This window comes from Eumetopias jubatus, unplaced genomic scaffold (assembly GCF_037043125.1).
Source record: "Eumetopias jubatus isolate StellerSeaLion01/CBP00866 unplaced genomic scaffold, mEumJub1_p1.0 scaffold_14, whole genome shotgun sequence".
NCBI classification, from domain to species: Eukaryota; Metazoa; Chordata; class Mammalia; order Carnivora; family Otariidae; genus Eumetopias; species Eumetopias jubatus.
The window spans coordinates 96,526,959-96,597,102 of NW_028274820.1; the positions used below are offsets into that span (position 1 = coordinate 96,526,959).

At 46.3% G+C, this 70,144-nt stretch overlaps 3 protein-coding genes across 11 annotated transcripts; 1 reads left to right on the forward strand and 2 right to left on the reverse strand.

The window, feature by feature from the left end:
• Positions 1-852: 852 nt before the first annotated feature.
• TRPV5 (transient receptor potential cation channel subfamily V member 5) lies at positions 853-28,759 on the reverse strand. Of its 2 annotated transcripts, XM_088018321.1 has the most exons (16): positions 28,632-28,759; positions 26,292-26,389; positions 26,033-26,155; positions 25,415-25,552; positions 25,023-25,121; positions 24,723-24,898; positions 24,192-24,338; positions 21,849-22,061; positions 14,924-14,930; positions 7,942-8,054; positions 7,767-7,843; positions 7,359-7,524; positions 7,094-7,160; positions 4,885-5,153; positions 1,801-1,907; positions 853-1,156 (listed from the first exon to the last, which is right to left on the reverse strand). In XM_088018321.1, the coding sequence occupies exons 1-16, from the start codon at positions 28,757-28,759 to the stop codon at positions 853-855; spliced, it is 2,232 nt and encodes a 743-aa protein (XP_087874447.1). The 2 variants fall into 2 exon arrangements, with proteins under 2 accessions (XP_087874447.1, XP_027962229.1); XM_028106428.2 differs by lacking the exon at positions 14,924-14,930 and having other exon boundaries at positions 7,942-8,028.
• A 4,239-nt stretch (positions 28,760-32,998) lies between these two features.
• Positions 32,999-34,029, forward strand: SOFU1 (sperm-oocyte fusion factor 1). Its single transcript, XM_028106188.2, has 3 exons — positions 32,999-33,034; positions 33,149-33,269; positions 33,851-34,029. Exons 1-3 carry the CDS (start codon positions 32,999-33,001, stop codon positions 34,027-34,029), a joined length of 336 nt encoding a protein of 111 aa, XP_027961989.2.
• Positions 34,030-34,636: 607 nt separating this feature from the next.
• Positions 34,637-54,389, reverse strand: KEL (Kell metallo-endopeptidase (Kell blood group)). 8 transcript variants are annotated; one of them, XM_028106422.2, is made up of 20 exons: positions 54,225-54,389; positions 53,811-53,898; positions 53,360-53,507; positions 52,875-53,051; positions 51,241-51,365; positions 50,878-50,899; positions 50,753-50,801; positions 47,324-47,402; positions 47,036-47,116; positions 46,656-46,804; positions 45,489-45,618; positions 39,046-39,156; positions 37,790-37,888; positions 37,460-37,537; positions 36,923-37,023; positions 36,639-36,749; positions 36,429-36,496; positions 36,046-36,215; positions 35,610-35,705; positions 34,637-34,915 (listed from the first exon to the last, which is right to left on the reverse strand). In XM_028106422.2, the coding sequence occupies exons 2-20, from the start codon at positions 53,850-53,852 to the stop codon at positions 34,754-34,756; spliced, it is 1,998 nt and encodes a 665-aa protein (XP_027962223.2). In that variant the 5' UTR covers positions 53,853-53,898; positions 54,225-54,389; the 3' UTR covers positions 34,637-34,753. The 8 variants fall into 8 exon arrangements, with proteins under 8 accessions (XP_027962223.2, XP_027962220.2, XP_027962219.2 ...); XM_028106419.2 differs by having other exon boundaries at positions 47,036-47,224; positions 54,225-54,388; XM_028106418.2 differs by having other exon boundaries at positions 47,036-47,224; positions 47,324-47,386; positions 50,753-50,899; positions 53,811-53,893; positions 54,225-54,388.
• Positions 54,390-70,144: the final 15,755 nt, after the last annotated feature.

The following is a 70,144-nucleotide window of genomic DNA, read 5'->3' on the forward strand; positions in this document are numbered from 1 at the left end:
GCCTTTAAAAGGAATAAAATTCTGATGCCTGCCACAACATGGATGAATCTTGAAAATATTATGCTAAGTGAAATAAACCATGATTCCACTTCCATGAGGTATCTAGAGTAGGCAAATTCATGGACACGAAGTAGAATATTGGTTATCAGGGGCTGTTGGAGGGGATGGTGAGGAGTTCCTGTTTAAGGAGTACAGAAATTCCAGTTTGGGATGATGAAATCGTCCTGTGATGAAGAGCAGTGATGGTGATGCAACAATGTATGTGGACTTAATGCCACTGAACTGTATCCCTGAAAGTGGTTAAAATAGTAAATTCCATGTTACGTGTATCTTCCCACACTCAAATTACTTAAAAATAAGGCAAGAATAAAGGACATTTCTTCTTGCAGTTTTCTAGTTGGGGTTTGGTTGCCAGGTAAGGAGATTCCTACAGGGGTATAAGAAAAAGGGAGGGGCCACTTCAGTGCCACGCCTGGCTCTTCCCACGGTAAGCCTTGTGGAACCAGGCAGGCTTCACAGCTTACTACAGTCTAGGGCCAGCGTGAGGCAGAAAGAAAGATGATCGACATGTTAGTCTAGCATCCCTATCTCAGGTCTTTGATGGCCAAGTCCAACTTTCCTTAAAGAGATACATTCTTTTCTCAAGATGGGGGACTTCCAGGAACCCAGGAGCTATGTGGGGCAACAGATGCCCATTGCCCATCTCCAGAAATGCTGATGTGAAGGGTGAGACATGGCCTTTAAGAATTATTCTGTTGACCCCCCTCCCCACGGTTAACAGGCATGAAAATTAGATACCGCTCCCCATCTAGGCCCACCTGTTTGTCAGGCCAACGGTAACAAGGGTCCTCATCATAAATGATAGATATTGTCCTCTCCATCCCCCTCGCCAAGGTCCAGCCCAAGATTTCCATGTCCCAGGGTGTTACGACGAAGGATCTCCCAGCCCCGGTGACTACTGCTGTGAGATGTGGTCCGGGACAGGGAGGGGGTCGGGAGGGCCAGAGAGGCTCTGGCTAGGGTCCCACTTTCAGTCGCGGAAACAGAGGGCTGTTTCTCAGAAAGCTGCTCTTGTCCATCCTCCTTGTCTGAGCCCTTGAAAGCTTCCACGTAGCGAAGCACTCGCAAAGGATTTTGATCATGGTGGTTCTCGACTCTGAGGAGGGCAAAGGGGAATGGACTCAGTTGAGGTGAAGAGAAAAGGAGAGGACAGGGGAAGGAAGGGACCAGAGTCCCAGGATCGAATGAAGGGAAGTGCAGTAGAATGGAGGGTAAAGTGGGATAGAGACCAAAAAGGTAAGCAGTCAGGATTTGGAGAGTAGTGGGGCCTGTGTGTGTGTGTGTGTGTGTGTGTGTGTGTGTGTGTAATAGTGAACATGAAAGAGAAAATGGAGAGAGGGGGGAGAGCCATGGTCAGGAGCTGAAGGTAGAGTATGGAGAAGGTTAGCTTCAAGGCAAGAATATACTAGAAATGGGGGTCAGGTAGGAACAAGACTAGAAAAAGTTGGGTAGCCCATGCCCACATCTGAGCATGGACACACACATGGCCTCACACACGTTACTGCCCTGATGTACTCACAGCCTGGCATCAGCTGTTAGCGGTCTTGTCACCCTCCTCATCAGCTCCACCCACCTCCCTTAAATAGGCTCATGCAGTCTCACTTCATAGAGTGATGATGTCTCCTTTGGATCCATTGGGGATCTCAGGAATGAAAAGATGTGTGATAAATGTGGAACTGGTCATCCCACCCCCATGGCCTCACACCTGTTGGCAGTTTGCGCATACACACTGTCACTCACCGCAGGAACCAGCGGTCCCCCAGCCCGTACTGGTACCCGCAGATCCCAGAGCGAGGCCACAGGAAGCGAGGCAGCTTCCTCTCCAGCATCACCGTGGTAGCCACCACCTGGGAGGAGCGAAAGGTAGAGGAAACTCAGCAAGAGTCATGAGGTTTCAGGGGACACTGGAGGCCACCGACATAGGGACCAAGAAGTGCCTGTCAGATGGGGATACCAGGGCTTGGGGAAGATGACAGTCATTTAGCCATGCCCTAGCCTGTGCCAGGCATCATGCTATCTGCTTTACTCATCATTCATCGTAAAAGGAGAGAGAGAATATTTTATGAGTGTTTTCAATAAAACAGTAACCCCTACATTACTATTCACATTCATAGAAAATGAGTCACTCCAAAGTAATTTCATTTGCTTTTTCATAGGAAAGCCATAGACTAGCTATCTTGATTTAAATGAAATGATTAAATAGAATTTCTATGATGGTGGAGATGAAACGATGCCGCTGGTGTTTAGGGAATTTGCAGCAAATTAAACACCCATATCCTACAAAGGAAAAGAGCGGGTTAATGACTGTAAACTTGGCAGGGAAAATTCTAGTGGCACATCACATGTCCTGTCCTTTGACCAGCCCTCATTAATTACTTAGATGAAACAGAGAAGACAAGCTATCAAATATGCCTGTGACACAAAACTGGGAAGGATATGTAATATGTGAGGTGACAGAAGCAATATAAAAATGATCTCACCAGACTGGAATGCTGGTCAAAAACCAATAACGTGAAATTTAAGAGAACCGAATGTAAGGTCCTACAGATTTATGTTTAAGACTAAAGTGTCTGTGTAAGTACAGGAGAATGGCAGAGGAGCTTCACTAATTAAGTTGCGTAACAAAGATGCAGGGGTTCTAGTTGATCGTGACCTTGATAAGGGCAAATTGTATATTTGCTAAAAGACCTGGCTCAGTGTCAGGTGCCACCTATACTACAGTGTCCAAAGCAAGGAAAGATATGACCCTCTTTATACTGCATTCCTCCAATCCTATTAGGACCACTCTAGTTTTGAAAGGACCATGATTAATTGGTTAGTTGAAGGCACTAGCAATCCTTAAAGTAGCCCAATACCCCATGTCATGTTCTTCCACTTGATTTCTTACTTGCACCAAGTTCCCTCCAACCTCAGGACTTTCAGTCATTTGTTCCCTTTCCCTATACAGTTCTTCTCCTTCTTTATCTTGAAAAGGACATTTATGTGTCCTATTGTGCCATAAGTCAGCCCTCCCACCTTGTTAACAGAATCCCTTCTGCTTTAGAGCATTGCCCCTTCGCCACTCTATCCATCAGTTAGAGTAGACTGGACTGCACACGGGCCTGGCTAATTAGTCCATTCTTTCCTAAACTCCACCACCACCATCACCACTCTCCAGTCCTTAGCCTTAACCTCAAATTCAGGGATGCACTTATGGCTCAAACCTGTTGCAGTGAGATGGAACTTAGACTGGGTTCTCAGGGGAAAGATGCTCTTTGAAGGGTTACATGTTGCGCGGCATCAGGAAGCACACAGAATACAACAGGAAAGGGGCCATTGGAATTGTGCAATGCAGTACATCTGCTCATTCCTTTGAGAATTTGGAGCTTCTACAAGACATCTCACCAACATGATGGGGGAGACTGACTTAGGAGACTCTGGATAGGAGAGCAGAAAAGAGAAACTAATGTCGTGTGGGAAATGGAGATACAGGCTCTGGCCAGATATGCCTAGAGCTGGTTTAGTTCTTTAAACTTTCCAGTTATGAGGACCAACACACCCTCCTCCCAATGCCTTTTTTATTTAAGTCTATTTGAGTTTGGTTTTCTGTCCCTGTAGCCAAGAGTCCTGATTGATATAACCCCTAACCTTCATCCCTTTCTCTCATTCTTCTTAACTGGCTAATTCTTCCCCAAGTCTAGGAGCTCGTCTTAAATGCTACTCCACCAGGAAAGCATTTCCTTACTTTCCCATCAGACTGCTCTGTTGCATCCTGTTCTTAGCACCCTCTGCTTCTCTGTGACACTTTTACTACTGTAATTGTACAGGCTTCTGGGAAGTCTATTGTTTAACGGCAGTCTTCCCAACCAGATTGTAGGCTCCATGAAGACACAGATGGCATCTGTTGTGTTCATGCTCGTGTCCCCAGCTCCTAGACATTTCCCAACACATAACAGGCTCTAAGTAATTATTATTAAGTGAATGGAAAGTCTGAGGGGATAAATGATGGCTGTATTCAAATGTCTGAATGTGTTCATACAGAAGAGTGTGTCCTGTGTTATATGAGAAGAAAAGGCTGGGGCCAAAGAATGGAACTGTAGAAAGACAGGTTTCAGCTGAATGCAACATGGACATGTCTAGTTACAAAAGCTTTTGAAATAGGACAAAGCTCTCCTCCTCCTAATCACTATCAGAATCCATATGATAATAAGGTCCTAATCAGCGTGAAAGAAGATAGTAAATTACCTTTTGACCAACGAATAATTAATCTCTGGGTAGGAGCTCAACCAGAGGACCACTAAAGGTACTTCCAACTCTAAAATTGTCTTATCCTCGATGATATAAAGAAAAAAATCATGGAGAAGCAGAGAGAAGCAAATAGAAGATAATGTCCAAATTAAAAAGTAGAATATATAGGGGCACATGGCTGGCTCAGTCAGTAAAGCATGAGACACAACTCTTAATCTCAGGGTTGTGAGTTCAAGCCCCATGTTGGGTGTAGAGATTACTTAAAAATAAAAAATCTTTAAAAGATAATTAAATTAAAAAAAATAAAAACTAGAATATATAAGAATAAGACAGTTTCTAGTTCTCACTGGACCCAAGGTTGACTATTAGATCTACTTTTCCCCTGTGACCAATATGTCAGCTCTTGGGTATTAAACCTACCCCTATCATACCATTTTACCCTCCTTTTGTCTCCTCCTCTATCCAAATATACCTTTGTTGAGGTGACAACCCCATTGGATTATTCTGTGACTCTCCTAAGAGAGTCCATAACATATTCTGCTTTGATTTTTCTCTCCATACTCTTCCCCTTAGTAAGACTAACACTAATAAACTCACCTGGGCCCTCCAGAGCTCGTCCCGCTCATGGGCCACCCGCCAGTGTGTGTCACCCATCATGGCGATGAATAGGTTGAGCATAAGCAGTGTGGCGATGATGGTGAAGGCAAAGTAGACAATGCCAAACATGAAGGGCAAGTTCACTTCGTAGTTGGCAGGCCCATCAATGACGGTGAGGAAAAGCTCAAAGGTGCTGAACAGTGCCATGGGATAGTCATAGAATTGCCCCAGATTGGCTGGGTCCTCTGTCTGGAAAATGACATAGAACGCTGCTCCGCCCAGGAAGTGGGCATGGAGATGGGGAAACAGGGAGTTACCACAATAAGTATGGGCCTAGTCATATCTCCACATACTTACACATTTGCAGACACACAGATATGCCCATAAATGTAAATATGTGACTGTATACATGTAAGTCATATTCTACATGTGGACCTGGCTAACCCTGAGATGTCAAATGACCAAATTCATCACTCTGGACAGTGGTAATATGTAGCCATTTAGCAAAATGTGTATATAAAGTATGTGTGTATATTATAAATATATGTATTTGTGTGTATATATATACATACACACACACACACACACACATATAAGATGTGAAAAGCAGTTAGGTGACTTATTACACACACACACACAAAATAAGGCACCTAACTGCTTTTCACATCTTAGAAAATAGAATATTTAAAAGATAACTTGTTACAAGAATGCATGGAATCTCCAACAATTTCAAAGAACTAACATATGAAATGACTAAAAGAAAGGCACCTTTAAAAAAAAAATCTCAGTGACCTCTAGATAACCATCCATCACTTCTGAGATTCCCTGGGTGAGCTTGGACCCTCATGGAGAAAGTTTCCCTGCTCAGTGTGTAGCCTGCTGGATAATACTATGCATCCTGGAACTTTAGTTCAGCATTAGAACCTTTAAAAGACTCCTGTCCTTATGGGGAACTGAAATATAAACAAAGTGATCTCAAGAATGGAAATAGGGTCTATGACAAAGCATCAAAAAGCAAGTGCAACAACCAAGAAGATGATGGTTTCAGAGATTCTGGGTATAGGATATCTACAGAAAGCTCCTCTGTCGTCATGACCTCATTTTGTAATCGGCAAGTCATGATATACATATACTATTTGCAACATATGCATACTATATAACTATACACACATGTTGTGAGCAGTAATTTATGATGTGTGCAGATGGGGTAGAGAGTAGGGAGAAAGAAAATATAAGGAATACTCCAAATAGGCAGACTACCCCAGTTTTACCCATTCATAGCGCAGATCGTGGGGCATGTTTTTTAGTCTAGTGCGGTGGGAATCCCTGTTAAATGGGAATTCTTACGACAAGAATAGTGTCCTTTGTACTAAAAGCCATGGTCTTTTAGAGTCGGTGGGGGAGGACTTCAAATACTGCCTAGGACATCCCCTTGTCTTACGGATGTTGAGTTGCAGACATTAAAGACCGGATTTGAGTTGCCAATCTTACTGCTCTTCCATCCTCTTAGCACATTCCCCTAAGAACTTCCTCCTACTCGTTCACGGCCCTCACCCTCCCTCTGGCTCTGGCTGTTATTTTCTGACTATGCTCCTCTCTCTACCCTGATGCTCCCCCTCTTCCCCCACCAGCGGCTGGGGCTGAGACTGAGGGCTGGCTCCCTCTTTCCTCAATCTCTCTTTACAGCTCTTTTCCTTCTGTTTCCCTCTCTCATTCTCAAACTCTCTAAAATCTTTTTTGGTACTTCCTCTTTGAATTCTTTCTTTTTCTCCCAACTGCGATCACACATAGGGGAAAAAAAAATGTTCTGTGTTATTGAATTCTGCTTCTTCTTCTGAAGTGTAAACATAGAAGAGTTAAATATTGCACTGTCTCTGTTTGCCCACATAGTTTTCTGAGATCTGCAACTGGCCAGTCTTTCCTGTTTCATGGCCCTCTCTCTCCAGAGCCTTTCTTCTATCTCTTCTTTAAAGATCTTGCAGAGCGGTTAGTCAACATGAATATTATTGGCCCATAAATTCAGAGCACATGATCTCCCTTCTAAGCCAACCTGAGTGACCCTGATCCTATGGATATGAGTGTGTTTTTGACTCAATTTCTACCGGGGTGTGGAGCAAAACAGAGGACAAATGAGAACTGAGCAAGAGCGAGCCAACTTTCTGAAGAACTGGACCCTAGGACCTAGTAGAAGAGGGGACAGTGCTCTTACCTGAGGCAAATCCCAGAATAACCACAGCCATTAGCCAGCAGAAACGCATGAGGTCTCCAAAAATCATCTACAGGAAAGGGAAGGGGAAGGAGGGTGGAGTGACCCTTCTCCACCTGCCTCTCTGCAGCCATCCTGCTAGATTGGAGGCCCCCTAGCTCCACTAGATTCACTCAGAGCAGTGTTTTCCTGGGTGCTCTGACTTCCTCACTCTGTCTGGAAAGGTGCTATGGCTGAAGCCAGAGAAAGATTTGGGGAAAGCACTGACCTTCTGGATCATGATGCTGAAGGGACCAAGCATCTGGAATCCTCGAGCGAAGTACATAACACTGCACCAGCCCAGCACCAGGGCAATGGACATGGGAACCATCTCCCCGTTCATGTTGGCGAGTCGCATCACCATGGTCACCAGCACCATGCAGGCATAGATGATGCTTGCGGGGGGCGGGGGGGGAACAGAGAACAAGGAGTGAGAGAGGAAATATTCTTGGTCCGCTCTAGCACAGTGAAAACTTGGGTAGTACCCCCTCAGGCTTAGTCCTTACACCCAAAACACACATATGAGCCCACTGGAGAGAAATCCTTGGAGTTGAGAGTCAACTGAGGTCTAGGTCCCAGAGAGTAAATGGCAGACCTAGAACAATTCTGGCAAAGGCTGAAAGGAAGGGACACTCACATGATGACATGGAATGGTCCCCCGAGGATAGTCTGTCCAAAATATCGAGAAGCACCAACCCGAAGGATGTCTGGGATCTAGGAAGAGGCCAGTAAAACAAAAAGACAATGTGGACTGCAGTTCAGTCTGGGACCCCAGGTGGATGGCCTTGGCTTGGACCCTGATGGTACCTCACCTCTAGGAGCAGGATGATCACTGCCCCTGTGACGGTCACCAACTCCCCCACCAGGCGGATTTTATCCTGCTGAGTCGCATAGGCCTCCTGTGGGGGTAAGTTCAGGGTAAGTACTTTTTGATGGATTAAGAGTCAAATTGTTTTTTGGGCAAGTCGTCTAAAGCAACTGAAGTCCATCTCAGATAAAGAAAAGCTCCCATTACCACCATCAGACCTCCCACCCCCCACCATTGTATTTGTTATTGTGGCTAACTCTGATCAGGGCATTAGTCTATGTATCCAAGGCTTAGTATACATTGTACATGCTAATAATGTGAGCCACCCCCAGCAGATCACTATAATATATACGGTGAGCAGTAATTTATGATGTGTGTACCAAGGGGCCGAGATCACATTTCAGAGCATTGAGTTAAGAAGGCTAAACCAACAGGAAGAGGTATTAGTGGTTTGGGATGGTTTTAACTATGCTGAAAAGTCCAGCTTTTCCAATCTCACTGTGGTCCTTGGAAGGTAGACTAGACAATAAACATATCACAGAATTCGATTCCAGAATGGAACCAGAACCAACTAGTTCTAGCAACACCTTGAATAAGCCACTAAATCTCTCTGAGTCTGAGGTTTCTCACCTGTAAAATGGAGACTGTAATGCTTTACCTTTCAGTGTTATTGTGGAGATCATATTAGATGATGTATCTGGATATAGTTTAGAAACCAGAAAGCACTATAGATATATTCATTATAGTTTTATTATGATTTAGCAACATAGAAAAGTTCAGAAAAAAGGGTTAGAGACACTGAATTGATTTTAGTTTTGGAAGGTTCCAAAACTCAACTTTAGTTAAGGAAGTTCCCTGCCTTATCCTGAGCAGTGGGTATAGAAGATATAGCCCTAAGGTCAAGATAAAAGAAGACCATCCTCCTTATGTGCACGTGATTTCACAATCAAAGTCTTAAACATTACACATATGTAGTGATAGAATTCTACAATAATGATCCTTAACTTCTTTGGGGTTATGAGTCCATTGGAGAGTATCATTAAGACTGTGGACCCTCTTACCAGAAAACTGTGTTCATATATATGTAATCCCCACATGAAGTTGTACAAATAATTTCAACACATTCAAGTACACTTTAGACTTTGAAGAACTCTCTTCTCTAAGGTCACCTCTCTGAGTGGTATACCCAAGAAAGGAGTTGAGAGTCCCTAGCACCAGTGGGAAAGTTGATGATCTAAGCTAGGAAGGATGTGATCGCTCATTAGGCATAAGGAATGCTAATCATCTCTGCTCTGCTGATAAAGTGGAACCTCTAAGCATCCCTCAGCAGGGTACTTTCAGAATGTATTCACTGGTCCAGTGAGAGGCATAGCTTTGAAGTAGGAAGAGATGTTATGTGGCAGGAGGTGATCAATGACATAAAGAAGGTACCCACAAGGAGCCCCATGGTTGCTCAGAAAGTGACAGCTCAGAAGAAGCCAAAGATATAGCCTTTATGGAAGAGTAGGACCAGACTTACCAACAGAGGGTGGAAATGTTTCAGGGAAATCCTATGGGACCAGGAGAGATCAGAAAAAGAGCTGGTGTCTATGCTCCTGGTAAACAATGTGCTCTAACAACCTGTGGCTAGACTTCAGTGACTTTGTTGTTGTTGTTCGTTGTTTAAAGAATTGATATTCTCTTGACAAACGGGTCAATTTTATTTTATCATCTAATGGACAATTTCCCTTTTGCCTTGTTTCCAAGGAGGCTCAGAGGTTGTTTGTTTTGTTTTGTTTTTGTTTTTGTGCTCTAACTGAATCCCCCCACCTTGGCTCTGAAATTCAATTCACGGGCCTTGTTCTTTTTCTTTATCTTAATGTTTTGATAGCATCTCTCTTTATTTGTAAAACATTCCAACTCCTTTTGAGAATCAGGTAGTGAGCAGTAGGATAAATAATAAGTACATTAACTATAGAAACAAAATAACATTAAATATAGAAATAAAATAACTGCATCTGTGCCAAATATGTGTCTGCAGAAAAATTCTGAATTCTTTTTTACAAATTTGTATCTTGGTTAAATATGTCTGGAAAACTGCCACCAACCTTTCTTTCTTGACTCAACTAAGTAAAGGAACTGAAGAAATTGGCCTGATCCCCTCTTGTGGGGGATCACAGCGCCCCTAGAGGACGGTGGGAGAGTGGCATCGGCTATTCCCTCAGGAGATGAAAAGCTGAAACCCCAGCTGATGGAGAAGGGTGGGGACAGTTTTGGTCACCACACTCTTCTTCTGGGGCTTCCCCTCACCACCACCCCTCGCTTGTTTAACAGATTCCTTTACAAGTAGGAGTTCTGGGGTGCCTGAGTGGTTCAGATGGTAAAGAGACGTTGGTTTCAGCTCAGGTCATGACCTGAGGGTGGGGAGATCAAGCCCTGCTACGGGGGTTCTGTGCTCAGCGGGGAGTCTGCTTGAGATTCTCTTTCCCTCTCCCTCTGTCCCCCGCCCCAACCCTGAGTTCTCTTTCTCTCCCTCAAATCAAACAAAAACAAAAACAAACCAAGGAGGAGTTCTGCACAAGTTCCCCAGTGAGTAACAGGTGTCTCAAGCTTTGTCACAGCTCCACCTGGGATCCGACTGCCCTAAAGTAGCTGCCTCCACAACTCTGTCCCCAAAAGTCCTCTCCCCTAAACCAGGCCGCACAGTGCCACAGTCTCCTGAGGGCTCTCTTCCTCGCTGCTGTCCAAGATCACCACACAAGATCCTCATGTAAGGGGTTTTATTTGTCTTTAATTGCTCTCTCTAGAAAGTAAAAGGTAATATATATGTGTGAAAGTTGAAATAAAAATAATGGCAATTCAAACAACTCAATAGCAAAATATAACAAACAATCTAATTTAAAACTGGTCGGAGGAACTGAATAAATCTTTTTCCAAAGAGGACCTATAATGGAGCGTGACATCACCAATCACCAGGGAAATGCTAAACCAAAATGATATATCACCTCACACCTGACAGAATGAATATCATCAAAAAAACAGGGGATAACAATATTGGTGACGATGTGGAGAAAGCAAACTCTTATGTACTGTAGGAATGCAAACTGGTGCAGCCACTATGGAAAACAGTATGGAGGTTCCTCACAAAATTAAAAATACAACCGCCATATGATCCATCAATCCTACTTCTGGGCATATACCCAGAAGAAATAAAAACAGGATCTTGAACAGATATTTGTCCTCCCATATTCATTGTAGCAGTATTCATAATAGCCAAGATACGGAAACAACCTAAGTGTCCATCAACGGATGAGTGGATAAAGAAAATATGGTACACACACACACACACACACACACACACACACACACACACACACTAAAATATTATTCAGCCACAAGAAAAGAAGGAAATGCTGCCATTTGGGACAACATGGATGGACCTTAAGGGCATTATGTTAAGTAAAATAAGCCCAACAGAGAAAGACAAATACTGCACGCAGTGTCACTTATATGTGGAATCTAAAAAAAAAAAAAAAAGTCAAAATCCTAGAAACAGAGAATATAAAAGTGGTTGCCAGGGATTGTGGAGTGGAAGAAATAGGGAGAAGTTGGTAAAAAGATATAAACTTTTAAAGCTATAAGATGAATAAGACCTAAGAACCTAACATACCACATGACTATAGTTGATTATTACACTGTATTATATAACTGAAATTTGCTAAGAGAGGGGCGCCTGGATGGCTTAGTCAGTTAAGTGTCCAACGTTTGGTTTTGGCTCAGGTCATGATCTCAAGGTCATGAAATCAAACCCCGCTTGGGGCTCTGCTTTTACCAGCGAGTCTGTGTGAGATTCTCTCTCTCCCTCTGCCCCTCTGGCTTGCGCTCTCTATCTCTCTCTAAAATAAATAAATAAATCTTAAAAAAAAAAAAAAGAAATTTGCTAAGAGAGTAGAATTTAATTGCTCTCACCAAAAACTAACAAAGAAGATAAATATGTGAGGTGATGACCACTGCTATTCAACATAGTATTAGAAGTCCTAGCCACAGCAATCAGACAACAAAAAGAAATCAAAGGCATCCAAATCGGCAAAGAGGAAGTCAAACTCTCACTCTTTGCAGATGATATGATACTGTATGTGGAAAACCCAAAAGACTCCACCCCAAAACTGCTAGAACTCATCCAGGAATTCAGTCAAGTAGCAGGCTATAAAATCAATGCCCAGAAATCAGTGGCATTCCTATACACCAACAACAAGACAGAAGAGAGACAAATCAAGGAGTCGATCCCATTTACAATTGCACCCAAAACCATAAGATACCTAGGAATAAATTTAACCAAAGAGGCAAAGGATCTGTACTCAGAAAACTATAAAATACTCATGAAAGAAATTGAAGAAGACACAAAGAAATGGAAAAACGTTCCATGCTCATGGATTGGGAGAACCAACATTCTGAAGATGTCAATGCTACCTAGAGCAATCTACACATTCAATGCAATCCCCATCAAAATACCATCCACTTTTTTCAAAGAAATGGAACAAATAATCCTAAAATTTGTATGGAACCAGAAGAGACCCCGAATAGCCAGAGGAATGTTGAAAAAGAAAAGCAAAGCTGGCGGCATCACAATTCCGGACTTCCAGCTCTATTACAAAGCTGTCATCATCAAGACAGTATGGTACTGGCACAAGAACAGACACATAGATCAATGGAACAGAATCGAGAGCCCAGAAATGGACCCTCAACTCTATGGTCAACTCATCTTTGACAAAGCAGGAAAGAATGTCCAATGGCAAAAAGACAGTCTCTTCAACAAATGGTGTTGGGAAAATTGGACAGCCACATGCAGAAGAATGAAACTGGACCATTTCCTTACACCACACACAAAAATAGACTCCAAATGGTTGAAAGACCTAAACGTGAGACAGGAGTCCATCCAAATCCTAAAGGAGAACACAGGCAGCAACCTCTTCGACTCAGCCGCAGCAACTTCTTCCTAGAAACATCGCCAAAGGCATGGGAAGCCAGGGCAAAAATGAACTATTGGGATTTCATCAAGATAAAAAGTTTTTGCACAGCAAAAGAAACGGTCCACAAAACCAAAAGACAACCGACAGAATGGGAGAAGATATTTGCAAATGACATATCAGATAAAGGGCTAGTATCCAAAATCTATAAAGAACTTATCAAACTCAACACCCAAAGAACAAATAATCCAATCAAGAAATGGGCAGAAGACATGAACAGACATTTCTCCAAAGAAGACATCCAAATGGCCAACAGGCACATGAAAAAGTGCTCAACATCGCTCGGCATCAGGGAAATCCAAATCAAAACCTCAATGAGATACCACCTCACACCAGTCAGAATGGCTAAAATTAACAAGTCAGGAAACGACAGATGTTGGCGGGGATGCGGAGAAAGGCGAACCCTCCTACATTGTTGGTGGGAATGCAAGCTGGTGCAACCACTCTGGAAAACAGTATGGAGGTTCCTCAAACAGTTGAAATTAGAGCTACCATCTGATCCAGCAATTGCACTACTGGGTATTTACCCCAAAGATACAAATGTAGGGACCCGAAGGGGTACGTGCACCCCAATGTTTATAGCAGCAATGTCCACAATAGCCAAACTGTGGAAAGAGCCAAGATGTCCATCGACAGATGAATGGATAAAGAAGAGGTGGTATATATACACAATGGAATATTATGCAGCCATCAAAAGGAATGAGATCTTGCCATTTGCAAGGACGTGGATGGAACTGGAGGGTGTTATGCTTAGTGAAATAAGTCAATCAGAGAAAGACATGTATCATATGACCTCACTGATATGAGGAATTCTTAATCTCAGGAACAAACTGAGTGTTACTGGAGTGGTGGGGGGTGGGAGGGAGGGGGTGGCTGGGTGATAGACATTGGGGAGGGTATGTGCTACGGTGAGCACTGTGAATTGTGCAAGACTGTTGAATCACAGATCTGTACTTCTGAAACAAATAACGCAACATATTTTAAGAAAAAAGAAAAAGAAGAAGATAGCAGGAGAGGAAGAATGAAGGGGAGTAAGTCAGAGGGGGAGACGAACCATGAGAGATGATGGACTCTGAAAAACAAACTGAGGGTTCTAAAGGGGAGGAGGGTAGGGGGATGGGTTAGCCTGGTGATGGGTATTAAAGAGGGCACATTCTGCATGGAGCACTGGGTGTTATGAACAAATAATGAATCATGGAACACTACATCGAAAACAAATGATGTAATATATGGTGATTAACATAACAATAAAAAATTAAAAAAAAATATGTGAGGTGATGAGTGTGTTAATGAACTAGATGGTAGGAACTCTTTCACACTGTATACATACTCCAAATCACTGCAATATACACCCTAAGTATCTTGCAATTTTCTTTGTCAATTATACCTCAATAAAATGAAAAAGTAATGGAGCTATCACTGGACTTTTAAAACACTATGTTTTTCTTTTGGTTTTAAGGGGAATTCTAATGTTTCACACCGATGTATATAAGGTTGGCTCTCATTTTGGGATAACTCTTTTCAAAGTTGAGATTTTCGTGTTTTAAAAATGGACAGGAGCATTGAATTTTGATGAATGATTTATCAATGTCTATTGAATTGGTAATAAGAATTCCCCCTTCATTAACCACCTCTGTGAATTAAACCCTAAACTCAAGCTGGGAATGAGCTTTCCTTTGAATTTTTGAGAATTTTATTCTCTGTAGATTGTATTCAAGATTTTCTGTATTGAGAGGCTGAACCACTGGTTTTGGGATTTGTGGTCTTTATGAAAGGGTTTTGGGATCAAGGTTGTGTTTGGCAAAGTAAAGTAGAAGACACTCATTCTCGAGGTCCTGTTCATTCAGTCTCCCAGTTCTCTCTCAAGTGCTACCCTTTCCCTCAATTCACAGCACTGCTCCCTTAATTCACAGCACTACTCCCATGGCATCTGTCATCCGGTTTACCATGAAGCCATCCCTCATTTCGCCCACTCCCCACGATGCTTCTAGACTGGTCTTTCTAAAATGCAAATGTCATCATATGGCTTCTCTGCTCACTACCTTTTCTGGTTCCCTGAAGTCTTCAGAATAGAAGTGAAAGGGAGAGGGGTGCCTGGGTGGCTCAGTCAGTTAAGCATCGATTCTTGGTTTCAGCTCAGGTCATGATCTCAGGGTCGTGAACTCAAGCCCTCTGTGGGGTTCTGTGCTCAGTAGGGAGTCTTCTGGAGATTTTCTCTCTCACGCTGCCCCTCCCCTCACTTGCATGCTCTCTCTCTCTCAAATAAAAAATAAATAAATAAAATCTTTAAAAAAAGGAAATTAAGGGAAGATGGGAATGGGGGTGCTCTCTAGGTCTTTATCATAGCAGAAAGTCCATCAGTAGTGTCTAAACTTAATTAATGAATAAAGACGGAAGCATATTATTCAGCAGTGTGGAGATAACAACAGGAATGAAAAGCTGAAAGAGGTAAAACTTGTTGCCTCCATGGAATAAGACGTGTGTCAGGAGGGGCCGGCCCCTACACGGCTGCTCTTCATTATACCTGCCCTCTGATTTTTTAAATCACATGCCTGTATTCTTTTAATTAGAAGGGCCACTGGGAGATGAGAATTTAAAAAAATATAGACCTGGACTACCACACGTGATGTAGAGAACCCTTGCTGGTCTGGCTCCTCCTCCGTGTCCCCATGTTCTGTGTGAGGCTCCAGCCACATTGGACTATTGGGGTCCTTGGGTGTTAAGCCAGGCCTTTGCGTGGACTGTGCCCTTTTCTTAAAATGCCCTCCTCCATCATAGTTCCTGGCCCACCTTAAGGCTTAAGAGTCAGGTAACGGCATTCCTCCTGGGGCTCCTCTCCTGCCCCTCCACCCCAGCTCGGAGGTTCTCCCGTAGGCACCTGGCACCACTCTGCTTACAGACCTCACCCAGCACACTGTGATTGTCGGGGTACTCCGTGCCTCACCCGTAATCTCAGAGCTCCCTGAGAGCAGGGGCATCTCACCCCTTTTTATCCACAATGCACAGTGCACAGTGTAGCGGAGCCTCCACTGGTTTGGAAAGAAGTAAGGAGAGAAAGGAGAGGGTAAGCAGGCAGGGGCAAGCTGAGCATGATCTGAGAGTTGCAGAAGGGAGATAAAGAGGGAATCAGGAAGCGGGACTGGGGAAACCCATCTGGAGGCGAATGGGGAAAAGGTCACAAAGAATTGGGCTTTTCCAGGATTTTGAGATTTGTAGCTCAAGGTCACCTAAGAGGGCCTGGCTAATAATGCACTGAGAAAATCCTCTACCCGGCTCCTCTAAAAATAAATGTCTTTAATTAATGGCTGGAATTCTTTACATCATCATAAGCCTTGGAATTTCAGAAGTTATCAACAGCCAAATCCCCTGAGGAGGCTGATCATTTATACTTCACGGAGGTGAGCCTAATGACTTTGCTGTCATTTACCAGCTGGCTGAGCTCATAGCCTTGGAGGAAATGCCCAGAGCGGGTGGGCATGGCAGGGTCAGAGTCGGGCTGCCCACTGCAGAGACGGGCAGGGAGTGTGGGCAACCCAGAGGAAGCGGGAAGACAGCAGAAACAGTGCTCAAATTTCGGTCCTAGACCTTCATTTCTTCCCAGAGACCCCAGCTGGCAAAGGAATGAAGTTCTCAGAAAGAGTCCTGTTGGCTCGTAATGAGGGGTTACTCTGATCCTCCAGAGTGTGCCGGGGTTCCTAACCAGGGCTGCCCCTCACACTCGGCGTCCCTCATCCTGACAGCGAGAGATGAGGCATAGCTGGACAAAGCTGAGCTTGTGGCAGGCCCTGGGGGGCCCTCAAAGCCCAGAGACATGCGTTTCTCATGCAATTGGGCCACTAAGAAAGATGACTGGAATCCAGCACATCACTCTGGAGAGAGAAATGACCTAGCTTGGTAGGGAAAGGTGAAGTTCGGAAGTGAAGCAGACCAGATCCCTGATCCCAGGGCTGCCCTTTCCAGCTGAGTGTCTTTGCCAAAGTACTTAACCCCTCCTGGCCTCAGATTGATCGTCTTTAAAATGGTGATATTTTTTTCCTTAATAATTAGGGTATCTATGGGGATTAAATGCTATAAGGCTTTGTCATCCAAAAAGTGGTCCACAGAATCACAACATCAGCATCCCCCCGCAGCTAGTTAGAAACCTCGGGTCCCACTGGAGCTTTATTGTCAGAATCTGCATTTTAACCAGCTCCCCCAAGCACTGATAAATGCCTGCCAAGTGCAAAAAGCAAGCACTCAGCACATGTTATTTTTACCTACCAGCTTCCCTGCTTCTGTTCATCTCTTTTCCTCTTTAATTTGCTATGCTTGTCCCACAAAAAAGTGCTTAGGATCCCTGAACAGCATTGTGTAGAGCTGGATGTCAATTGGGTTTTCAAAGAGCTGCGGTGCTCGGGGTCGTTCAGAGCTTGTGAGGAATAATGACGTGTAGACAAATCAATCCCACTGACCACGACAGGTGGAGGACAATTTTTTTTCTTTTTTTGCACAAAGCAAATATTTAATAAATGATTCCTGAATTATTCATTCTGTTTGCTGCTTTCTTGATTATTCTTAGGACAGTGTTCTATTCCTTTTTAAAATTTTAATTCCACTATAGTTAAAAGCCAGCGTTAAGTTAGTTTCAGGAGTACAATATAGCGATTCAACAATCCCATACGTCACCTGGTGCTCATCGAGATAAGTAAGTGTAGTCTTTATCCCTTTCACCTGTTTTACCCAACCCCCTCTGATAACTATCTGTTTGTTTTCCATCGTTAAGAGTGGGGGTTTTTTTGTTTGTCTCTTTTCTTTCCTTTGTCTGTTTTGGTTCTTAAATTCCACATGTGAGTGAAATCCTATGGTATTTGTCTTTCTCTGACTGACTTCTTTCACTTAACATTATACTCTCTAGCTCCATCCATGGCCTTGCAAATGGCAAGATTTCATTCTTTTAAATGAATGGAAACCTATGAGTCGTTCCTGCCACAGTCTGCTCCCTTCCCCGCTGCATCTAATCCATTGTGCTGTAGTGATGCCAACCCCCCGCCCCCAGCCCATCTCTAGGCCAACCCACCATTATTTCTTGCTGCTGAACCATAATAGCCTCTTAACTGGTCTCCCCACATCCACTCTCGTGTCCTCAAATCTCCACCTCACAAACAGAGACATTTTTCTAAATCAAATGTCTTGTTAAGTCCCTCCCCTATTTAAAATCCTTCTGAGCTTCCCATTACCTTTGGCATAGAAAGTAAAATCTTCAAGATGGCCTGCAAGGCCCTTCATGATTTGAGCAGGGTCTGCCTGGACAACCTCGTTTGGCAGCTCGCGCCCAGCCCAGCGCCGGTGCTCTAGCTCTTTTTTCGGTTCTCAGATGTTGGCCGAGTTCTTCCTGCCGCAGGGCTTTTTTGGGGGGTGCATGCTCACTGCCTAGGACTAACTCCCCACCTTTAACTGGTGTATTCCTCGGGGAGCCACCTCTGACTTTCCCGCATGCCGGGGCCCCTGTTCCAAGCTCTCGTAGCATCCCGTAGCATCCCGTCCTCTTTCTTGTCATACAAAACCACAATGTGATTGGTAACGATCACAGGTTGTGATGAAACATCTATTCATTTACCTAAGGTAAACCAGTCTGTAGACTCCAAAAGGGCAGAGATCATGTGTGTTTTGCTCAGACCGTGTTGAATTCCTAATGCCTACAACAATGTCCAGGCTCTATAGGCTCTCTATGATTATTTGCTTAATGAACAAATCAGTGAAATGTTTTTGGGAAAAGGGCAGGAGAGAGATCGAGGAAATCTTCAGGAGACAAAGAGGAATTTCAACAAGAGAGCATTGCCCTCTTGCCGAACAGCACATCAGGAATCTAAAGGATCAGAGGGATTGACTTAAGACTGGAAAGTTGTAGATGAATAGGTATCAGAAACAGAAGCCAGTAGTTCTCAGCCATGGCTGAATATTAGGCTCACTCAAAGAGTTCTTAAAAAGACCCTTCACAGGGGGCCTCAGCTTCAGACATTCTGATTTATTAGAAACTAGTATGGTTACCAGCTTCCCATCTTGGTTAAAAGCCACCAATCCAGTAAGAGGTAGAATCTGTGCAAGGTCAAACAACTATTTGGTTTCAGAGTTAGAACTAAAACCCAAGCCACCCGACTCCCACACTTGGATCTTTCCGCTCACCTGGAAACCCAAGAGAACTAGCATTACAGTGCATGTCGTCCTGCCTAAACCAAGTAGACAGTGAATGGAGGTAGGAAATCAACTCAATTAATAGAGTTCTTAGGAAACTCTGGAAAAGCACAACTTTTATGGCTGAACAATGAGGCATCTTAGAGTGCAGGAACCCCCTAAGATATCTCTAAAACTGGACAGGGACACGCTCACTCCATCTTCATCTCTGTCTGCATTTCTGTCGTTTGCGCCGCTGCATATAAACAGATGAGTTTTTCCTCTCGTTTCAACTGTCCTGAGAAGGTGATGCTGGGCTGCTCTCATGGAACCTTGTAATTTCTCTGGATCCCATGAGATTCACAGAGGAAGTCCTTCAGTGGCTGAGAGCCCTGTGCATCCAGATTTATTAGTATAATTGGATAGTAAAGCATTCATTTGTCTAAGATAAAGCTCCATGGGCTAACCAACATGTCAGCAATTATATTAATCAAGTCAAGACACTATTGGTGCATTTTCATTCTTCTAAGACTCCCAAGTAATAAAAAGTAGGGAAAAAAAAAAGGGAGAATTTCCTATTATTTAACAAGCCTGGTACATCGTGAAAGCAGGATCTTTGAGATCATGGTGATAAGTTCAGGAGCCCCTGATATTATCCAGATGGGCTTACAACTGAGTTAAGAGGACACAGATATTCCAGAAACTCAGGACAAGTCTCAAGGGGGAACGCCGAACAGTAGGGAGCTTCCACTGGTGGTCCTTGCTACCTGAACCCCTTCCAAAAGCATTCTTAATCTCTGAGCCCCTCTCTCCCACCAGGAGAAGAACACTTGAAAGTTAAGAGTCTCCTATTTGGCCTAAAGTATCTATTATCTAGGTGGAAGACAAAAGGGTAAAGATGGTAAGGGTGGGGGGAGGAGAGAAGAGAGGAAAAAAAAGAAGGAAGGAGAGGTGCTCTCAACTATAATTATGCTCCACCTAGTCCTGCGGCAAGGGGGAAGGGATCTTCTAAATAGAGACTATCTGGATCAAAGGAATAGGTTAGTCCTGTGCCAAAGAGAAAGGGGCACAGAGAGAGAGAGGAGACTCCGAGGAATCAATTGTTCAGCATCAGCCAACTCTTAGGCCAGAATGCTACCTACATTCTAAATCCAGAAAATCCCCAGGTAAGCTTGAGACAAAGGAGGACTGGGAAAACAACACATCTAGAAATAGGGCCTGGAAGGTTGGAAAAGGCCAGCTGCCCTCAACTCATTCATGTGTATGAGTTTTCCCCATTTCTAGTCCCTTGCCCACCCCACTGGGCCGTCTCCTCAATGTCCTTATTTCCCCCTCTGTGGGTTCCATGCTGGGGCCAACCTTCATGCCCAGCTTGAGACGCATGGGACACAACCTGCCCCCAGCAGACTGGTGCCCACCCAAGGCAGCCCCCCCACACTCAGGATCATCCTACCCAGACAGCAAATCCGACTCCGTCAGAGACTAGCTCTGGATCCACGAGCACACTAAATATATACTGAGAGGCAGTTACAGAAGCAAGAGAGCTGGAGTGTCTTGACCTACTCTAGGGTTCAGTGAGGCTCTACTTTGTTGCTCCTCTGTGCCTTCCACTAACTTCACCCAGGGTTTTTGCTCCTTGACTGGGCAAGCTGCTTCTTTGAATTTGCGATTCAACGTGATATTTCACCGCAGAGCTCGGTAAAAAGAGGACTTCAACCTCCATTATTAGATTTACAGTCTAATGCTGAGACGTAAGTTACGGATGAATCACCCGATATACACACGCAAACGGAGCCTCCATATTTTTTATTTGCCTTTACATGTATGTAAGCTTATGTCCTCTTTCTGACTCAAACGATCCCTCTTCCCAGCCTAGGCTGCATCATACCTGTGGCTGGCCCAGCCTGGGTGGAACATAAATCTCCAGTCACCTAGCTCCTACTTGCCTGGAAAAATTCTTCTTCCTCTGTCTTTTGCTTTCTGCCCACGCACGTGCACTCAATTTTGGCTATCTCAGGTCACTGGGACAACAAGTTTAGTTATCCATGAACAGTAACCAACCCAGTGCAGCCATACTTGTTGACCACATATGCTTGGGAGCCCTCACTAGAGTCTACTCATTTGTCACCCACAAAGGAGAGTTTGTTCCCTTCAACAGCAGACTCTCAGAGCTCCTCTATACCTCTACTGAGCCATCCTCACCACCCTGGGTCTCTGAAGGACACTACAGAATAACAAGCCCACAGATGTCAAAGGAACCTCAAAAATTATTTACTTCCACCAGCTACTTAATCCAGGCATCCTTCTTCAGCAGATCCGACAGGGGGTCAGACGGCAGACACATTATTGCCATGCCCTCCTATTGACAGAGGAGAATACAGGCCAGGAAGGATGTCTATGTTGCCCTCACAGACCAGAAATGGACTCAGAAATGGACTTGGAGCACAATTTTCCTCCCTTTAGAACAATAGGCTTTGCAAATTACAAGGAAGTTGACAAATGTATGGTGTTCATAATACCAAGCGTTCTTTCAGGGTTAGTGAGAAAAACCACAGCAACTCCTTGGACAAGCGCACTTTTGCTCATTAGGTCGCCTTTTTTGGTCTCCTATCTCATGCCTAATTTGTGTCTAGGTGATCAGGAGCCTGTAGCTGCTGGAGCTCAGTGCATAGTGCCTTTCCCGGCTTCCCCTCTGCTCTCCAGCACCCGCGCCCCCTGCTACCACTCCCTTCCATCCCCTTCCAAGAAGCGTCACCTGCAGTAATTTCTGTTGGAGGACGGTGTTATCCCGGGGGTCTGTGCGGTTGCCCATGCGGAACTTGAGGGGGCGGTAGATGCAGCAGGTGGTGAAGCAGATCATATAGAGCGTGTACAAGGCGCCCAGAATGTAGAAGTACCGCTGCCCGTATTTCTTCCACTTGAAGCTCACCAGCTGCTTCACTGGGGTCTGCTCCAGGATCTGGCGAGCCTGGCATGGAAGGAGAGCATAGATGAGGGTGACCAGCGTAGTGAGGTGTGCAGGATTTCCCACCAGGTCCCAGAGGGCAGGGCACTAACAGCGCCATCGTCTTTCATTCAGTTAGCTTGGCCATTTCATTTTCAGACAACTAGTAAATTTCCACTCTACGCTGAGCCTCGTGTGAGTGCTGCAAGAGAACTATCATAGAAGTAAAACAAGGCACTAGAGCACCAGTGAAGTTTTGAGGGATGAGCGGTAGTTAGTGGAGCGAAGAGGGGGAGCTAGAGAAGATCTTCCCATGAAGTAGCAGCAGTTGCCAAGGCAGGGAGGTGGGAGAGGTCATCTGCAAACGCAAGCTAGGTGTGTCTGGGGACATGAGAGGACCAGTGGGGAGTGGCGGGCAGGAGTTATAAGGGGTAATGTAGATGAGAGGCAGACCAGGGCACATTCCGAATGCCACAGTCAGGAGTTTGAATGATCTTTCCGAATGCAGTGGGGAGCATTGGGGGGTTCAAGCAAGGAAGCAGTCACATTTGCTCTGGAAGTGTCGTGGACCAGAGAGGAGGAATACAGGCACAGGGGGTTGGATGCGGCCATAATCTAAGCCCCCAGGGTGGGCTGGGGCTCTGATGTAAGTACATGGTGAGGGGTTAAGCACAAACAAGGGAGGGGGATGGAGGGGATGAGGCACCTGAGAAAGTAAGAAAAGTCGAATTCAAAGCATAGCTGCAGGAATTAACCATTAGCAAAAAGAATATCTTTTCCAATGAACCCAGAGGGAAGGAGCGGCGGTGGGCAGATGTTCGGCAGGTCAGGGCAGGAAGTGGAAGCAGCTCCATCCAGAGAGCCTCTGTTTTTGCCATAATGTGGGAGTCTGGACTTCTGATGAAGCTAAGCAGGAGAGCTGGGAGGGATGTAAGCGGGGCTTGAAATTTTGAGGGAAGAAAAAAGTAGTTGATCAAGGCAAGAATAAAACCTGTTGGAGAACACTGAGAGCTCACTGAAACTGGGGACCCAGGATTTGTGCTGGCACAATTCGTGCAGAGGGATTGAGGTTCTTTTTTTCAGATTGATTGATTGATTGATTGGTTGATTTGACAGAGGAGAGAGAGAGAGAGAGCATAAGTAGGGGGAGTGGCAGGCAGAGGGAGAGGGAGAAACAGACTCCCCGCTGAGCAGGGAGCCTGGGGCGGGGCTCGATCCCAGAGCCCTGGGATCATGACCTGAGCCCAAAGGCAGATGTTTAACGACTGAGCCACCCAGGCGCCCCAGAGGGACTGGGGTTCTAATTTCTAAGAAATCCTGCTTGAAGTTTATTTGTTTCCAGGAATATTCTGAGCAAAATCACACAAACTGACCTTTCAAGTTTTCTTCTGTCTGTCACTACTAAAAATTGTCTGAGCTTGACAGTCCTAGAAGGGTTCCTAGGATTGTTGTGTCGCAGATAAACAACGGAAATTATATCTTGTCACATTTTGGAGGTTCCTGAGGGCTCGAAGCATTATCTCCTCTCTACTAGAGTCTTCAACAAATTTCCCTTTCCTGCCTGTAACTCAGTTCAGTACTATCTGAATGGCGTCAGTTGTTCCGCCCTCTCTGGAAAGCTCTCTTTTTCTTCTCCTTTCTGGTGATTTCAAACTCAGCTCAAGCCCTTCCTCTGTGACATCTTCTCTGGCCCATCCAGTACAAGTTGCTTGACCTCCATTTTGCTGCCACTGTGCATAATCCAGACCCCTCTGATGGCATATGCTGTACCCATTGCAATTACTAAGGACAGTGGCCAGAATTTGAGGAAGCAGACTGACAGGAACTGTGATTTATTTCTGTAGTCTCAGTTCTTCATAGAGCAGGTGGGACTCAAAAGGTGCTCAATGTGGAGTGAATGAATGAATGATAGGAAGCGACTTCCATTTGGAGAGGTCTTCAGCTAAAACATTAGTATGACAAAGGTAAGCAGAGGGGCTGGAGATGGGCAGAGGGAAAATGCAGTCAGACTGGACTTTTCTCCCAAAGGCCACATGGTTCTGTTCTCATCCCCAACTATTAAAAGGCAGGGAAGTGTCTGGACCCAGGATCTAAGGAAACGGACAGGCTTTGCTCAGCTACTTGACAGCCCCTGGTCCGCTGTGGCATCTGTACCTCTCGCTTCTTGGAGGAAACCACGAGCTCGAGAAAGGACACATCCTCCCCCCAGGAGTCGATCTCCGTGAGGTCGTAGAGAGTGGACGTCAGCGGCCCGTACGTCCACTGGATGTGCTTCCGCTTCTGCATCAGGTGCTGGAACATCTGGGAGGACACAGCGGGGAGTCCGAGCGTCAGTGGGAGAAGCGGCCGCGGGAACCACGCCACCCGAGGGGGCTGCTGCCCGCTCCTCGGCACTAACGGGCAGTCAGCGATGCCCACGCCTCTGCTGCGTGAACTCCATTTAGTTTCTGCTTCTCCTTCTCTCCCACAGACCCTCTAAGGACCGGAGAGAAGAGGACAGGCCAAGGGAACAGCACTTCGGGTCACCAGAGCAGAGCTCCTAGAGCGCCACTCTCCAAGCTCCCGGTCAGGGAGGCTGCGCGGTTAGCGGGAGAGTGCGCGGTAAGGGACGCCGCCCCGTGGGGAGCTCGGGGAGAAGGAAGGGTCTTTAGGAGGACGCCCTAGGGCCAGGGCAGCATCCCTCACCACAGTGTTGCCCTCCACTCCGGCCAGCTTGAACGGGGTGAGACCCTGGTGATTGGGCACGAGGTCCAGGGACTGCAGGTGGTCCCTGCGCCCATCGTACGAGAGCAGCAGGTTGTACATCTGGCAGGCAAAGGTCTTGTTGGGCTGGAGGATGAGGATGTGCAGCACGGTGTTTCCTGCGGGCGGGACGCGGGTGTCGCGCGGCCATTGCACCGAAGGCCCCGCTGTTGCCCGGCCCACCCGGGGCCCTGCCCTCACCGCCGCCGGCATCCCGGCTCCCCTCCCGACCCCAGCTCTTACCCAGGGAGTCCTGGGCCCGGATGTCAGCTCCGTGCTCAATGAGCAGCCTCACGATCTCCTCACTGCCCACGCAGGCAGCAAAAGACAAAGGGTGCTCCCCTGTGGACACACAGGGCTCCGTGGCGTGAGTGCCCGATGGGACGGGCAGATGTCCCTGAGCGACCGCCTCCTTGCCCCCCACGTCTCAGCTCAGGGCTTGGTGACGCTTGTCAGCAGAACCAGAGGCAGGGATGGAGCGAGTGCCGGTGGGGAGAACTGGCTCTGGCCTTAAGCCCTGTAAGGCCTGACCCCTTCCAGCTTTCCCAGGGCCTGGAGCCCGCCTCAGCCCCCCTCCCTTTGCTCCTGCCCGCCTCCCCGCGGCCCCTTCCTCCCAGCCCTGGCCCTGCTCCCACCAAAGTAGATGAGGTTGCGGGGGCTGCGGCGGAAAGCTGTGCCTGTAGCTCTTGCAGAGACGCAGGCGCCGTGCGCAAGCAGGGCTCGCACCAAGTTCACGTTCTGGTTCACGATGGCTATGTGCAGTGCAGTCTGACCTGGCCCAGAGACAGCTCTCAGTCACGGGGTGTGGCCCCAGTTCTCCCAGGGACACAGCATCCCACTGGCAGACAGGAGGTCCCTGACAGGTCCTGGCATAGATTTCTGCCCTTGGCCCAGCATGGTGGCCTGGGACTGAGGGCGATTAGTCCCATAGGCTGTCCACCTCACTGTCCCCAACTCTTGACTATTGTGGGTAAGGGGTATATGTGATCATTCTAATGTTGCTGTGAGAAAAACAAGAGTTTTGTCCTTCAGGGAACATGAGAGGAGTTGAAAGGAAGTAAGGAAGGGCTAAAGAAAGTCCCGGATGCCTAAAGGCCAAGACCAGGACCTCTACATTCCTTCCAACTCAAGGGCAACTTTCCTGAACCCTCTGTCACCCCTTCCCAGCACCCCCTTCAGAGGCCCAGGTTAAGAGGTGACATCAGCCCCTCCCATACCTGTCTCCGCCTTGAACTACTGCGCAGACTCCTCACCTACAAATGGCTCACACAAGGCCGGCTCCTTGACCAGCTCCGGGGCCGCCTCTATCAGCACCATGGCAGCTTCAAGACTGTCGTAGAGTGCAGCGATATGCAGCGCCGTCTCCCCCAAGGCTCCTGGAGCGGAGTAAGACAGGGGTGTCAAGCACTTCCCCGAGCCTCTCGGGGAAGGGGCTCCAGCTGCAGGTACTGTCCACCACCCCTGCAGAAACCCTTCTGGCCCTCCTCCCATCACACTCCAGCCGTGTCCCACCTCTCTGCCGGAAGTCACAGTTTCGGTCCAGCAGAAGCTTCTTCAGGACACACAGGTCATTTTCCTTGGCTGCCTGGAGCAGCGGAGACTCATGGATCCTGGGAGAAGATGAACATGAGTCAGGTGGAGGCAGAATCACAGAGAGGCCAACGGCAGAGAGAGGATCAGAGATGTTCTCTACGTGGAACAGACACACTAGTCGCACACGGTGCACGGTGACACGCCGGAAAGAGTTGTTTGTTGGAATCTAGCTGAGGGTCAGATTGGGATGAGAGCCGGGCTCAGGGCTCCCCCTGTGGCTGCATCATCACCAGCTCTTCCCAGTTGGGGGCGGGGGAGGGGGAGGGTGCTCAAGGCTCAGGTGGGTGGGAGACTCTGTGGGGGGCAGAAGGCCTAGGCTGCTGAGCCAGCGGCCCTGGTGACCCTGACAGAAGGCCATCAGACCTGGCCCGGCTGAATCCATCTTAGCTGAGTAAATGTTTTCACCCCTGCCCCCAGGCCTGCTGAACCAGCTCTCCTTGGGCGAGGGGAACTTTGAGACACCAGAGGGGCAGAGAGGCAAAAATGGGCCAGTTGTTGGGACTTGGGAGATTTACAAGCTGCCAAAATTCCAAATACCCCTCCGGGCTGTTCAGATATATATCCCTGTTGTCGGAGGGTGGGGGGAGGGAGAGTTCTGGCATGGGGTACAGATGATCTAGTCCTTCTGTGTTTTACCCTGTTCCTGCCTGAGGAGGAGCATAGCCTCGGGCTTCTCTGCAACTGGGAGCAGGAGAAACCCTGTGGAGACATCCAACCTGAGGCACCTCTTGTCAATTAATCTTTGTTTCTCCCCTCCTCGCTGAACCAAACAAGAGATAAAGCTGAAGCCCATCCTGTTGGGCAAGCACGTGGGGGCTCCCAAGGTGAACACAAGGCAGGTGAGGGTCATGAGGGAGAGATGAAAGGCAGACAAACAGACTGACCAGTGCTTCCCATGATGTCTGCAAGCCCCCAGATCCTCTCTTTCCATTGTCCTGTGAGCTGGGGGAAGAACTTTTTTATTTAAAGAAGCAGCTTTTTATCTCAAAGGTGGAGCTCGAGTCTGTCTGTTAGAAAAGTACTCTCAGGAGGGACCAGCAGAGTAAGGGCCAGCCCCCTCCCCAACTCACCTAGCGGGAGTCCGCCCAGCTCAGGGCAACCAGGGCTAGGGTTCCAGAGTTTCCTCCGCTTCCGAGGGAACTGCACACAGCCCTAGCAGCCAGGCCTCTAGCCCACCGCCATCTGCAGAGGGGAGGTCCAGAACCCAGCTCTCTCTCTCCAAGACGGCCCTAGTCTCACCCAGAAGTTTGGAGGGAGGTGGGGAGGCCAAAGGTTCCCTCACAGGGCCTGGGGTGGGGGTTGGTGAGCAAGCAGGGAGCCTTTCCCAAATGAGGGCTTAGAGTGTACCCAGCGTCAGCTGCACAGTTTGCGAGGCCCAGTGCAAAATGAAAATGTAGGACTCCTTGTTCAAAAATGAAGCATTTCAAATTGACAACAGCAGCTCATTAAACCAAGGGATCTTGTGCCACTGTAGAGGCCACTGCGCATGAAGCCAGCCCTGGCTGGACCCCAGACCTGTTAATGTCTGCTCACCCAATCCCTAGGCAGCTCTCTGATGGGCGACCAGTTCCCCAAATGCTCGGAGGCAGAGGCCCACCTGCAGGATGTGTCCCTGCCCTGGCCTCTTCTCCATAAAATGATCTGTCCCCAGGTGTACCAGCCCCACCTGACCTGAAGGCGTCCCAGGGGCAGGCACAGGCCTCATTCAATCTCTGTGTCCTCGGGATAAGGACTGGATACAGTAGACTCTCAATAAAAGGTAGATAAGCTGAGTTTCCCTTATCAGCTGGTCAGCTCCAGATGTAATACAAAGCAGAACTCTCCTCCCCTTTTGCACACAGTCAACTTTCATTCATACTCGTGGGAATTCCTCACTCTTTCTCAAGGCAACAAGTCTTCAAAACCCTGCAGGATCTCATGCCTTCCCCCAGGAACTTGTTCCCCCCTCAGCCTGCACCCGCCTCTCTCCGCAGTCAGCCTTCCTCTGTCCGGTCCCTTTCTGTCCCCGTACCCCTCCGCCACCAGGCAGGCAGGTTAGAGCTGTGGTGTGATTTTTGTCCCTGGCTTTGAATCTGCATTGAGTCTCCTCCTGCCCTGCCCATGAAAAGAGGCAGCTGGGGTTTGTAACGAGTGGGCTGGGTACAGTCCAGTGCCTGGCATTGAATGTCGGGTTGCTCCAAGGGGGAGATACACCCGCGTGGATCGGAGGGCTCAGAGGTCAGTGAGGGGTGGGATGCAGCATGACTTGGGGCAGCCTACCTCTTCTGTTGCAGCATGTGGGCCTCGTCCACGTGCTGATCCCAGTCCTGCTCTCTGACCAGCCAGGAGGCCAGTAGTTTCTGGAGTTGGACCCAGGGTCCCTCCGCCTTAGGTGGAGGAGCCCCCATATCTTCTCCTTTCAGGCACTGGCAGGTTAGGGAATGTGGTAAAAGGAGCCAGTCTGGGACTCCTCAACTGAGGAGGAGGCGGAGTCTGTTTGGGGTTGGGACTGAGAGTCTATCTCCTGTGTGACTTGTGTATGCAGCGTGCGGTTTGTGGGTGGGGTGTGTGTGTGTGTGTGTGTGTGTGTGTCTGTGCGCGCGCGCGCATGCATGCCTGCATGCACCGAGGGGACTGGGGGCCCTGCCAAGAGAAAGCAGCTTTACCTGGAGGAGGAGGAGCTCTTTCTAGAGAGCCCCTGGGGCACAGAACCTGCCCTAGAGCTGGGAGGGGAGAGGGAAGGGATCTTCGTTCCTGGCAGTGGGCTGGGGTCCGAAGTGAGACAGGGGAAGGTGAAGGAGGGTGAGACAATGGAAAATAGAGGGGGAGCAAGGATGGAGCCCAGAAGGTGGGCCCCACAAGCAAGGTGAGCACTTACTGGGATACAGGACGGTAAGAAAGTGAAGCCCTCCAGCTCAGCAATCAGGCAGGTCCTGGTTTGAATTCTGGCTCTTGGCCCTTATAGATCAGTTAGGTGAGCTTTCTGCACTTCAGTCTTCCAGTCTGTAGAATCAGGTCAATAATTGTACTGTCTCATGGAAGTGTCCCTTAAAGCATGATCATAAGCGCTCAGGGACTGTTGGTTCTCCTTCCACAGATAGGCTCTAAGCCCCAAGGGGCTGCTTCTCCGTGTTGTGGTTGTCTCTGTCCTCACCCCTACAGCCAGCCTCCTGGAGGCTTCTGGGCCACCGTCCTCTGTCTTCCCTCCCAGCCTCATGGATCCCCAGTCAGGGGAGGCCCCAGAGGTGGACCCATAGGAGCTGAGCCAAGGTGGTGGATGGAGAAATCTTGGGACTTTCTCCAGGAATGAGTAGGCAGGAAGATTGAGGACAGAAGACCTCGTGTTGTTTTCCGATAGGATGGGGTCCATTTTTCTTCGGATTGTAAATGCATTTATTGAATTGGAGTCATTCAGGAGGCCAGGGAGGTACATGGGAATAGGTTGGGGGCTCTCTTTATATTCTAATGAGGAGACAGAGCACAGAGGGGGAGGGTGATATCCCATGGCTAGTAGCAAAACTAGAACTGGCATTAAAGTTGGAAATTTAGCTCCAAATCATCTGCCACAACCTGTTGTTTCTTGGGAAACTTCTGCCTGCACAGATGTGAGAGACTTGGGGGGACACAGGCTGGGACCCTTCCCCTTGGGGGTCTTCAGGAGCAGGGGACCCCCCCTTCTTTTAGTGTCAGATCGAAGGATGGACAAAATGACTTTTAGAGGAGAATTGAAAGGAGACAAATAAGGAAAGGAAGAGATGCCAGAGACAGGAGGAAGCACGCTCTCACCCAGGGAGTGGGGAGATGCCAGCCGGGAAGGGGGAGGCGGTCACCTTGTAGGGCAGTTTTCTGCTTTGCTGGGGACTGGGGTGGTGTGGGATGGTAATGGCCTCTGAAGCCTTGGGACTTCCAGTCTAAGGAGATGGACGGAGCGATAAGGTTGAGGTGGGGGTTGTAGATGCACTGATAAGCAGGGGGCTGGCAGAGAAAGGAGCACCTGCCTGCTGAGGCAACACTCAAACCATAAAGCTAATCCTGGAGGCGGTGGGGGCGGGGAGGGGCTGGCCCGGTCAGAGCCGCACAGAGCAGGTGCGGGGAGGGGGGGCTGGCTACCAAGGGCTTTGTCCTTGGGTCTGGGTGGGGAAAAGAGGGGGGCCCAGGAACGGGCCCCCACTCTGGGTTTCCACCCTCTCACTTGCCCAGGCCCACTGCACGGGGCCACTTCTATGTGGATAGTTTTTGATAAAGACAGTACAGTACTGTAAACATATTTTCTCTTCCATACGATCTTCTTAACAATTTTCTCTAGTTTACTAGAAAAGTACAATATCTAATACATATAGCATACAAAATACGTGTTAGTTGACAGTTTATGTTTTTTGGTAAGGCTTGCAGTCAACAGTAGGCTATGAGTAGTTAAGTTTGGGGGAGTCCAAAGTTACACTGGGATTTTTGACTGCGTGGGGGATCAACTCTGCTGCTTCATCTTTCAGGAGTTCCTTGCTCTCCTCTGGCTTCCTCCCCTCCCTCCTCCACCCTTGTCATATCCCCTACCACAACTATTTCTCCCTCCTTCCTTCTCATGCTCCCTCAGCCTTCTGTGGACACAAACACCTAGGACCCCTCTCCCTCAGGTAGCAGCTTCCCCACAGTCGCAGGAGACTCAGTGATGGCCAAAGAGCCCCTCATTACACTGTCAGGTCCCAGAGCCCCTTGGCACCAAACCAGTCAGACCTCATGTTCTGATGTGATGAGGAGAAAGAAAATGAATCATACCTGGGTTTTATTTTCTAGGAAATACTCTCCCACTCCATGTACCCACAGCCATGTTGGGAAAGGTTTTAAATACCACGCTTTAAAACATTAATAGTGATTTTCACTGAATGGTGGAATTACTAGCCCTTTTTGCTTTTCCTACTTTTAAATACTTTTATAATAAAAACAATTACATTCCTGCAGGATTTATCTCTTCCAGCACAGGGAATGGGGCAGGTGGGTAGTGAGGAAATGTGAGGAATGGTGGTCAGTACAACCCAGTTCTTTCCACACCAGCCTGCCCCACCCCTAGCCACCCTCCCTATCGATATGCACAGAGCCTGAGAGGGCTTCTCTTTTTGCTGGGAACCAAGAGGCTCCTCCCCCAAAGTAACCAGATTAGTGAATTTTTTTTTTCCACCCAAGCATTGTTTCCTGGACCTGAAGGTCAATGAGTGCAAGGTAGGGGTGAGCAGGGTCACTTGCTTCCTTGAATCTTTCTTCTCCCACCATCAAGTGACCTCCTGTACCACTACCCAGTCACCACGTCACCTGGCCTGGATCAGCAGGAAGAAAACAAGAGGCAATGAGAGCCTCCAGGTGAGCTCATCTGCTAGCAGGCGTCCATCTGTGGGAAGGAGTCTCCACTTGCACTCCCATGTCTATAATTCTCTTTCCAGAAAGGGTACACATTTCTGTGCATGGCCCAGCCCCTGCATTTGGTGGTTCACTCAGGTGTGGCATGCATGGGCTCCAGGAGTGGTGTGAGCTGGTTGTGATAGCTCAGGTGTGCCTGCAATCTTCTCCCACCTGCCCCAGCACCCTTCCTGTAGCTCATGGCCTGCACTGGTTTCTGGTTGTCCAGGCAGATCTTTATCCTAACTCCCAAGCTCACCCCACCCCACCCCACCCCATCCCAACCATCTCTGCTCCAGGAGGTAATTAGGCACAGCCCATTACTGCCAACACATCTGTGCTCACCAGGTTCGTGGGCATGGCGGGCCTGGGGCACTGAGGCAGGTTTCTTGAGATCTGTTGTTTGGGATCCTCGCCTCTCTGCCACACTGGTTCTTCTCTAAAGACTCTACTTCCATCGAGCAAGGAGTTTAGAGAATGAGCCTCTAAGAAGTTTTTCTTTGTATCTGAGAATAATAAGAGGCTATAAAACTAGAGGAGCGGGGTGTCGGTCTACCAGTACAAGAGGGCAAAGGCTCAGGGAGAGGAAAGTCTAGGGGAGGATGAGGAAGGAGGGAATGCTTTCTGCTTGGGTGCAGGGGGCCCTGTGCTGTCTCTCATGCACGCACGCACGTGCACGCTCACACATGCACACACGCACACACACACCATGTACACTTTCCTCCCGCTCCACCTGTGCCTTTCCACCTCCCTCATTTTTGATGGGCCTGAGTTTCATGTACAGCCCAGGGCTTGAGGATCTGATATTTTCACATCTGCTGTGGGCGTCAGCCTCTACAAGCCACTTTCCTTGGAGAAAGGCCACATGGAAGAGAGAAAGAGGTGATGTCTAGAATGTCTAGAAAAGAGGTGGTCAAGAGTCCTGCTCTACCCTATTGTCTTGGTGATGCTAAGGGCAAGAGTCATGTCTTTTGGGGAGCTTGGCTTCCTCATCTGTATAATGGGTATGATGATCCTATGACTTTGAGTCCGGTTGATATGTGGATCTCATGACAAAATGGATGTGAAAGTACTTGGCAAACTCTTCAGTCATTTGGTTGCTCTCCACAGGATGACCCACTACAATCATCCTAGAAGCCTCTGCCGTCTGCTGCTGGCTACTCACCACTCTCTTGCCTGACAATGGAACTCTCTAATGACCTGAATGAGGGGCAGTCCCATGGTTGTGATGTCACAAAGCTCATGAAGTCAGAGGTCCTATGGAAGGGAAGGGAAGAAAACGGTGCTGGGAAGTGGTAAGGGCTGGAACAGGGGCAGGAGAGGGAGGCGGGGGAGCTGGCTGGGCATTGGGGAATAGGGAAGGCCAAAGGCAGCCAATGGGCAGGCCCATGACTTTCCTAGACTCCCAGCTCTGCAGGGCAGCATTCCTGGCCACCATCCTGCTGCTGCTGTGGGTCAAGGGAGTGAAGCCTCAGAAAGGCAGCCTGGACCCCAACGAGAGGAGTCAGAATGAGAAGATACCCTCTACAGGTAGGTAGAGAAGAGAGGATGGCATCTGGAGCTAAGGATCAGATCTCTTTGGAGTCAGTCCCCTACTACTTCTCAGGCTGGAGTGAAACCTGAGATAGGTTTGGGTTGTGGGAGACAAGCCCTAGCCCCCTATTATTGTAGTGTGAAAGGGTCAGGGAAAGGGTTTAGAGCAGGGTTCTTGGCCAGGGCCATGTTCAGGGGCACACCACAGGCTAGCCAAAAGTGCATGCATCTTGTGTGTGTATAGGCACAGGTGCATTTGTCTGGGAAGAGTCTCTGGTTTCCGTCCTTCCCCAAGGTGGTCCCTCCATCTCTGAATGGTGTAATGCGATTTGGAGGAGACAGTTTGAAGTGGAAATGGGGTGTGTGTGCTGTGGTTGAACACAGATGGGAAGAGACCTCTGGGTAGAGCATTGGCCTCCTTGGTCCAGGACAGGGTCTGCACAACGGGGCTAAAAGCCCCAGGCCCTAACTTCTTCCCAGATTCTCCAACTTTGTCCCATTTCTGGCACAGGTTGGGGTCGGGGTAGGGGCAGGTTAGGATCAGCCCCCTCAGTGCCTTCCCCTCTCCCTTGTTCCAGACCAGGATCAAGAGCACTTTGAAGAGCACTTTGTGGCCTCCTCAGTGGGTGAGATGTGGCAGATTGTGGACATGGCCCAGCAGGAAGATGACAAGACATCAAACACTGCAGCTCTTCGTGACCACCTGTTGGACCTAGCCTTCTGCTTCAATATGGCCAGCATCATGGTTTTTTTATGAGGGACATTGAGGCTGAAGTGGTGGCCTGGTTCCTGGATGAGGACCTGGATATCTACCTCCGCTTCATGATAGCTTACTGACCCTCTCTCCTCACTGGGCTCCAGGTCACTGCTCCCACGGGAGGCATATGCATGGCTTCCTGCCTCTGGCCAGTGGCTCTTCACCTCAGGATGCGGCATCCGAGGGATCCTGGTGCTGGCCTTCCAGCCACCCATCGCCACAGCCTCACTGCCTCCCCACCCTCTGAGCTCCATCTCCCAGGTCCTGAGACTCCAGGCCCTTGCACTTCTCTCTCCCACACCTCTCCTGGCTCTGCTCGGGAGAGCACATTAGGGCAAGGGGGCAGCAACAATCAAAGAAATAACAGTAAAATCCTGAAAACACATGGGGGCAGCTTTCTGAAATTTAACTGAAGCCCTCGTGTCTCCCACTGGCCCGTTTGACTGCCGGACCTGTGGCCCACTGACCTTTCGACCCACTAGTTCACCAATCATTGGTTCTCTCCTCTTCTTGTGTCTCTGGAACTCTCTCGGCCTTTTCTCCTCTTATCTTTTCTGACTTCTAGGCATGGAACATATCAAGAAAGAGTCATTAAGAGACAGGCAGATGCCAAGTGCCAGCTTTTATTTTTGGAAGGGAAGGAGAAAGGAGATTATCGCCTGATCCCATGGTTGGAGCAGGGAGATGTTGTGACATCTGAATTGAAGTCTCTGTGGAAGCCAGGTTACCAGAGTTGGCAGCGGCTGGAGGGATTCAAGAGGGCACCCTGTGGACAGTGGAAATGTCTGGCAAAGGCTGGGGTGTTGCTGAGGGGCCCGTGGACTCGAAGGGTGGGTGGGCTGTGAGGATCCTGGGGCTCCTGGGTGCCAGGCTCCCTACACATCACCTGTGGAGAAAGAGAGGTGCGCCTGGGGTAAGGAGAAAGGCAGAATCGTAGGGAAGGTCAGGGTCAGTAGGACAAGGCCGAACAATGCCAGGATGGTGACCAAAGACGGCAGACAGAGATGAGAGCAGGGGTCAGGCCACACATCTGTCCGTCACTTAATCTGGCAGGAGGCGTGTGAGGGAGGGCCTGCGCTGTGCAGTCAGACCATTTGTCAGTGACTGAGAGGTGGGGTTTCTTGGAAAAACTCCGTGAGGGGGTCTTTCAGTATATTGAGGAATTGGGAGCAATGTCTTGGTGGGGGAGCATATGGCACTTAGGGGGTGCTGTCAGGTGAGGACCACACCTGGGGGTGAGGTCTCCGAGAAGGAATGTGGTCTAGAGACCATCTGTTGGAGGCTCGGTTTTGAGAAGAAATGAGAGAAGAAAAAGTTGGGCTCATCTCAGAGAGGGATTTGGCAGTAGAGTTTTTTTTTTCTTTATTTGAAGGGGGTGCTGAATTTGGTAGAAGAATTTATACCAAATGAAAAGATGGTCCCAGGTGGTAGGTATGAAAGGATGGCAGCGGGGACTTCTGTGGCAGAGAGTTGGGGCTGTTTGGGAGAAGACATTTCAGGGAGGAGTCTTCTTTAAGCGTTAGCGGTAGGATCCTTCTCTGACATGGAGCGAGCCATGGAGGGAGGTGGCAGCAACCTACCTGGGCATAGCTTCGGAAGAAGAGTTGCTGAGGACTGAGGCCCAGGTTCGGCAGGATGGTCTCCCCATGGTTCCATAACAGCCTCTTGCTGTATGCCTGGATATGGGGGTGGGGCGGTGAGTAGCCCTTAGACTCCAGACCCATGGCCATTTGCAAGTCTGATGCCCTACACACAACACCCAAAACCAGTCTGTGGCCCTTTTGCCCAAATTCCGCAGACACACTGGTCTAAGCCAGGGGAGAAAAAAAAAAAAAATCTATAGCTCTTACATACTTGTGAGAGATCTATGGATATCCTAGAAAAGAGGGATCGGTGGGGTGGGAGGGGGATCCCCATCTGTTCCGTGGGGAAATGAAGGCTTTACAACTATGTTTGCATGAGGGATGGTAGAAGGAATGGCTATTGACAGATCCGGGCTCCTGGGAGGGGAGTTACCTGTAGTGCAATGGCCAGCCCCCCAATGTCTGCAGCATTCTCCAGGAATGTCCGAGAGCCATTGAAGGAGGTTCCACTGGGTAACGGAATGGTCTCATAGTGGTGTGTCAGGCACAGCAGCGCCCCCTGTAGGGCACGGGTGTCACAGGCTGGGCAGCCCCCAGGGAGCACTGTTGAAAATGGGGCCAGGTAAAGAAATAGTGAGGCGCCATGTAAGGATGAGGACAAGGGGCTACCACAGACTGGGCTGGCCCCCAGAAGCACTGCAGAGGATTCAGAACTGTCGCATCTGGAGCCCTCCCTTTCTCCTCCTCTTGGCCTCTTTTGGGGCCTTCACCTGGGTTCCCAATGGCCCCACCTCCCAATGGCCCACTGTTACCCACAGAGCTGGTAGAAGATGTGCAACAGCTCATGGGCCATAATGCTGCCAGCAGCGCCAAAGTTCACGGCTCTGGGGAGAGAGAGGTTTGTCTTACTCCCAGAGTCCTACCAAGTTTTTGACTCCAGTCCTCCGACCACAAGTCCCATCCATCATAACATCTGTCCATCATGCTTGGGAAATCCCCTGCCCACGCTCAGGGAATGGCCCCTACCTGGGGTAGCCAGGGTGGAAGAATGGTGGTTGGAGGAGTCCAGCTGGGAAGACCACCACATGGTCAGGTATTGAATAATAAGCATTGACCCCCCAGGGGGACACCTGCCACCTATGGGAAGAGCACATATGAACACTAGCTGCATCATTTATGGTCCCGCCCACCAGACATGAAGTCCCACTCAACTTCTGTCACTGTTCCTGTATCCCCAAGCCCTCATCTTTGCTGCTAATCTTGAGTGGGTATCTCTGAGATGCAGGGTCTGTGTCCCCTTGCTCTTATACCTGTGGTAGGGGAAAGACTGCAAGAAGCTCTGGACAATTCTAGCTCGGAGGGATCGGACACAGCTCAGGAAGGACTGTAGGTAGCTGGGTCCAAGCTGTATCTGGGAGGAAGCAGGAGGTGACTCAGATACACAGAGACAAATACAGATACCCTCTGACACACCCTGATGGGTACATCTGAACATAGACAGATAAGCCCCAACACACAGACATCCAGACTACAGTGGACAGCAGCACAATGACACCACCACATGTCAGAGCAGACAGGCTTCACATGAATCAGTGCACAGATAAACACACTCAGGCAAGTCACAAGAATGCATGTATACATGCGTGCACACACACTCAGCGTGACCTGAAAAGGTTCTGTTCTTCTGCTGGCAAGACCCACAGTGTGGATATTCACCCATAAAACCCAGCCAACACCAGGGCAAGGAAGGGGTTGGTTAGGATTGCCCCAGGTAAACAGATTGTCTGCCACTCAGGCGGGTCAGGGGGCTGAGGACTAATGAGGAGCTGGCAAGGGCAGGGACCCACATCGTTGTATTCCTGTCTGGCCAGTGATGGCTCCAGGGCCCATTCTGGGGCCCCCATCTTCACCTGCAGTTGGGTGACCTGGGGAGAGACACAAAATGTAGAAGAAACCTACCTACTCCAAGTCTATCAGAGGGAATTTCTCAGGCTCACTGCCCTGGTCCCACCTTTTATATTGTCACCAGGGTGTGTGTGTGTGCAGCATATTGGTGTTTACACTTGCCATGTGTCCTTGCGCCTTTGCACTGTCCTCCCACCGGTGTGATCTCTGGATCCAGTACTCAATTCCACCCCTTCTGACTCCTGACTCCTGTCTTTCACTCCTGAGCTTACCCTGTTCTGGGCCTCCTTCCGGGTCTTCTCATCCACCCAGGGAATCCTTCTGAGGCGGCTGATGAGGGCATTCTTGATTGCAGTGAATAGTTCCATGGCCTGTGAAGGGGCCAGTTTAGAGAAATAGGATCAGGGTTGGCCTCAGTCTGGGGTCCTGCCCACTGGGCCTTTGGGAAGGGCATTGGCCCCAAGGAGCTACCAGAGAAGGGGAAAGATCTCTGAGAGAGAAAGTAGGAATATTTACTAGGTGACTAGAAACAGAGCACAGAGATCTGTGGGGACAGAAAGGAGGTGCCATGCACAGAAAGGGAGGATGGGAGCTGGTCCCTCCTGAGGTCAACAGGGGAGACAGTTCCTTTCCGTGGAGAGATCTCAGCTTGTCAGGGGAAGGAGACACCATTGGCCTTACCCTTGACCAGGCAATCCACTCAGAAAGCAGAGGGAGGAAGAGGACCATCATTCCTTTCTCTGCTCTTCAGGGCCCTTGTCCTCACACTCTCTTTATTAAGGCCTGCATTTCCTCTCTCTGTCTTCCTGGGCATTTCAGCTTTCCAACAAGCTAAAGTCTTCCCAGCTTCACAACAGACCGTGTGGTTACTGCTTTCCCAGCCATCTACCATCTTGTTTGTATCCTTTCTTGATAGAGGTAAATGGATGACGATATCAGAAACCTGAGCTCAAATCCTGACTCTACTATTTGGCAGCCGATCTTGGGCAAGTTACTTAACCTCTATGTGCTTCAGTTCTCTCTTCTCTAAAATTAGGATGATACTAGTCATTAAAGTAGTTCATGCAAAGTGCTTACAAGAGTATCAGCCACATGGTAGGCACTCAAAGACTACTCAGTACTCATTTACTTGCACTTTTTAAGATTGTATCATTCCATTCTCCTGCCGTTTCCTGTGTTGTTAAAAAATCATAGATAAACAGGGAGTAGCCTTAAAGGCCATGGAGTTCAATTTTCTCATTTTATGGTTGAAGAAACACAAGAGCAGCAAAGTTAGGTAACTTGTCCAAATTCCGTGCATGTTGTACACACTTGTTTCCCATAGCAAAACTATGCAAACCCTAGGGATGCAGCCTGGCCTCCTTTGACTTCTCTCTCATAGTGCTCTCTCTCTCTCTCTCTCTCTCTGTGACTGCCTGACTCCCCGACCATCCAGACCATTGAGTAGGACACAGTCAATAGAATTAAGAGAGAATGATTGGGTGGGAAGGGGTGGAGGGACATGGGCTGGGGAAGAGCCCTCACATACAGCACTTTGGGTGCTCGGGCTGAAGGCCTCACGGACAAACAAGGCTGCCAGGGTAGGCTCGAAGAAGGTTCCTGTCTCCTCCACACACTTCATCCATCGAGGGCGGGAAGGCTACGGAGACAAAGATGGAATGAATGGCTCCCATCAAGCATTCTTCCTCATCCATCTCCCCAGGCCTATCTTGTCTAGACCTTTACCCCCAGAGGAGGCTCTCTTCCTTGTCTTTCTGGGTTTGTCTCACTTTGCTCTATCATCCTGTTCGGTGATACACAGGGGGCTATTACCACTTGGTAATAAAAAGGGCTATGTCCTCCAGGATTAGCCTCGTGAGCTTGAATTGGGCAGATAATCCTTATTTATTGACTACTGAATCTGAAAGCAAGTCCTCTCAGAGGTACCCTTCTGGAGGACAGAAAGGCTCCTGGATAGGAGAGGACTACATACCAAATACCAAACCTCTCACCTCAGCAAGTCTGTTGGCCACCTAGTCCCCACCCGCCACATGCACCACGCTGGTAGCCCAGGAAAGGCTGCCACCCTCCCATATTAAAATGGAAATTGGAGAAGGTAATTCCTCTCTCCTTTCTGCCACCCTCCCCCACTCTCCAAATGGTTATCGTGGGTCATCTGGTAGGACTTTGTCTTACAAAGAAGAAAACGATCAGAGTGAAAATGGGTTTTAGACACCATATTGTTTGGTAAGAGAAGGGGAAAAAAGACAAGACTAAACCCGTGAATTCAGAGAGCTAAGAAACTTTTGGCCAAATCAGGGAAAAGAGGATGAGATGAAGGACATATTATCAACTTCAAAGGCAGACAGATGGTTAGACAAAAACTCAGTAGGGTCTTGGCAACTGGGGTGTTCTTAGTATGGGAACAGAAAAAATGAGCAACACAAGAGAGATGCTGGGGAGGTGTCTGTGGTCGGTGTGGATGGCTTTGAGGAGCTGACCATGAAGTGGGCCCAGAGATGACACAAGGCCGACTGAGAAACATGCTGATGGGGCCGAGGGTGAGAGAGCTGGCCTAGGGGAAGTTTGATCTGGGACTCTGGAAAAATAGCTAATATGTTAATTGGGGGTAAGTGGGATGAAGTCACAAGACTTCATTCCTGTAACTTATTTACTCCTCACAGATCTCCTCACAGGGAAGGTAGTTAGGTTGCCACTATGCTTTCTGGTGCCAAGACTGGAGAGAGAGTTTAAGGGGCTTCTCACAAGAGAGGAAACAAGAAGGGAAGGCCAGTATTGTTGTCACTGAAGAAGACACTTCTGCGCCTGCCTGTCCTGACGTTCACAATTTTGAAGGTTGCCCCAGACCTGGTTGCCCACATTTGTTTGTTCTTGTTCCCTCTTGTGAGGACAAGGACTCAGCCACTTTCTGTAGTGTATTGGTTGCTGCTCTAAAACACAAACGTGCACAGCAAAGATGAATTGAAAGAGAACCTGGATCTGACAGCCATGACTGGGTCAAGGGCAGGCTCTGCTGGCCACCTTCAGTGTCTGTCCATCCCCCACAGTCCTCCTGATCACATGCCTGGATCTAAGACTGACTTTCATCAGGCTGTTGGCGGTGGGTTGAGGGGGAGGTAGGGGGCCCCCCCCGGGGCAGCAGCAAACACATCAGCCTTGAGCTTGGTAGTGTGATCTGCCTGCTCTTTCTATAACTCCTGGTTCTTGAGTTGTTTTCTGATCCCTTTTGCCAATGCCTGCCCATTTTTCCAACAGCTTTCGCCTCCTCCGTGCCTGTCCCCATAGCCCGGGCCGCATCAGGCTCTGACTTGGTGACTGGAGAGCATAGATGCCACCTCAGACTACCCATTGCTAACCCCTGTGAAACTCTGGGATTCTTTTGGTCACAGTTGTGCTGGGTCACATCTCCAATGAGCAGGAAAATAACTTCCAGAATCTATAAATAAATGTAGGTCTTTGGTGGAAGTTGACAGGTTATATATTCCTCTACTAGGGGTTCTGAGTATCTGAGCTGTCTTTCAAGACATGGAATGATAGAGCATATCATACATATTAAAAATAGAGAAAAAGAGGGGCCCCTGGGTGGCTCAGGTGATTCTTGATTTCAGCTCAGGTTCATGAGAGATAAGGTTCTGCCCTGGGCATGGAGCCTGCTTAAGATTTTCTCTCTTCCTATCCCTCTGCCCCTCTCCCTCACTCTCTCTCATGTGCGCTCCCTCTCTCTAAAAGAGAGAGAGAGAGAGAAAGAAAGAAATATAGGGGAAAAATCATTGCCAAAATATAAAAGATGAAAGAAATGCTTCAAACTCAAGATAATGAAGCCCAGTAGATTAATTTTAGGGAACAGAAAACAAGTTGCAGATATAACCTTAGAACCACAAATAATATTTAAGAAATAATAGAAATCAGAAAAAAATTCTAGGACTCTGGAGGGAAGCACAAATTTTCTTAATTTGCCGTAGAGGGAAAGTAAATTTTAGAGATTACAGGTCAGCCAGGAATCCTTAACGTTAATTTTGACACCAAATTCTAGAATGAGTCATTAAACAGATCATTTCTGAACACTTGAGAAACAGCATGTAACTACTAAGGGATCCGCTGAGGATCACTGAGGACAAATAATGCCAAAATAATAACAATTTTTCTGGTTAAAATCTTCACCAAACTTGGATAACCCAGAGAACAGGAGTCACAGACTCGGATACGGGCCACGTGGTGGCGTAACTGAGAAGCAGCGTCAGACCCACGGGGCACAGAGGGACAAGGGTCAATGGGCAGAACACACCCAGGCTGAATAGAGCTGCTTCACTCAGCCCCTGTCATTTGTGACCCCTGAAGAACGTTAGCCCAGTGCTGCCTACACTTTACGTTTACCACACACGCACACAAAAATGCTGGAGATGTGACTGTTGGCGTGCAATCTCCTAATTTTTAACTGTTGGTGATTAGCTAAAAGTTTGTCAAAAGCTTTAAGGCCAAGAAAACACGTCAATTGGCCAGATTCATCCTCAAGGAACCACCATGATAACTATCCCTGAACGGAGAATTCAACATTTACTAAATGTGGATTATTAACCCCTGCCCTTTGGTTACAGGAGCTGTCCACGGGAGAGTAGAACTTGTCCTGCCTCCCCCACTGCATTGCTTGGGAGACCAGGTGAAACACCACATTGAAAGCACTTTGTAAACCTTAATGTACTCCCTCACTGTGTTGCCATTTGTTTCATGGAGGCATTTGGTAAAGCCATAAACTAAGTCCTTGTGAATGAGATGCAAAAATCTGTGTTGGAAGGTAGTGTAATTTGTGTGACGTCTTAGCTGGCTGAACCATAATGAAACCTCAGTGACTAATGACTCCAAGTCCGCATGAGCTTCCCTGACCATCCTACCAAAAACTGCAACACGCTCCCCACCTAGCACGCCATCTCGCCCTTTCCTGGTTTCTTTCTCCGTAACACTAATCGCCACTGAACATATTTTATTTACTTAGTTTATTGTCTTTCTTCCTTCATCAGACTATCAGTGTCTGAGGGCAGGAGCTGTTGTCTTTTGTTCGTGTGGTATCCCAAGTGCAGAGAGAAGTGTCTGGCACATAGTAGGTGCTCAGTAAACATTTTTGTTGCATAAATGAATGGATGAATTTAATGCTAGGTCTTCAATGACCTGACATGCTGTTCTTCCTTCTTCGGGATTCTAATCATAGTCCAGATGAAGATACACTAAACAAAACTGCAAATGACCAACAGTGGGAAGGGAAAGGTAATACAACAGAGGACTGGAACAAAGGCTAAAATTACCTGAACAAGTCAGGATGTTGGGATGAATAAAAAGAGTTCATTCCACAGGGTACAAATGTGACCTTCTGCTTTGACTTCCCCAAATTCAGCTTCTCAAGTTTAATAAGAGAAAGACCTGGCTTAATGGCCATTTCACTGACTGCATATTCAAAATTATGCAACAAAATATCGCCAGATAATGAGATATAGTATTTCTGAATTAGGACGCTATAAATTAGAATTCATTCCAAAGAATATGGATAGAAATCTGCAATTAATAACCATTGGGTAGGACTATGAATTTTGGTCAAATCAAGGCCGGCGCCTTGGCCATGTCTGACTCTCCTCTCCTCATGGCACACATCCATCAGAGAGCCTGTTGCTTACCTTCAAAATATGTTCTTTTGAAACACAAAACAGATCAGTCTTTCTGTAGGCCTCCCTCCATTTCATGCCGAGAAAAGCCAAGGCCGGCCAGTGGCCTACTGGGCCCTGGAGGGCCCCCTCCATCCCTCTCTGATTTCCTCCCTTTGGCTCTCTGTGCCAGCAGAAGCAGGCAGAAACTTCCACGCATGCCTCATCATCTCTTCTCAGCCAGAGCTACAGGGGGATCCCCCACGTGGCCCCAAAGTTTAGCCAGCCTACTCCATGCCTTGTCCCAAAGAAATGATGTCCCTTTCTTTGCCAGAAAACCCTTTCAACTCTCTAGATAACTGCCTCTGTCCTACTTCCAGCACAGAGATCCCACTGCCATTCAAACCCTCCCTCAGGTCTCCCTCTTGGGAACGCTGAGTGTTTGTTGTGTGAGCCAGAGTCTTTCTGGAACGCAGCTACACCCATTCATTTACTCCGCGTGTAGCTGCTTTTGTGCTACAAGGACAGAGCTGGGTGGTTGCAACACAGACCATATGGGCCACAAAACCAAAAGTATTTACTATCTTGACCTTTGTAGGAAGAATTTTCCAACCCATTTTCTGTTTTCCTACCCACTTATTTCTCAATCCTGCATAGTATGTAATTAAAAACGTGGCCTCCTGAGGTGGACAGGTCTGTTTTGGGGTCTGTTTCGGGGTCTGTTTCTTCACTAAATGAGCTGTGTGGTCTGCGGAAATTTACTTGCCCTTTCTGAGGACCTCAGAGTGTTTCTGGAGGGTTAAATAAAAAGCACCCACGCTAAGAGTTCCAAGCAGTGCCTGACATACAGTAACATTCACTGTTCATTAGCTATTACTCTATTTGTTGGTAGAACTTGACTCAGCTTTCAAGCCCAAGGACAGCTATAATCCAATGGGTATAAGAGGATGGACAAATTGGATATAAAGGAGGTATGTAAGTATATAAAGGATGGCAACTTTAGCAATTTGTAAGTCCTTTAAGTTCTTCAAGTGTGATTTCAGTATCGGCACACTTACATCCTTCAAGAAGTGCCATCAGACCATGGTTCTGGGATTGACAGGAAGCTGTTTGTTGCCAGGGATTTTGTAGCAATGCCAACTAAGAGGAGTTGGAGCTCTGTCTGCTTCATCTGTGTCAAGAGAAAGGCTGGGTAGAAGCTTCTTGGGGACTTGCCCACCTGAGTGAAAGTCCTAAAAAGGAGTGTTTTGTTTTGTTTTGTTTTATTCTTACCACAGCGATCAAGCACAGACCCTCAAGCCAGACTACCAGAGTTCAAATCCTAGCTCTACCAACTTACTAGCTATAATACCCTGAGCAAGTTACTTAGCTTTTGTAGCTTAATTTCCCCTTCATAAAACAGCAATAAATGATATGCCTACCTGATGAAATTCTTCAGAGGATTAAATCAGTTCATACATATCTAAAAGGTTTAGAAAAATATCTCACTCCCAATACTCAATAACGACATCGCAGTCCCTATGCATACATTTTCCCTCTCTGAATTCCACAGATGCTTCAGGTCACCAAAGCAGTGAGTTTCTCCAAGCCACAGAAAGGGTACACTAAAATGACTAAGAAAAAGAAACCACAGTGATTTTCAAGACTACACTGAGGCCTTGACTGAAGTTGGAGCATATCAAATGTTCTAGATACCTTTGCTTGCATTTGGACGTGTCTGACCTAGGGTTTCAAAGTTCTTGGTAAAGGAGTGTCTCCACATTTTATGTGACATAGGAGACCTGGGTTAGTGTGTTTGCTACACAGACACCACCTCAGATATATCGGGATCTGGACCACGAAGCCCATCTCATGGCCCAACAGATCCCACTAGATGTCAGAGATGAACTCTTTGTGAAGCGCATTTGAACATCAAACACTGGAATCACGTAGATAGAGGAAAGGCCACTGCCTGCTACTCATGTCTTGCATCCCAGTGAATCCTAAGCTTTAGGTCCACGTCCTTAAATCACAGAGCTCTGAATAACTAGGTAAATAGTTTAAAGGTCATAATAAAGGAAAAGCAATTGTTGATCATTGTAGAGTCTTATATTTACACCTTAATACTCAGCCAAAGGCCATAAAAGTAGCCAGATGCGTGTAAATGTCTGGTACCTGGCATCTCAGTCCTCAATATAACTACTGTATGCCCAACCTGTCTGCTTCTATAGAAACACCAGACATTGAAGGGCACTGCCCTCATGCCCTTTCCCTGGGAGAGATATGCCAACATTTATCCCTCAAAATGTCAAATGCTCCTTTAGCCCCCATTCTGGGAAAATTCATCCCCTCCTCTCCTCACCATGGGTGGTCTTTCGGTCAGCTCCCCCAGTTTCTGGATCAACGATCTGCGTGCCTCCTGGAATTTACTGTCCAGGGCTGGAGAAAGGGTCCTCACCAGCCCCAAGATCATGTGGCTCTGCAGAAAGTCTCTGCGGAGGGAAAAGAGACGGACACATACACCCAGGGCTCTGGGGGTGCCTCGAGAACAGCCGCCTCCCCTTCTGTAGTCACCGTGATACTCCCGGGGGATGGCCCTTCTCTTCTGTATCTATAGAAAATAAGGGCTTGACCTTGGAATAAGTTAAGAAGAGCTTTTCTTGGTGTGAGCTGGAGAATGGTAGTAGAAGGAACTAGATGCAGAGGTGGCTTCTCAAGTTGCAGGGAGTGAAGGGTGTGAGCTAGAGGAAGACTGGACTTAAAGAATTTAACCAACAGATTTGTCTACTTCCATAACCAAGAAATCTCAGTTCACTTTACATCTGATTTGTAACCTTACATAAACTTGCTCACACCCGCAAGAATGGTCGTTAGCTTCCTTCACAAAGAATTTCTAGAATTTGCTGCCACTGAGTTACTCTGAAGAAGGGCCTTGAGCCCGAGCCCCTGGAAGGAAGCTGCTGTCTTCGGGTAGGGGCCACCCGGGCCCTGGGGATGGCAGCCCAACACAGACCCTTACCCACAAGGACCTCAGAATCCTCTCACAGCTGAGAAATGGCCTCTCCTCCAGCTTTCCCCCCAGAGAATCCCCAGCCTTCACCTCATCCATCCACTGGCCTCATGTGCCTCCACCTCCTGCCCACACCTCCCAGCTGCTGACAAGACACAAATGACTTCCCTGTCCCTAGTGATTGGCCATCTAGCATCTCCTATAGCTTAGAGGCTCTTCACAGGCTGGGTTCTACTCCCAGCAAACCCTGTATCTTTCTGGGCACTTGTATTCCTCATTTCATGTGTGTTTTCCCTTTCCCATGCCCCCTAAACATCTCATATTTCCTGTTCCCTCCATTCCCTCTTGGGCCATCCACCCCAACCCTTCTCTAACCTTTTGTGTCCGAGGATCCCTTCCATCTTCCTGGGAGGACCTTATCAGCATGCATTTTCCATAATCATCTTTGTCCCTGAGGCCTCTGGGTCCTCAGACCTTTTCCATTGCCCTTATACTTCCCCGATCCCACCTGAGGCAAACCTGTGTTTCGACAGCTGCTCTTCCACCAGTTGAGACATGTTTTTCAAATATTCCAGGTCATGGACCAAGAGGAGCTGGGAGGGGCTCAAGGGCATTGGCGTGAATGTCGCTTGCAAGCAGGACAACCAGTCGATGGCAGGGGCCATTTCCTTAGAGGAGGGACACAAAGGCTGAGGGGGGATGGGATGAAGGAGAGGAGGTTTCCCCTCCCTCAGGGTTTGACAGGGAGTGGGGAGGGGGGCTTTGGGGGGAAGGGATGGAACCAGGAAAGTTGGGATGGGAAGGAATTAGGGAATGAGGAGAAAGGAGATCAGGAGAATAAGAAAGTTTAGGAGGGAAGCCCTCCTGCCCATCCCCCTCCAGTCCCCAGTTCAAGGCACCTGCAGCTGGTCAATAGTGACCATCTGGAAGAGCTTTCCCTGTGCCCGCCGCTGCTCCAGGGGCCTCAGAAACTGAAACAGCTGCGAGGTAATGGAGATGGACAGGAAGGCATGTTCTTGCACCTTGTTTGGTTCTCCTCCCAGCAAGGTTCCCAGCTGGTTCAGATAAGTCACGTATTCCCGCACAATCTGGGGGAGGGGCAACCTCAGTCACAGCCACCAGAGGCCCCTGCCTTTCTCTGAGCATCAGAGGTCAGGACCTGACCTTTGTGCATAGAGCCATCTTACCTGAGCGTAGATCTTCTGTTCCTGCTCTTGCTTGAGGGGAACATCAAACTCTGGCTGGTCTATCTGGACACAAGAGATACTGGAGAGAAGTAGGGAGCATGGAGGAAGGAGAGGACAGGTGTGGGGAGAAGGGGAATGTACCATGGAAGATGGCCTCAGGACACAGAGAAGGAGCAGAGAAGACAAAGAAAGGGAGGGATTGGGGCCAGGAGTGATGGGGGAAAAGAGTCTAGACATGGAAATGTCAAGACAGGGTGGTTATTTCAACCAGTTTGGGGGTGCTCAGCAAGAGAGAAGCATACTAATCCGTGTCCTGAAGGGAGCCATCCCCTGTGCTAGGGCCAGGTCTAGAGTTAAGGGGGTGAGAAACCGTCTCAGGTGCAAGATTTAAGAGGTACTGAAAATGGTAATCAAGATAAATATCCTAATTGGTATTTTTTTAAATAAAAATCAATGCTAAAATCCATGCTGACTAAAATATCAAAGCTTTTTTCATTGTGGATTTTTTTCCTGAAAATCCAAAGTGTATTTTTTATCCATTTTGAAGAAAAATTAAAGATTTTTTTTTAAAGTCTGCAATAAAATTTTGGTCCATTTTGAGGAGAAATAATCTCTTCAAAAAATCCACAATGAACAAAAATTTGGTATTTTGTTTATCATGGATTTTTGCATTGGCTTGGATTTTTTTTAAAAAATATTAAAACACTGGGGCGCCTGGGTGGCTCATTTGGTTAAGCGACTGCCTTCGGCTCAGGTCATGATCCTGGAGTCCCGGGATCGAGTCCCACATCGGGCTCCCTGCTCAGCGGGGAGTCTGCTTCTCCCTCTGACCCTCTGACCCTCTTCCCTCTCGTGCTATCTCTCATTCTCTCTCTCTCAAATAAATAAATAAAATCTTTAAAAAAAATTAAAATACTTATTTTGATTACTGTTTTTGGTATCCTCTTTGATTTCGCGTACAGGTAAGTGACTCACTTACCTCATCTGCCCCACCTTAGTCCTGGCATGTCCTTTTTTTGTTTGTTTCTTTTTTTTTCTTTAAAGATTTTATTTATTTATTTGACAGAGAGAGCGACAGCGAGAGCAGGAACACAAGCAGGGGGAGTGGGAGAGGGAGAAGCAGGCCTCCCGCCGAGCAGGGAGCCCGATGTGGGACTCGATCCCAGGACCCCGGGATCACGACCCGAGCCGAAGGCAGACGCTTAACGACTGAGCCACCCAGGTGCCCAGTCCTGGCATGTCCTTGATTCTGTTCTGAAGATCTCTGCTCCCACACTTTGCCTTTTTCTGCTCCAACTTCAATAACCCGCTCCCACCTCGAGCTGTACACTTCCCCCATCTTGAAAAATCTTTCACGTGGCTCCTCTGTCACATTTTATGTCCACATTTTGAAGAACTAAAAGTCATCTATGTTTCTGCTTCAACCCCCTTGCCTTCCTCTCAAACTCTGTACCATCTGTCCATTTCCAAAACTGTTTTGATACTCTTTTCTAGAAGTTTCCCAATGGTGTCTTCTCATTCCTTATCTCTGAGCTCAGAAATCTCTGGAATCCATGGTGATCCATCCCTCCTGAGACGCTCCTCCCCTGTCCTCTGTGGCTCAGCCATACTGGTCTGACTCCCCCTCCCTGCCCCCAGACCCCTATGCGGGTGCTCCCTCTGCAGTCCATTCTACCTATTTTTCTCCTCAGAGTCCATCCAGTCTCCAGTTGGATGGTAACCACACTCCTCCCACTCACAGCACATCAAAACTCGGATCATTTTCCAATTTCTCCATTTTCTGCATTTACATTCAGTCAGCCGCCAAGTCCTCTAGAAGCACCATGGACCATCACCACTGGGATGAAGTTGCCTAAATCTTCATGCCTGGCCTTTTCTTTCCATTTCAATTCCTCACAATCATCTCAGTTCAGAACCTCCAAATTTCTCATCTAGACTCCAACATCTCCGGGTTGACCTCTAAAATTGCTGCCTCTGCTTAAGTGCAATGCACAGCCGCCATCATATTTGAAGGGACCCAGCAGCATTTTTTTTTTTTTCTGTTAAGTTGAAGTGATCATGTCCATCTGGCTTCTGAGGCCGGGAATAATCTGAGGCCTAACCTCAAGTCTTCAGTCTTGCTCCTATCGATCTCCCACCGTACCTCACCCCTCCCCCAAATCCTCTGTTCCACAAACCAGCCTTCTCACTGACCCCACAGAGGAGCCACACCATCCCAGCCTCTTCCCTTAGCTCAGGACTTTCCCGAAGCCCTCCTCATGCCCTTAGCTTCACCTGTGCAATTCAACCATGTTTCAAGGCTCAGCTCACATTCTCCCCTCTCTGAGCCATTCCTTAACCATTTCAGATCTTAACTGCTCCCTAAAGGCCACACCAGTTAAGCTCCTTTAAAGGAGCTTAAAGAACTACCCTTTAGAACAGAAATCTAGAATGCCTCATACTGATTAACAACAGCTTTTCTTGTATATTCATCCCCATATAGTTCTGTGGAATTCTTGAGAGCAGGAGCTAAATAGATGGCATGGCATTGCCTACCACAATACTGATAGCGTCAACATTTTTATTTATTTACTTGTTTAGCAAACACCTGCTGTGGGCCTCTGGCTGCCAGGCCCACTCCTAGATCCTGGGGAGCAGAGGTGAATAAGGTGTGGTCCTATTCTTCAGGGGCACATGGTCTTTAACACGGTGTTCAATGATGAGAGTTTGGGAACTGGGAGGACTGAGGGGTCTACCTAACCCATAACTAGGGTGTCAGTGAAGTCTACCTGGAAGAGATAAATATCAAACCCCAAATTTGAAAAATATGTAAGAGTTTTCCAGGCTGAGCTTGGGGGGTTGGGCAGTAGTGTTGCAAGCAAAAGGAGTCATACAGTCAAAGAATTGAGGAATATTCTTGCAGTTATGAGCGAGCGTGGCTTGAGGTTTAAGGGGGACAAGGGGTGGGGCTGGAGATAAGGCTGGAGAAGTGTGTAAGGGTCAGATCACAAAAGGACTTGCAATGCTTTGCTGAGGATTAAGAACTAGATCGTGATGACCTGGTAAGGCATTGGAGGCATTTAAACAGAGCCAATAGCATAATTAGCTCTTGGTTTAGAAAGGTCCCTCTAGCAAAAATGAAGAGTAGATAAGAGGAGAGCAATACTGGAGATAAGGGGGCTAATTAAGAGGCAGTAGGGATAATCCAGATAAACAGTGAGAAAGATAGGAACTACTTCTGTCTTCTCCAGACTGGCCCTACTGCTTCTTTCCCTAATTTCACCTAGTGTCCCTGGCTGTCACATCAATAATTTTCCCTCAAGATAGGGATCTTTCCCACAGTGCACATTTGTCCTCTCTCTCCAGCCCCCAACCTTCCATTAGGAGATGCTAGGCTAGAATACGAGGCAGGCCCAGGTCTTACTGCATTTTTGCCAGTGCATCCCTCACCTGGATGACTGGCGTGTATGGAGGGGTTGGACGAGGTCGCAGATAGGCTCTGAAGAATGGAAAATAACCATACTGACTCATCAGAAGTCTCAGAGTTCGGTTAAAGTCTAAGGAAGTCCAATTACCGGAGATTCGCCAGCCTCCAAGCTGGGAAGCAGAGAGACAGGGTTCAGCATAGGGGCATGGCCTGGGACACCTGCCCCCACCCCCTTCCTCAGACAGCTGCTACTCCCCGACGGCTACTCTGAGTGCTTGGAGCCCTCCAGGCCCCACTTCTAGCCTCCTTTCTCTACCGCACCCAGGGTCCTCATGCTTCCAGAGGGTACTGCCATTTCCATCTCCCTCCTAGAACTTGGAGATCCCTAGGAAATAGACACCCGCCCCCCTTTCTAGAATAAAAAGGGGGTGGCTGCACTGAACACACATTGGTCCTATGTGTTATGTATCTAGAAATGCATTATGTATCTAGACCTGGCCCCGGGTCTCACCTCCTCAATGACTTGTCTGAGGGGGGCAGCCCCAGCAGCCTCGATGGCATCTGTGTCCATGCAGGAGCTGTAGAACTGGAAGGCTTTCTCCTCCCCAGAGCCCAGGTGCCAGGAACCTGGGGCTTCTAGAGAGGAAGCATGAGAAAATTAGAGGAGTAGAGAGCTGAACGGAGAAGGTGGGCGAGAAAGGGAGGACCCCCAGGGAAATGGAAGGAAGGGGAGGAACACAGGGATGCAGACAGGTGGGATGATGGGAGGGCTGGATCAGCTCGACGGGAGAACAAGTGCAGGGAGAGGGAGTGCGGGCAAGACTGAGAAAAACAAAGGGGACACGAAAGAGGATCAGGGAGGAGAAGACATGGAAAAGAAGGAAGAGACAAGAACGTCTAGGAGCACCTCTGGGTACAGGAGAAAGGGCGCAAAGGGAAGGCAGGAGGGAGGTGAGTGAAGAGATTAGAAAAATTGGGGAAACCAGAGAACATTGAGGGACTGGAGGGAGGAAAACTCATCCGGAAAGGTTTAGCAAGGAGAAGAACAGGGTCCAGACCCTCTCTCAGGACCCCAGGAAACAAGCAAACACATGGCAATAACCTGAAGGCGAATGTTCTGGAATCAGCCACCCTGTAATGCCCACCACCTGTCCCTCAGCCCCCGACACCCTTCACTCTCTCATGGGCGACAGCATTCGTCCTGAGCACACATTTTCATCTCTGGGCCTTAACTGGAAGCATGGCCCCACTACCAAGGGAAGGCCTGCCTCCATTCTTTCTCCATCCATTGGAGGGCAGAGGGATACATTCGTGTGTCCCAAATTCCAGCGGATACCGCCGACACGCTCCCTCAGCTCCCTCGGCTTCCTGACACCGGAAATGTGCGCCTATTGTACCCCATCTTATTCCCCCATCCTCACCACCATCTTCCAACTTCCTGGGACCCACTTCCAACCTCCCAGACAGCCGCAGCTCCTCCCCTAGACTTTTCCTGTCAGTTCTTTCGTCTTCTCCACGCATAGCCTCTCTTGTACCACCACTGGGGCTTTAGGTGGGCCCTCTCCTCTGCCAGAACACCCTCTGCTCCCGTCTGGATCCATTCCCTGGCACACAGCCAGATACCCCCCCCAACTCCTCACCCCACTGGCCACATCATCCCAACCAGCCAGCCCCAGTATGCCCGTTTTTCCAGTCGAGCTTTCACACCAAGGTCCAAGGTTTGCATGGAGAACAGGAGATAATGGTGAGAGGGGGCCGGAAGTGCTGGCAAGGAGGGGATGACACTGACCACTGATGGGGCGCTGGAGGACAAGCAGAGTGGGGGGCTGGAGGCTGAGAGTGACGGACAACATGAGCTTATGTGCAGCAGGTGTTGAGGGGACATGGGTGGGGAAGGTCCAAGGCACGGGAGAGAAATAGAACATTTAGGGGCAGTAACAAAGAAGGGGAGAGCTTGAAGAGAACTCGTAGTCCTGGGCAAGCAGGAAAGGAAAGATGATGAGAGGGACCAGAAGAGAAGTGGGGAGGTACTGAGGTGCAAGCTGCGGTGACGGAGAAGCAAACCAGCTGTCCCACAAGCACACACGTTTGGGACAGCAAGATAGTTCTAGGCTCAGAGCCACCCACTTGCCCAGAGTGCCTCACCCAGTATTCTCCGAAGCCGGCTTTTGTTCTCCTCGGCAAGAGCCTGGAAGGAATAATCGGTCCCTTTGGCCTGTCCGCAGGCAAAACTGAAGAAATCGGTGCAGGGGGCCACACTGGTGTTTCCAGAGGCCAGGTAACGAGCCAGGAGATCCCAACACACAGGAGTCTTACAGGGGCCTGTGGGGAAAAGCTCAGAACTGGGAGAGGGAGAGGGGGAGAGAGGGAGAGAGAAAGGGACAGGGCTCCCCCAAGGGGCTGGGCAAAGGGAGGCCTGGTGAAGAAAGGGGAGAGGGGCCCTGTGAGAAGGACAGCACCAGGAGCAGGATGGGGAGGAAGACGTGGGGACGTGGGGAGGGAGGAGAGGGTCAGGCAGGACGAGTGGTGAGTACGTCCGCGGACACAAAGCCTCAGGATGACGGGCCGGTGGACGCTGCCCCTAGTGAGGAAGGGCTGACGAGGTTGGGGGATTCCAGGATCTTGCTTACTAGGGCCACAGCTCCGGAAGATGTAGACCAAAAGCACAGAGAAACCAAGGAGCACACTGAAAAGCAGGCCAGCCGTTAGCACCCGCCTGACCACGGACCACTGTCCGCCAGGTTCAGTGGCAGTGGGCAGCCTTTCTTCTGGAGATCTCTGCGCCGGGAACCAGGAAGTGAAAGCCACAAGATGGAGGGGATTGGGAGAGAGGGGTGAGGAAGAGAAAGGGGAGAGGAGAGAGAAAGAAAAAGTTAGTGCCGGGGCCCCTTTGTAGAGAGATAATTCTCCTCATTCTCCCTAAACCCAGCCCTATTTGGCCCCCTGAGAGATGTGCAAACAAGAAATGCCACCTGTTCTGGGCAAGGACCAAGCAGGCTGTGAGGGCTGAGAGTTTGTGGGATGTTAGAGCTGGAAGGGATGTCATGCATCGGCCCCACAAGGGTCAAGGACGGCACTTACCTCCTGGTTCCACGGAGGTCTCATTCCACCTGCCCGGCTCATTCCCTCGGCCCGGGTCCTTCCTCACTCTGGTCTCCACCCTCCTGAACTGAGGAGGAGGGAGGGGAGAGAAGCTGGTTCAGGAAGGGGGTGCATTAAAGAGAGTTATATCAGGTCGTTTTGACGCTTCCTGTCACACAGGCGCTATCATCCAGGGCAGTGTTCCCAGACGGGCTTCAGAAGGGGCCCCTCCCCTGGATTCGCCCCTATTTTCCTCCCTCTCCGGATACCTCCCTCTCCTCTCCCATTTCTGCTCTCCAAGCCTCACATTCCCCCCCTCTCTACTGCGGGGGCACAGCACTCGCACACAGGGCCATCTACCCCCACCCTGGCCATCTGACCCCAGAAGGGAACGGTTTTCTCCAGGGGACTTGCCGTCTGTCAGTCCTCCCTGGCTTCCAGAAGCTTCCTGCTCCTGCCCTAGGTGTTGAGTGTGAAAACAGGGGTTCAGGAAATGGCCTCCCTCCTACCCCGTCCCCAGTTCATTTGTCCTGGAGAAGGGGCACTTCTGCCACATGACGCTCCTGTCCCCATACCCATGCTATTGGCCTCTGGGTGGAGTCTGTTTATCAGTCCGGAGACACCCAGACCTCTCCTCCTCGTTTATCTCAGCTTCTCAGGGGAGGAGAAGGGAGGGAGTCTTCACTCCTCAAGCAATCTTGCTCTTGGGTGGCTCCTCTTGTCCTGCTCTGTGCCTTTGCTCAAAGGGTTTCTTATTTCTGAAATATTCTTTCTCTACTCCTTTCTCCTATGATTGAAATCTCCCAGGTCCTTCAATTCTCAGGTAAATATCACCTTAGCCAGGAGCTCCCGCAGCTCCTGGGAATGCTTGATGGCTCTCAGGGTATGTCATAACTCCACTGTTTGCAGGCAAAGCAGTGCACAGCCAGGAGACCCTGATCTGCTAATTATTAGCCCTGTGACAATACACAAGCCACTTAAGTTCTCAAGCAGTTGAGAAAGTTTTATAGTCCAGAAAATGAGTCTAATATTTGCCTTGCCCACCTTACAGGGCCTCATACCTTCTAGGAAGAATGAGGCATTACTGAGTCTTTCATTCTGTGTTCTTTTCCACACAGATGCATCTTCATCTCCCTAGTGATTGCAAATCTTTAGTGGCAGGGACGGTGTCCCTTTTTCCTTCCTATCGACCTAAGGTGCTTTATAAAGATTTGTAGGAATTAATTGCATTCCAAGCCAGAAACTCTCTCTCCCACAGCATACTGAGGTCTCCCCCGCATGTGCTCGCAGTGAGCACATTTCTGAGAGAAGGTATTTCACCTCTGTCCCTTGTTTTCCCATCCCAGGCAAAAGAGGATAGTCGCACTAATGGTACCTCAGCAGTATTTCCTGCCCACATCAGTGCTGCGCTATGGCGCATTTGTCGGGATGGAGGTAAGGCTCCCCGCCGATGATTCGTGAAGTAGAACAAAGCTAACATGCCTATGGAGGCCATATTATAGAGTATCAGGAAAGTCATGAAGAAAAGTCCGGACTTTGGGCATCACAAAAGGAGAGATTGAAATTTTCTGAGGAAGAGTGTAATGTGATGAAAATAGTAGCCATGTAAACCTGGGGTGGTATTGGGGATCTGGATTGATAAGATGAGAGACAAGAGACACACTGGTACTTGGGTGGTACAGGAATAAGAAGCGAAGGCTTGGCCCAGGTTGACAGTGGAGGGGATGTAAACACATGGACAGAAAAGCTTTATGGGAGGGAAGAAAGTCATGGAAGCTGATGGAGTCGGGGAGGAGGGAGTGAGTGTAACAGTCACAGATGGGCCTCATAGTTTTTTCCTGGATGACCAAGAAAGTGGCGATGCTGGTGGTGGAAAGTGGAATTGTGGTCAAGGGCTGCTGTAGGAATCATCTTGAGACCAAAATGATGACTTGGGATTTTAGAGGTTTTCGGTCTGTTTGGATGCAAATCAATTGTACCTTCTTTTTGATCTCCCTTACCCCAGAGAATCAACCCTGAACTTCTAGCTTCCCTCACACCTATTCCCCTCCCCATGCCTCTCCTCCCCAGTCAAGCCCTCTGGGCTGATGTTTCTCTAGGAAAATGGTAGTAGGGACAATTCAGATTAGATAAGAGATGGTTGAGGCACAAGTGTGCTGTGTTACATGAGCCCTGTGAACGACCACTGTGGCCTGGGCTTAGTGTCTCTCCTAGAGAAACTGAGCCAACCATGGACATATGGCAACAGGGTTGCCAGACCGCCCCTCCCCACCCTGCTGCCTCCTGGAGGCAAAGTTGCCTCTGTTCCGGGAGCTGCCTCAGGAGCATAACCCCCTTATCTCCCATGTCCTACTGTGTAGTGAGTCATCACCACCACCACCGCCGCCAGGCCCCGGCACCCCACACACCTCCAGTGCAGCTGTCACAACTGGCTGTAGACATCCAGAGAGCCCCGGCTAGCAAAGCTAGCAACCACAGGCTCTCGGAGCAGGCGCATCTTGGCAGACACCGCCTCCTGGTAGCATTCAGTGTTCAGTGCGGTCTATTCGAATTCCAGGATCTTTTGTTTGATACCATAGTAATACCAAATAATAATAATAATAACAATAGTATTTACTTTTTACTGAGCACTGCCGATGTGCCAGGGACTCCAGTAAATGCTTTGCTCACGTACAGGTTTTCCATTCCGTCTTCAATTCTATGAGGGAGATGAGAGCTATTTTCCCCATTCTACAGATGAGAAGACTGCGATACATGGAAGTACAGTACATTTGCCCCCAGTTAGGAAATCAACAATCAGCAGAGCCGGGACCGAAGCAAAACCTTCACTATTGAAGCCCTCAGTCATTGAGTTTCGATTTTGGGAAGGCTCTTCCTCAACAGAATCTTCTTCTGTCTAAACTCTTCCACCTATTCTTCACGGCTTGTCCTTGTTATGATTGCCTTGGGGGCTGTTATTCTCCAGACTCTCAAACATCCATTTCACCTTTTGAAGATCATGTCTTTATTGTTGTCCATAACCAGCTTGCATCGACAGTGCTAAAAGCATCAAAATTAAGGATGGGACATTTACCTACTTATCATAGCACTCTCAGGTAGGTACATCAGTGACAATTTACCTCTCAGATCACTTGATTTCAGTGATAACAACTAAGAAACTTCTTCCTAAGGAGCAATAAATCCCATCCTGAGTGAACCCGAGTAAGCCCTGATGTCACAGACAATGCTGGGCTGGCTGACCAGAGGAAGAAGAAACAGATCACTGGGTCGGGGTTGAGGACATTCTAATTGCTTTTTCAAAGGGAGCCATATTGAGAGTTAGGGATCACCTTTGGGAAAGAAAAATGTATGGTTTTTGAAACAATTTTAGTGACAAGTCTAGATGGACTGCTTTTAATATTTTAATTTCCATATATACTTTCTCTTTTATAGATACAAGACTAGAATACATAATGCCTATTGAATTAGGTTATCAGATTAATAAAATATATATATATTTAAAAGATAATAGGTGGGTTGGTGTTGAACATGGCAAAAGCTTGAAGGTAATGTAATGCCCCAGAGACTGAAGTTTGAAATGTGTACATGTCAACAGCATCTCAAAGGGAAGATCCTTGTCCTTTATTTTCTAGTATTTTTCCATGCCACCACTCCCTTCTTTATATATGTGTAGCAAATCATCACATTGCATATCCTAAACTTACACAATGTTGTATGTCAATTGTATCTCAATGAAGCTTGTGGGGAGGGCTGGGGAAGATCACCCTTACCAAGGATGGGTGGACATCATCCAATCTGCCACATGCCCAAATAGAACAAAAAGATAGGGGAAGAACAAATTTGCTGCCTTTGCTTGAGCTGGGACATCCACCTTCTCATGCCCTTGGACATTGGTGCTCCTTGTTCTCAGGACTTTGGACCAAAAGCAAAATCATTAAAAGAAAGAATTAACAAACTGGATTTCATCAAAATTAAAAATTTTCACTGTGCAACAAGCCATGTTAAGAGAATGAAAAGACAGACTACACACTGGGAAAAAATATATTTGCAAACCACATATCCAACAAAGGACTAGTATCTAAAACATATATTTTTAAAAACCTCTCAAAACTCCGTATTAAAAAGACAATCCAATTAGAATATGGGGGTAGACGTTAAGAGGTATTTCTAAAATGTATATATAGATGGCAAATAAGCACACTGAAAAATGTTCAACATCATTAGCCATTAGACAGATGCAAATTAAAACTTTAATGAGATATCACTACTATGTATCAGAATGCGTAAAATAAATATTGGCAGCCAAGTGCTAGGGAGTATGCAGAGAAACTGGATCACTCAAACATTGTCTGTGGGGAATGTAAAATGGTACAAAATGGTAAAATGGTAAAATGGTTGTACCATTTTACATTCCGGAAAACTATTTGGCAGTTTCTGAAAAACTAAATAAGCTACTACCATATTATCCATCAACTGTACTCCTGAGCATATAACCCAAAGAAATAAAGAGTTATGTTCACATAAAACCATACACAAATATCTGCAGCAGCTTTATTCATAATAAACAAACTGGAAACAACTCAGATGTCCTTCAGTGGGTGGATAGTTAAACCATGGTAACAACCCATACCATGGAATATTACTCAGCAATAAAAAGGAACAAAGTAACAATACATGCGACAGCCTGGACGAATCAGATGCTGCGTAAAAAAAAGCCAATCCCAAAAGATTGCATACTTAATGATTCCATTTATATAACAAAGTTTACATGCCAAAATTATAGAAATGGAGAACAAATTAGTGGTTGCCAGGGCATAAGCAGGGGTGGAAATAGGATGGAAGTTGGCGTGGTTATGAAAGGGAAACATGAAGCGTTCTTGTGGTGGAAATGTTCTGGATGTTAATTGTATCAATGCCCTATTAATGTCAATATCTTGGTTGTGGGGCACCTGGCTGGCTCAGTTGGAAGAGTGTCACTCTTGATCTTGAGGTCATGAGTTTGAGCCCCATGTTGGGTGTAGAGATCACTTAAATAAATAAATACTACAAAAAAATATCCTGGTTGTGAAATTGTACTAGAGTTTTGTAAGATGTTGCCATTGGGGGAAACTGAGTAAAGGGAACATGGGTCTCTCATATCATTCCTTACAACTGCCTATGAATCTTCAAGTATCTCAAGATAAAGAAAATAATTTTAAAATGATTGTTAAGTTACACGATAGGTTCTATAATTGTCCCATAGCATGAACTGGTTAATGTATTAGTCTAATTTCTTTATTGCAAGCAACAGAATCTATTCTGGATAATTTACTCAGTAAGGAATCTATTCAATGACATTTGGAATTTCACAAATTCCAATGGGATGGGCAGAGAGACAGAATCAAAGGCTATGCAGCAAAAAAAAAAAAAAACAAGCAAACAAACAAACAAACAAAAACAGAACCACACCATGCTCTGGCCAAGGTACCTCTCCTACAACCACTGCTGTGCAGACCCTGTGGCTCCCATTGGTGATGCTGGCAAACAGACAACAGAAGCTCTGGCACTACATTTGCCCCAGGTTGATCCACACTATTTCTACTATTTTTCACTTTGCAAGTGATGTCTGGTGCAGGTGTCTCTGATTGGCAAAACCTGGATCATAGCCTGTGCCTAACTACAGGAGAGTCTGAAGAGCACCTCCTGGCTTCTAGCCTGGAGAAGTGGGATTTATAAAATGGGAAATTCCCCAACTCTAGAAAGGTGTTGAAAAGATCTTTGTCAGCCACAAACATGACAAATATCCACCGTAAGTATAATATCATATTTTGCAAACAAGAGATCATTTACTTTTTGAAAATCAAAAGAAAAAATCTCATTTTTTTTTTTTTTTTTTTTAGAGGTAGGGGGAGCAGAGGGAGAGAGGGAATCCCAAGCAGGCTAGGCTCCTGCTGAGCACAGAGACCAGGAAGGGCTCAATCTCATGACCCTGAGACCATGACCTGAGTCGAAATCAAGAGCAAGATGCTTAACGGACTGAGCCACCCAGGCACCCTAGGTTCAGTTAGTTAAGTTCTGACTCTTGGTGTCCCCTGGGGGTCATGATCTCAGGTCATGAGATCGAGCCCCGCCTGGGCTCCTGCTCAGCATGAGCCTGCGTGGGTGTCTCTCTATCCTATACCTCTGCCCTTTCCCCCACTCGCATGCATGCACTCTTGCTCTCTCTCTCTAAAGTAAATAAAGTCTTAAAAAAAAAAGAAACATTTAAAATTCTGATGAATAGGGTAGGCAGAGGAAAGAAGTATGCCTCTTTGATAACTCACCCATTTCCCCCTATATGTTCTTTTTGCTTCTAATTTTTATTGTGCACTCCATTTTCTTTTTTATTATAAAAAACACGTTCCTTTATAGCAAATTTGAAAATCAAAACAAACAAACAAAAACACAAAAAAGAAAACAAAAATCATCTAAAATCCAGGACCGAGTAATAACTCCCATGAACTCCCCAATAGCCATTTCCACTCATACCCCATTGGAAATGCGGTTTAGGTGGATTGACTCCACCACCATACTTGGGGCAGGCCTCATTTGACCTAAGGCAACCAGAGTCATTTCACACCCCCACCTTCCACTTGCCTCACCAATGCAATTAGCTCAGTTATAATCAATGAGTGCCTGGCATCCTCCTGGCCACAGTGATTGGTTCAAGAGTGGGCACATGACCTACATTGGTCTGGTTTTTAAAAAGTCCAAGACTCCTGTCAGTTAGGAGAAGAGAAGCTCCCACCCCCACCCCAATCCAGGTTTGACTAGTGTAAAGGTGAAAGATTTAGCCCCAGATCTGCTGGAAGCCTGTTTGGAAGTAGAGCTCATATTCAGGAGATAGAGTTAACAAAGGAGAGAAAGAAACTATGTCCTCATCCCATCATTTGGTTCCTAAAATCAGATTCTCTGAAGTCTAGTCCCCAGTTGTTTTCTCTTCATAAACAAGACGAGATTTCCCAGATTTAAGAAAAATGTGTATTTTCCCTCTATCCCTGCTCTAGATCTACTTGTGTAGCTGTCTTGTAAGGGCAATTCTCTCCAGGACAATTCTCTTTTGAGGACTGGAGTTTCCCAATGAAATCCTATTTTGAAATGATTTTTTTTTTTACAGTGCTTTCCAGATTGTCTTGTACATTTTCTAATACCTGTGGTCCATAAATATAGAACTGGCAGATGTCAGTTGATTTTAGTACAGCAGCTTGAGTTTTGATGCCAACGTTATGTTTGAAATGTAAGGATGTTATTGGATTTGTACCATCTATGTTTAAAAGACTGGTGGGTTATTTGATCCTGGAATGCCTAACCACTCTTGAGAAGGATCAGAATCACATTTGTGGTTCTCCAAAAAAGGAGATGATCCAGAGGCTGACTAATTGTGATTGTCTGAAACTACAGGACAAGCACCCCTGTCCAGGCTACTACTCCTGAGCTTACTGAGTGCTGTTCCTCCCCCAAATGAACCTGGGGGCAGCAAATTCCCTTGAGGGCTCACAGACTGTCAAGAGACTGCCCATCCTCTCTCGCAGGAGTTCCATGCTCACTGTACTTGGAGAAGCCATAAGATAACTCTTTCTTTCTTTAATTTAAGATTCTGCCCTGAGAGGTGGATGAAAGCTAGCATGCTTTGTTTATATATTGAGACTCACTTGAAAAATAAAGAATCCATTCTGACTCCACCCCAGAATTAGAAAGATAGTCTGAGTGAAGCTCACTTCAACGCCCATTCTCCAATTTATAGATGGCAGGTAGTACTCCTAAACCTTTTCTATATTTCTAGTAGGCATCAGTACAGCTGTTCTCTACTGGGGTCATAGCTTCTCCATTTTGTGTGAAAACTCTAATTCCTAGCATGTGTTGAAACTACTGTGCTCACTGTACCTGCCTCTGACCATGCATGACACATGGGAGCTTCCACAGCCTCAGAGGATGCACCACCTTCTCCAGGCCTCCATCCACTTCACCTTCTTGCTTAGATATTTTTTCAGTTTCTGAGTAGACCTAAAAAAAGAAAAAAGTAATAGAGGTGGGACAGGACAAGGGTATATGAAGTGTTCTGGCATCCAGAAGGAGAGATAGACAGACAAAACAAGTATACAAAGGAATACTGCAAGTTTAGGTGGTGAGAAAAAATAAAGCAGAAATGGGGGGAGAGGGGAGAGATGGAGGGTAGTGGTAATGCAGCACCATTTTTGATAATGTGATCTGGTATTTGTGCCAAAGGAGTGAAGGAGTCAGCCAAGTGATGTGAAGTAAGACTTTGAACTTTCCTTTATGTGTGATGGGAAGTCATTGGACAATTTTTAAAGTATTAGCCAATCACCTGGGGAGGTGATGTTGAAAAAAGCGGAAAGGCTGGTTAGGAGGCTATTGGAATCATTGCAAAATCCAGGCAAGAAATGAACATATGAGTTAAAGCAATAGCAATGGAGGTGGTAAGAAGCAGTTGCATTCTAGATATATTCAAAGATAGTGCCAATAGAACCAGTTGGTGGATTCCATGTGAGATGAGATGAGATGAGATGAGAGAGATGTAGCAAGCATAATGCCTAGATTTTATACCTGTAGAGCTCTATGAATTCTGATGCCATTTCCTAAGGGAAAGAAAATTGAGTGAGGATGAGTGGGTACATGTAGAGAATTCTGCTTTAGGTGTTTAAATTGAAGGATGCTTTTTAGACATTGAAGTAGAGGTGCTGAGTAAGAAATTAAATATAAACATCTAGAGATCAACAGAAAGGTCAAAGATAGACGTAACAAATTGGACATTTGAATTTAAGTAGATTATCTTTAAAGCCAAGGGACCAGAGGAGATCATGTAGGGATGAATCTAAGAGATCAGAACATAAGCCTTTCCAACATTTGATGGACAGAAAGGGAAGAAGCTAGGAAAAAGACTGATTTGTGGAATGTTAGGATGGTGTGTGCGTGTGTGTGTGTGTGTGTGTGTGTGTGTCTGTGTACTTTGTTGTTTTTTCATTGATAAATGTTGCAAATATCCAAGAGATGTATGGGAGATGTATGGGTATCCATTCAGATCTCCTTATGTACTAGAATTATTCTATATCTATTAAATTATATTTATCAGAGATTTATCAACTTTTGTCTCTTCAATAACCAGCTCTTAATTTTATGTATGATTTAGACCAGTTATTTTCCATGTTATTAATTTATTCTTTTATATTGTTTTCCTATTTTGCTTTAGATTAATACTTTGTCTTGTTCTAGAATTTTACAGTATAATAGTTTTTTCATTAATATCTCTTTTTTTATTTCTTCTTATTAAAGACCTTCAAATAAGTACATTTTCTTCTAAACACTGTCTTGGCCACATCTCAACACATTTTGCTATGCAGACTGGTGTTTATTATTACTTTAAAATAGATTTTTATTGCATTCTTAACTTTATTCCTAAGCCAATGTTTACTTATAAAAAAGTATTTTTAAAAAAGATTTTATTTATTTATTTGAGAGAGAGAGAGAGAGAGAGAGAGAGAGCACAAGTAGGGGGGAGGGGCAGAGGAAGAGGGAAGGGGAGAAGCAGACTCCCTGCTGAGCAGGAAGCCTAACTCAGGACTCAATCCCAGGAGCCCGGGATCTTGACCTGAGCTGAAGGCAGATGCTTAATTGACCAAGCCACCCAAGTGCCCCTAAAAAAGTATTTTTAATATCCCAAGAAATTAAGCAATCTATTACATTTTCATTATTTCTTCTTTAAATGTGTTATGATTAGAGGATGTGTTGGGAGAATTCTATTAGGTTGGTGGTTGGTATTTTTTAAAATACCTTTCTAGCCTATTTATGATTTTTTTTTTTTTTTTGGTGACCGCTATACACAGGCATGTTTCTTATTTCTCTCATGAAATTTCCCAACAATTTGTTAAAATTGCCTGAATAAAGCCCAAGGCAGCCCCAGACTGACCGACTAACACCACATGGACCAAACACCATCCACAACAGGCAAAGAAAGGCCCTGCAGATGACTGGACTGAAGTAAAAAGTGGCTCAGTCACAACAGCAGGGCACATAACACCTGGAGACACCCCTGAAGCACCAAGTTCCAGGGAACAAAGGGCATTGCACTGCAGGACACTACAGGACCTCTTCTTCATAAGGCCACTACGTTCAAAAGCAGGAATTGTAACTGATTTCCCTAGCACAGAGGAACAGACATGGAGAATTGAAAAAAAAATGAGGAAACAGAAGACGATGTCCCAAATGAAAGAACAGGACAAAATCACAGCAAGAGACCTAAGTGAAATAGAGATAAGTAATATGCCTGATAGAGAATTTAAAGTAATGATCAGAAAGATATTCATTGGACTTAAGGAAAGAGTGGAGGACATCAGTGAGACCCTCAAGAAAGAGAAAAAAAATCAGAGATGAAGAACATAACAAGTGAAATTAAGTATACTCTAAATGGAATAAATAGTAGATTAGAGGAATCAGAAGAACTAATCAGTAACCTGGAGGACAGGGTAATGGAAAGTAATTAATCTGAGCAAGTAAGAGAAAAAAATTATGCAAAATAATAATAGACTTAGGGAACTCAACAAAACCATAAAGCACAATAACATTCACATTATAGGATCTCAGAAGGAGAAGAAAGAGAACGGGAGTCAGAAAATTTATTTGAAGAAGTAATACCTGAAAACTTCCCAAATCTGGGGAAGGAAACAAGAAATTCAGATCCACGAGACACAGAAAGCCTCCAACAAAATCAATCCAAGGAGGTCCACACCAAGACACATAGTAATTAAAATGGCAAAAAGTGATAAAGAAAGGATTTTAAAGCAGCGAGAGAAAAGAAAACAGTTACATACAAGGGAAACCCCATGAGTCTATCAACTGATTTTTCAGCAGAAACTTTGCAGGCCCAAAGAAAGTGGCATGATATACTCAAAGTACTAAAAGGAAAAAAATCTATACCCAAGAATACTCTGTCCAGCAAGACTGTCATTCAGAATAGAAGCAGAGATAAAGAATTTCCCAGACAAACGAAAATTAAAGGAATTTGTGACCACTAAACCAGTCTTTTAACAAGAAATGTTAAAGAGGACTCTGAGTGGAAAGGAAAGACGAAAAGTAGGAAGCCCAAAAGCAGTAAAAATAATTAGATCTATAAAAATCAGTCAGGGGACTCACAAAATAAAAGGATGAAAAGTATAACATGATATACGTAAAACACTGGGGGGAGAGGAGTAAAGAATGGGTTGAAACTTAAGTGACCATCAAATTAATATAGACTGTCATATGCAGAAGGTGTTATATATAAACCTAATGGTAACCACAAATCAAAAACCTGTAAATACAAAGAATAAAGAGAAAGGAATCCAAATATATCATGAGAGAAAGCCAACTAATCTTGAGAGAAAAGAGCAAGGGAAGAAAAGAACAGAGATAAACAACAAAAAAACCACCAGACACAAGGAACAAAATGGCAATAAGTACATACCCATCAGTAATTACTTTGAATGTAAATGGACTATATGCTCCAATCAAAAGATATAGGGTGACAGAATGGATAAAATAATAAGACCCATCTATATGCTGCACACAAGAGACCCATTTCAGACCTAAAGACACATGCACATTGAAAGTAAAGGAATGGAGAAGCATTTATCATGCAAATGGAAGTGAAAAGAAAGCTGGGGTAGCAATACTTTTATCAGACAAAATAGACTGTGAAACAGAATTATAAAGAGAGATGAAGAACACTATATATTCATAAATAAAACAATCCAACAAGAAGATATAACAGTTGTAAATATTAATGCTCCTAACACGGGAGCATCCAAATACATAAAGCAATTAATAACAAACATAAAGAAAGTAATCAATAGTAATATAATAATAGTAGGGGCCTTTAATACCCCACTTACATCAATGGATAGATCAGCCAATAGAAACAGTGGCTTTGAATGACACATTGGACCAAATGGAGCTAACAGATATATTCAGAACATTCTATTTTCAGAACATATTATGTTCGAGTGCACATGGAACATTCTCCAGAATAGATCACATGTTAGACCACAAAAGAAGTCTCAACAAATTTAAAAAGACTAGGTCATACCATGCATCTTTTCCAGCCACAGTACTATGAAACTAGAAATCAACCACAAAAAAACAAGTCTGGAAAGACCACAAATACATGGAGTTTAAATAACATGCTGTTAAACAACGAGTGGGTCAACCAAGAAATCAAAGAGGAAATAAAAAAATACATGGAAACAAATGAAAATAAAAACATAACAGTCCCAAATCTTTGGGATGCAGCAAAAGCTGTTCTAAGAGGGAAGTTTTTTTTTTAACAATATAGGCCTGCCTCAAGAAACAAGAAAAATCTTGGGGCGCCTGGGTAGCTCAGTCATTGATGCTGGGTAGCTCAGTCATTGATGCAAATGCTGCCTTCAGCTCAGGTCATGATCCCAGGGTCCTGTGTTCAAGCCCCGCATCGGGCTCCCTGCTCATCCAGAAGCCTGCTTCTCCCCCTCCCACTCCCCCTGCTTGTGTTCCCTCTCTTGCTGTCTCTCTCTCTGTCAAAATAAATAAAAATCTGAAAAAAAAAAACAAGAAAAATCTCAAATAAACAACTTAACCTTACACCTAAAGGAGGTAGGAACAAACAAAACCCCCAACCAATAGAAGTAAGGAAATAATAAGGATTAGAGCAGAAATAAATGAAATAGAAACTAAAAACAAACAAACAAAAACAAAATAATCCAACAGGGGACACCTGGGTGGCTCAGTCGTTAAGCGTCTGCCTTCAGCTCATGTCATGATCCCAGGGTTCTGGATCGAGCCCCCGCATCGAGCTCCCTGCTCTGCAGGAAGCCTGCTTCTCACCCTCCCACTCCCTCTGCTTGTGTTCCCTCTCTCACGGTGTCTCTCTCTGTCAAATAAATAAATAAAATCTTTAAAAAAAAAATAACCCAACAGAACAGATCAATGAAATCAGGAGCTGGTTCTTTGAAATGATCAAGAAAATTGATAAATCTTTAGCCAAACTCATCAAAAGAGAGAGAGAGAGAGAGAGAGAGAGAGAGAGAAAGGACTCAAATAAACAAAATCAGAAATGAAAGAAGAGAAAGACAACCAACACAGGGATTGTAAGAGAATATTATGAAAAATTACATGTCAACAAACTGGACAACCTAGAAGAAATTGGTGAATTCTTAGAAGCATATAACTTCCCAAAACTGAATCAGGAAGAAATAGAAAATTTGAACAGACCAACTACCAGCAATGGAATTGAATAAGTAATCAAAAAACTCCCAACAAACCAAAGTCTAGAACCGGATGGTTTCACAGGGGAATTCTACCAAACATTTAAAGAAGAGTTAATACCTATTCCTCTCAAACTATTCCAAAAAGTAGAAGAGGAAGGAAAACTTCCAAATTAATTCTATGAGGCCAGGATTACCCTGATACCAAAATCAGATAAAGACACTACCAAAAACAGAGAAGTGCAGGCCAATTATCTCTGATGCAAAATCTTCAAAAAAAAAATTAGCAAAGTGAATCCAACAATACATTATAAAAATTATTCACCATGATCAAGTGGGATTAATAAATCCAGGATGCAAGAGTGGTTCAATATTTGCAAATCAATCAACATGATATATCAATAAGAGAAAGGATAAAAACCATATGATCATTTCAATAGATGCAGAAAAGGCATGTGACAAAGTACAACATTCATTCATGATAAAAACCTTCAACAAAGTAGGTTTAGAAGGAACATACCTCAACATAATAATGGCCATATATGAAAACCCAAAGCTAACATCAGTAAAAAACTAAGAGCTTTTCCCCTGTGATAAGGAACAAGACAGGGATGTCAACTCTCACCACTTTTATTCAACATAGAACTGCAAGTTCTATCCACAGCCATCAGAGAAGAAAAAGGAATAAAAGGCATCCAGATTGATAAAAAGGAAGTAAAACTTTCACTATTTGCAGATAATATGATATATATAGAAAACCCTAAAGACTCCCATGAAAAACTACTAGAACAAATAAATGAATTCAGTAAGGTTGCCGGATACAAAACCAATGTACAGAAAGTCATTGCATTTCTATACACTAATAATGAAGCAGTAGAATGAGAAATTAAGAAAACAATCTCATTTACAATTGCAAAAGAATAAAATACCTGGGAATAAACTTAACCAAGGAGGTGAAAGACCTATACTCTCAAAACTATAAAACCTTGATGAAGGAAATTGAAGACAACACAAATAAATGGAGGGATATTCCATGCTCATGAATTGGGAGAAAAAATATTGTTAAAATGTCCATACTATCCAAAGTAATCTCCATATTTAATGCAATCCCTATCAAAATACCAAAAACATTTTTCCCAGAACTAGACCAAACAATTCTAAAATTTGTATGGAACCACAAAAGACCCTAATAGTCCAAGGAATCTTGAAAAAGAAAAAGAAAACTAGAGGTATCACAATTCCAGATTTCAAATTATACTACAAAGCTGTAGTAATCAAAACAATAATCAAAAATAGACACATAGATCAATGGAACATAATAGAAAGCACAGAAATAAACCCGTGATTATATGGTCAATTAATCTTCAACAAAGGAAGCAAGAATATGCAATGGGAAAAAGACAATCTCTTCAACAAATGGTGTTGGAAAACTGGACAGCTACATGTAAAACAATGACATTGAACCACTTTCTTACACCATCCACAAAAATAAACTCAAAATGGAGTAATACTTAAGTGTGAGATCAGAAACCATAATAATCCTAGAAGAGAGAACAGGTAGTAATTCCTCTGACAAGGGCTATAACAACATTTTTACAACAAGGAATTTTTACCACTCAACACCAATAAAACAAATAATCCAATTAAAATGGGCAGAAGATATGAAGAGATGTTTCTCCCAAGAAGACATACAGATGGCCAAGGGACACATGAACATCAACATCACTCATTATCAGTGAAATGGAAATCAAAGCCACAATGAGATATCATCTCACACCTGTCATAGTGGCTATAATCAAAAACACAAGAAACAACAAGTGTTGGCAAGAATGTGAAGAAAAAGGAACCCAAGTGCACTGTTGGTGGGAATGCAAACTGGTGCAGCCACTGTGGAAAATAGTGTGGAAGCTCCTCAAAAATTTAAAAAAAGAACTACCATATGATCCAGTAATTGCACTACCGGGCATTTACCCAAAGAATATGAAAACACTAATTCGAAAGGATATATGCATCCCTATGTTAATTGCAGCATTATTTGCAATAGTGAAACTATGGTAGCAGCCCAAGTGTCCATCAGTAGATGACTGGATTAAAAAAAAAAGATGTGGTATATATAGACAATGGAATATTATGTAGCCATTAAAAAGAATGAAATCTTGCCTATTGCAACAACATGGATAGATCTAGAGAGTACAGTGCTAAGCAAAACAAGCCAATCAGAGAAAGACACATACCATATGATTTCACTCAATATGGTAAGAGAGACAAACCAAAAAAAGGAGACCAACCAAAAACCAGACTCTTAACCATAGAGAACAAACTGTTGGTTATTAGAAGGGATGGGTGAAATAGGTGAAGGGGATTAACTGTATGCTTATCTTGATGAGCACCAAGTAATACATAGAAATGTTGAATCACTACATTATACACCTGAAACTAATTTAACACCGTATGTTAACTATACTGGAATTAAAAATTTTAAAATAGCCTGAAAAATTGGATTCTTTTCATTAATTCATTTTATCATGGTGATGTTGTCAGTCCCTTCCTTTCCCACCCCTAAGAATCACCACTATGAGGTAATCCTGACCAAGCACAATTACCTTAAAGGTCTTAGTACTATAAGTATGAGGAGTTTTTGATGAGTGCTGTTGCCCCTAACGATTATTTGTGGTGGTTGGAAGGGAGTGGGGGGCTCATAGGTCACTGTTTTCCTACCATGACATCTGCATTGACTGATGCCATAGAACTGCTGTGTCCATTTCTGGTCACAATCTCCATCAGGACTGCATCTCAACTCCACCTTGACCATCACTGTGGACTGGGAAGCTTGATCCTGCTCCCAGAACTCTCACTACTGGATGAAAGATGAGTCAACCACAATTATGCACCCCCGGTTTCTCTCTGGGACTAATAGCTTCCTGCATTTGAGGCCCTATCTGGAATCTTCTCAAAGCGCTGAATTCTGCCAAAAAGAAATCCACATTTTCTCCTGGGATCTCCCCACCTTGGGAAGTCGAATTCTGACTTCCTTCTGCCACGTCTGAAATGTTAAAGTCCTAGCATGCCTGCTACCTGAATCAG

Bases quoted from the DNA above. Each gene is read 5' to 3' on its own strand.
- SOFU1 (XM_028106188.2), top strand. From the start codon at position 32,999: ATGGAAGGGAAGGGAAGAAAACGGTGCTGGGAAGTG. The intron at 33,035-33,148 runs GTAAGGGCTGGA...CTAGACTCCCAG, and splicing joins GAAAACGGTGCTGGGAAGTG to CTCTGCAGGGCAGCATTCCT. The intron at 33,270-33,850 runs GTAGGTAGAGAA...CCCTTGTTCCAG, and splicing joins TGAGAAGATACCCTCTACAG to ACCAGGATCAAGAGCACTTT.
- KEL (XM_028106418.2), bottom strand. From the start codon at position 53,852: ATGAGCCGGGCAGGTGGAATGAGACCTCCGTGGAACCAGGAG. The intron at 37,024-37,459 runs GTGGGTCCCTGC...GCTTCCTCCCAG, and splicing joins CCAGACAGGAATACAACGAT to ATACAGCTTGGACCCAGCTA. The intron at 36,497-36,638 runs GTAGGGGCCATT...CTCTCTCCCCAG, and splicing joins TTCCACCCTGGCTACCCCAG to AGCCGTGAACTTTGGCGCTG.
- TRPV5 (XM_088018321.1), bottom strand. From the start codon at position 28,759: ATGGGGGCTCCTCCACCTAAGGCGGAGGGACCCTGGGTCCAACTCCAG. The intron at 24,899-25,022 runs GTAAGAGCTGGG...TCCCGCCCGCAG, and splicing joins CCGGGCCCAGGACTCCCTGG to GAAACACCGTGCTGCACATC. The intron at 22,062-24,191 runs GTACAGATGCCA...CTTCCATGCCAG, and splicing joins TTTCCTCCAAGAAGCGAGAG to GCTCGCCAGATCCTGGAGCA.